Below are 72,089 nucleotides of genomic sequence, written 5' to 3'. Positions count from 1 at the left end.
TATCTAATTAAAGTGAAAGACAGTTGATATCAGTAGAAAGTCTATAACCTATCAACAGATTGCATACCTAACCTGACTGAAGTAGAACAAACACTATGGCCAGCACATCAGAGAAAAAAAAAAATAATAATAATAAAAATTTATTTAATTTATTTACTAGGATATCACTATCACATCTGAACCATCTGATTATGTGAAAAAATATATATTGAGCATTCCAAATGAGAAAACTCTCAATAGTCTACATCATTTCAAATGCCCGAGGCCAAGATCAAAAGTAATAAACAACAAATAACAATAATTATTAATTAATGCATTTAGCCTTTCATGACAGTAAGATTAACAGAAAATCGCATTTATTAAATGCAGTTTAATGTTATAACAGTTACTCATTTAAGAAAAAATCTCTGTTCCTGCTGCAAACTCACTTCGGAGGATTAACAGACAAGACTATAGTTAAAACCCTTAACAATGCCTTCTTTAATCTTTTAACCATTTTGTAACATTTAGTTTATTTAACGTTACGGTGAGACACAAAAGGCGTTTTCTCCTATAGAAACATAATACACCAAACCACAATATAAATTAACAAAACACATATTTTTAATTAGCTAACTGATTTTAGAGCTCGGCCTCGCAGATGGAGTGTATTGTGCTGTATCGTTAATGGGCTCGATTTTAATTGGGGACTTTGCCTGTTTCTTCTAGGCTTCTCTGATCCAGACGGATACGTCTTATGCTCCCGTGCGACCAAAGTGAAGGTGACCAGGCTGACGTTTCTGCGTCACTCACTGCCGGGCTGCAAAAGGATGAGTGTAGCGGAGGTGAAGGCTCTCGGTCCAAAGCAGAAGGTGTGAATTTCAGAGTGGGCGTTTCAGAGCTCAACCTGGGCTCTGAAAAAGAAAAGTAACGTTTTCTTTGTGGTTGGTTTATGCAGGTAGGAGAGGTCCGTGGGAAGGTTCGAGTACACGGTTGCTTGAAGCCTAGTTCACACTACATGACTTTAAAACGTCGGGCTGAACTGTGCAGTTCACACTACATGACTTGCTCTCTGTGAAATCAAGAGTGTTCAAGTTGTTGAGCTGTTCACACCACATGACACAACGTGATTGATCCACAACAGGAGGTAACGCACTACACGAGTTGACAACAACTCTGTCACCCAACGATTCTATCTTGTCTACAAACCACGTTTTGTCACGAAAAATCACGCGATAAACGAACCGGAAATGACGTGAAACAGCGCAGTAAAAAGATTTAATTTACATTTCAACCTATAACATTTACATAATGTAAAAATAACATTTTGCTCACCTGGCTGTTTGAGAGCGTTTGTAATTTCCGTCCACCTTTTCTCTTTCTCGGAGCGGTTGTGGTACATCTCATGTCCACCATCATAAAGGCATTCATGCTCCTGCCACAGTTCAATTAAATTTTGCTCCAAATCCTGAGTCCATTGCTTTCTTGACGACATGTTGCTCATCTTTCTGTAAACTCGTCTTCTTCTTCTGTGTTTCTTTGAAAGCCGCGTATTTACCCGGTGACCTCAACCCATGCCTTGCTCTGATTGGCTGTAGCTCATGACATCAGTGAGGTTGAGTCGGCCGACATCTCTGGATATCTAGCATGCTAGATATTTTTCTGGGCTCGGCGACGCGTCTGCGAGGCGTCTGCGAGCGTCTTTGATGCGTTGTTGGCTCTTTCATACTAACAGATTGGCGAGCGTTCATCGCCGGCTAATCCCCCACGATTTGCACGCGATAACACCCCGACCTGTCAGCAAACGATTTGCAAATCGGGCTTAAAATCATGTAGTGTGAACTAGGCATAAGCAGAATGGTGACGGTCAAAGGCTCGGACGTTGAGCTCAAAGAAGTAGTAATCTGCGATGGGACGGGCGAGATCAGCGTGACGCTGTGGGACAGCTACGTTAACCAGGCTGAGGGCGGCAACTCGTATGCATTTAAGAACTTGTCTACGAGAGAGATGGGAGCATCCGCCTGTGTACCGGTCCGGCAAGCACCATCGAGCAGATCGCAGATTTGGAAGTTCCATACGGAGAAGGCGGCGAGGAGGAGGATGGATCAAAGGTGCTTTTCAGCGCCACTTCAAAGGGCATCGACGTCACGATTCAGCGAAAGTGTTCCAGCTGTCAATTTAAGCAGACGGAGTTCGTAGAGAAGTCCATGACACACAGGTGTGAGAGATGCAACCTCAAGCAGGCGTTACTAGCTTTCTCGACCTGTTTTGGAGGAAGCCACCTTCTCGACTGTCGACGGCGACGAGAGAGTGCTGCTGACCAGCTCCGCGCGATCTACCTGCGCACCGCCGGACTCAGCAGTGCATTTAATGATGCGGAGGCCATCGAAGATCACTTTCTTCAGTCGGCAGTTTTCGACGTAAAAGTTAACGTGGATGGCTTCCTTCTATCTATCGAAGCTGCGGATGCGAGACGTGCTTCCGGCGCGGATGACCAGCGAGCCGGCGATACAGACGAAGGTGCGTCGCTGGTGGCAGAGCAAGTTGACCCGCAAGTGGCAGAGGAAGGCGCGACGCAGGTGGCAGAGCAAGTTGAAGCGCAGCTCGCAGAGGAAGGCGGCGCGGTGACTCCTGGCTCGGTGGCCTAAACAAGTTTTGTGAGTTCAGCTTCGTTAAGAAGAGCATGGTGTGACAAATGCGTTTTTGTTAATTAATAACCTATTGTTTGGCGTTTCACTGCAAGTTTTCTGTTTGTTTATATGCTTTAATAAATGTTCAATAAATATATTTCGTTTATCTAAATACTTTTTGCATTGCGTGCTTATTTTACTCAAGTAGGCTACAGGTGTCAAGATTGATTTGTTTAAAATGTAGGCTTATGCCATAGTAAAGACAAAAGCTTGAATAGAAAAGTAGATTAAGCTTAAATAATTGTAATACAGCGTCTGAAATTGAGTTTATGTGCTTGTAGCAGGATGTAGTTGTCTGGCTCATGCCTCCCTAAGTGACGCTTAATTTGCTGCAGCTGTGAGTGGTTCTGGGCAGTTAACTTTGATCCAATCGCGAGGGCTACACCCCTTTATAAACCAGGACTTTTCTTTTGACAAATGATGTCACCGGTACGCGACTTGTCTTGTTTACCTGCCCAGCGATCTGATGTCTGTCTGGTTATCTGTCTACCATAGTGCCGCAGAATCCCCGGTGCGGCAGCAGCCCTTTCACCAGAGTGTGCGCCCTGCGATCAGCAATCAGAGCTCAGAGCCTGTGACGCAATGCTGTTAATCATAGGGAGTGCTATTTAACCGGGGGTGCGGCCGCCAGTTGGCTACATCGACGCTGAACATCTGCTGCTTTGCTTATGCTTTTTACTTTTACTTTACTTTGCTTATAACTTTTTGTGATTTGTCCACACTGACCGAAGACCTTGAAGTGGTTTGTCCACACTGACCGAAGACCTTGAAGTGGTTGATCCATAGGCAATCTTGTCCCATTGTTGTGGATGGGTTATGATGTTTTGTCCATGTTTAATTGTTGATTTTGATTTATTGTGTGATTGAGTCTCTGTTCATATTGCTAACTCCAGTACCACCTTGGGCTTTAGAACGGGTGGCTTATTAGACATTGTTTATTGTAATTTGTGTGTTTAATTTTGTTTAACTTCCACGTGTCTATCTTTTTGTCCAGGTGCTGAGAACTGCCAGTGGGAGCAGTGCCCCTTGTGGTGGCGGGTCCCTTGGTGTGTGCGGTGGCTGCGTGTTCACCAAGTGTGGTCATTTCTCTTGCGGTGTGTGTGTGAAATTTGACACGCGTGATTGGGGTGTTTTTCATGGATGCTCATCGCTCGAGCCACTAGCCTCCCACTGGTAAGATTCCGCCCTATTGCCCTCCTCTCTCGTATGTGTGCGTTGCGAATAGAGTATAGTGAGCAGTGTTGGGAACGTTACTTTAAAAAAGTAATTAGTTATAGTTACTCACTACTTGTTCCAAAAAGTAACTGAGTTAGTAACTGAATTACTCTATAATAAAAGTAACTCGTTACCAGGGAAAGTAACTATTTGCGTTACTGTAAAAAAAAAGAAAAAAAAGTTGCTATATGTCAAAGAATTTGGATTTCTTTGAGCAGTTTTTAAGTCAGTTGAAATGAGTAGAACAGACAGGTGTTTGTACATAACTTTCAATATTTATTGCACGTCGACAGACAGCAAGAGGTTTATCCTGCACTTCAAGCATTATCTTTGTAAGAAAAGTAAACAGCTGCACCATATAAAGTGCATTTAACTCTAGCAAATTAAATCAACCTCTCTCAACTTTTTATTAAAAGTTTTATTAATAAAGTAAAGGCATTCCCAGCTAACAAAAAGACGTCCCTAGAACGTCCCTGAACGTCCTCTGCGAACGTCCTCTGGACGTCTTCGTGTAGGGTTCTTTAAACGTTAGCAGGACGTCGCGGGGGACGTTCGCAGGACGTCGCGGGGGACTTTCGCAGGACGTTTGCAGGACCGTCGTGCGACGTCCCGAGGGACCTTCATGGGACGTTTGGAAAACATTCGGGGACCTTTACAGAACGTTCATTAGAAGTCCTTTTAACATCCTTTTTTATTTTATTTTACTTCTGGCTAACCAAAGAAAACAGACACGTTGTAAGGAACAAAGTATTTATTTGAACAATTGTAAAGGTGTTGTGCTCTTTGTGTGTGTGTGTGTGTGTGTGTGTGTGTGTGTGTGTGTGTGTGTGTGTGTGTGTGTGTGTGTGTGTGTGTGTGTGTGTGTGTGTGTGTGTCTTCAAACGCGCTGGCAGCTGTGTGTGTGTGTCTCGGTCGGTCAGCTGTGGGGTTAGTCCGTTGGCAATTCTTCCCCCTGGCATCTAAAACAACAAAATTAACACATTCAGTAGTGTTATGATTTTATATGTCTATATATGAATATGTGAAATATAACGTCGTCTCATTTCAGCAACATTTAGCAGCTAACGTTAGTTTCGTGGTGTTAGCATAACGGTTAGCAGTGGTAACAGTTACACGGCGGACAACTTCAGCAAACGTTTTAAAAAGTCAAATTTTCATAATATGTAATGATGTATAGTGGTTACGATAACTAATGTATACTAATCTAAAAATTAAAAATACCTTTAAGACAGACGAAAGGGAAAACACAAGGCCGCGTCTGAGGAGGACTGTCAACTGTCACTACAGCTGAGCGTTGCCATGGATACATGGATACATGCTGCGTGCATAATGAATGACGTCACTCGCTTAGGTGCATTTGATCGTAACTTGCTGGTGTGTTATGGAAGGCATATTCTGCCAAAATTATAGTGTGTAGCTATATGACACTTTTTTTTTGTTATTTGAAATGCAATGTGCTATCAGTCTTAAGTGCAATAATTAGAATAATATTTTTCCTAAAATAACTTATTTTGAATAAAACCAGTCCTTCGATTGCCCTGACCAACATTTTTACAGGTAGCCTAAATTAGGATACATTTGTCTTACCTGTGTTATTTTCCACTTTCTTTCCAGCATGTGCTTTTCCATTCTTCGCATTTTCCTTGGCTGCATTCATCATGTGAAGTCGATGCATTATTTTAGAGCTCCTGAGATTCAACCTTATTTTCTTCATGCGGAATAATAAATTGTAGGCTATTCAATTGAATCAATTCTCATGTTTTTGATGTTTAAATTATATTGGCTGAAAACAGACTCGTGATTTGATTACATCTTTAATTAGTGATAGAAGTTATAAGTAACATGAAAGTTATTATCTTAACATTACAATTAAAACACTAACATTTTTAACATTAACTTAATTTTTACAATTAATTTAAATAATATTTTTGCTATAGTTTATTTTCAGTTATAAAACTATAACCTCAATCTGCAAAACAAAAACCATGTTTTTTAGATAAAATCCATTATCACAGTTAATTTAATGGATAAACAAATCCCCTTTTAAATCCAATATGGGTTTATATTTTAGTTTAATCATTCATTTGTCTGAGTTGCAAGATGTCCGGTCTAATGATAAAAATCAAAGGCATGGGCGACTGGATTGTGTGTTGTCATGGAAATGGCATGTGAGGGAGACGTTCGCAAACTGCCACGGATAAATGTGCTCAGAACGTCCATCAGCGAACGTTCCAAAGCGGACCAGATGCGGACGTCCCCCTTAGGTCCGCTCGGGAACGTTCCAAAGCGGACCAAATGCGGACGTCCCCCGAAGGTCCGCTCGGGAACGTTACAAAGCGGACCAAATGCGGACGTCCCCCGAAGGTCCGCTCGGGAACGTTACAAAGCGGACCAAATGCGGACGTCCTCCGAACGTCCGCTCGGGAACGTTACAAAGCGGACCTAATGCGGACCTAAGGGGACGTTCGAAACGTCCGGGGGACGTCCCCTGTTTGCTGGGTTGGACCAGTTTATTTGTAGTGCACTGACTGTGCACATTATATAAGATTAATATATTTGTTTTCCTTAATTTTAATTAGCAGTAACTTAAACACTTTTTGATGTTTGAACGCCTCACACACACACACACAGGGTCGGCGCCAGGACATACGGAACGAGGGGGCCTCGTTGTGTCACTGGGGGGGCATACCTCTCCCACCCTCAATAATAATAATACACCCACTTTTAATTAAAACAACAACAACCTCTATAAATCCATGATTGCTTGAATGATCAAGCACGTTAGGTGTTTTAGACGAATACAGATTATGAATAAAGAGTAGAAGTTGACTGAAAAAAAAATACTTAACGAGCTGCTAGTGACGTAATTTATTTAATCGCCTGTCGCAAGTGAAAATGCAAAGTTGCAAAGCTGATTTTATTTTAGTAAAACTAAATTAATTTACAAAAAAAAAATATATATATATATATATATATTTTTTTTTAAATAGGCCTATATATATCGTCGCTGTCGGGCGGAATCCTCGTATCTCTCAGGAAATTTAAAAAACGGCATATTAAAGTTATTTAACATTGTATCGTTAAAGTTGGTACCTTATATTGCTATCCTATACTGTTGTGTACCAACATTAACACAACATTTCCCAAAAATCATGTTTAATCGATATGAGTGATGCATGCAATACCAAAATACTAGGCTGTCTAAAATAGGCGGAAATTAATCTGCATGTAAACAAAGTCAGCGGTCGCGTTGAGCCTTTTGACAAGAGAAAAGGCTTCAGTAGTTAACCAAAGCTAACGACTTCCTAAACTCCATTTGAAAGGTTTAAGAGCTATAAGTGAAGCAGAACAAAAAACGATGAGCTGACTAACGTTAGGCTGTCTAATAGGCGGAAATTAGACCAGTAGACCTACCTTTTTTCTCCCATAAATAAAAACCTTGCTACTTGGGGTATTTTACATGCACAGTCAGTAAAATAATACAAACAATAATTTAATGCTGGTATCCAAACCATTTAATTCAATTCAAGTATTATATTAGATACATTTTAAAACTTCAATGCACACGTATAGCCTAATAAGCCTAGTAATAATACGCCTAGTAATAAGTAGACATTTAAAATACATCAATAACTGATATCATAGTTTAACACAGATAAAATCAGAGTTAAGGCTTGCTTTACGTGTTGCTCGACGAGGACTTCTTAATCGTTGTGACTTTTCAATCCTGAGGAGACAAAATGCCGCAAGCCTCCCGCCCGCCGCGGAGTGAGGAAGAGGTGGAGTTATGAGGATTCTCAGACAGTTAAGTGTCCAATGGAGTTAAGAGATTTGCTCTCAAGCTATTTTCAACACTTTAGATTGGTTAATAATTTGTAAAAATAACAGTACCACGTGGGGACTGACCAATAGCATCGATTTGTGAAAAAATATGAAATTGACCAAATTTGGACATTCGAGGTTTCCACCCGACAGGCGACAGCGACGATATGTAGTTAATTATATGTCAGGAATAAGAGGGCACAGTGGAACCGTCACCATGCCTGTTGCTGAGTCTCAACGGATGAAATCGCGCTCCGAGGCATGGTGGTGTGCTGACCAGAGGTGAGGGGGCACAGTAACCTAGGTGGCCGGGCCAGGCCCCCTGGGGCCCCCTCGTGGCGCCGACCCTGCACACACACACACACAAATGTAAACACTTTGCAACTTTTCGATCGCGCCCGCGCCTCTCTCTCTCTCTCTCTCTCTCTCACACACACACACACACACACACACACACACACACACACACAAATGTAAACACTTTGCAACTTTTCGATCGCGCCCCTCTCTCTCTCTCTCTCTCTCTCTCTCTCTCTCTCTCTCTCTCTCTCTCTCTCTCTCTCTCTCTCTCTCTCTCTCTGCGCATGCGTGAGCGTTTGTTGAGCGAGTGTGAGGTGCGTGAGGTGCGTGTGGTGAGTGCGAATGGTTTATGCCCGCTGTGGCGGAAAATTCCTTTCTCTTTTCAATTCTTTTCTATTCTTTTCGGTTTTGATATCTGCGGTGTATTGGGTGGTGAAGTAAGGCTCCCTTTGGTGTAGGGGTTCGGCCGTTTGCAACCAGTGTATCACTGGGAAGCATGGCAGCCCAAAACACAAACACCTGTTTAGATTCTCTCACGCGGCGCCACGGAGTGAAAGTGGTGTCCGCTGTGAAGGTGGAGGAGTGCATTTTGGCCGTTGGCAATGTTGTTGGTCATGAGTGTATTTTAGCGGCATCTAGGATGAATAATGCAATGGTTTTGTTTTTAAATTCTGTTGAGAAAGCAAATGAAGTAGTGGAAAGAGGTGTAGTTATTAGTGGTTTGTTCACCCCAGTGCTTCCCCTTTCTACCCCCGCTAGGAAAGTCACTTTGTCTAACGTTCCGCCGTTCATAAAAGACGAAATGCTGACAAAAGAACTGTCACGGTTTGGAAAGATAGTCAGCCCCGTGAAAAAGATCGTTCTTGGTAGCAAATCAGACTTGATCAAACACGTGGTATCTTTTCGGAGATTTACTTACATGATCTTGAAAGAAAATCGGACTGAACTCAACCTGAATTTGAAACTCAGAGTTGATGACTTTGATTATACTGTCTTTGTAAGTACTGATGTGATGAAGTGTTTTGGCTGTGGGAAAGTTGGGCATTTAGTACGCGCTTGTCCAGATAATAATGGTTTAAATACACAAGATGTCTCAGGTGAAACTGGTGGGCAAGTCAGAAATGCAGCCACTGATAATGTTCCTGCTCCAACTCAAACTGAACCCAGGCCATCCACCAGCGGCCAAACTGAATCAATTCCTCATTTACAGACTGAGGTGAATCAGGCCATAACTGAGAATAATGAGGAAAATTATTTAGTTATCCCTGTTGTTGATAAAGGTGAGCCCAAGGCTGATGAGAGCATGGATATTTCACATGTTAATATAGTGTCTGTCTCAAAGTCTACTTCAGAGAGTGTCAATTTGAGTGATGATTTAATGACGGACCTAGATCAGGTAGTTTTCAAAACACCTTTAAAGAGGAAAAAGAATGACAGGGTCTTCGAATCAAAACAAGCTAGAAAAACAGAAAATGAAAAAGAGTCTGATGTTGATGTTGGTAATGAGAGTGATGTCTCTGATTCCGGTGCTTCTAGTTGTTCCCAGACTGAATGGGCATGCCTAGAGTATGATACTGATGAAATCAAGAAGTTTTTAAAATTGTCAAAAAACTTGAGGGGAGTTCAGGTTGCTGACTATTTTCCAGACACAAAACGTTTTGTGGAAAATACGAGGGCTTTCATGGCTGAGGGATGTTTCACTAATAAAGAAGTCTATAGGTTGAAAAAATTTGTGACAAAACTCCAACAACAATTGAATAATTAATGGCGGCAGTAAATCGGCTTAACTTTTTGGTCCTTCTTGGCTGTTTTTTTCTTTATGGCCTAAGTTTATTTTTTTTTCTCATGGGAGACATTCGCGTTGCATCCTTAAATGTGAATGGAGCAAGAGAATGCATAAAACGCACATTAATATACAATACTATGAATCAGAAAAAACTTGATGTTTTACTTTTACAAGAAACGCATAGCGACACAACAAATGTGGATGAATGGGCGAAAGAATTTAAAGGTCTCTCCTTTTTTAGTCACAAATCCTCACTTAGTGGTGGTGTCGCTATTTTATTTGCTAATAGTTTTACTCCCTGTTCTACTGAGATGGAAGAGGTTGTGAACGGTAGATTGCTAAAGATTCGAGCCCAGGTTGAGAACCACACTTTTATTTTTATATGTGCATATGCTCCAACTCTGCCAGCAGAAAGAATGGTGTTCTTACACACTCTTTGTGAAACGTTGGACAAATGTAATGGTGAGGAGCATTTATTTTTAGGTGGAGACTTTAACTGTGTAGAAAGTAATATGGATAGAAATCATGTAGAGCCACATTTGCTTTCTCGTAAGCGACTTATTCAGATGATTAAAACAAATGATTTATGTGACGTATGGAGGAGTTTAAATGGGAATTTAAAGCAGTACACATGGGCACATGCTCGTGATAACAGGTTGTCTTTAGCACGTCTGGATAGATTTTATTGTTATAAACACCATCTTGGTACTTTTAAAAATAGTTTCATAATTCCAGTTGGTTATTCAGATCATAGTCTTGTTATATGTACAGTAACCTTACACTCTGTCAAGCCGAAAAGTGCGTACTGGCACTTTAACACAAATTTATTAAGTGATGCACATTTTAGAGCAACATTCACATTTTTTTGGGAGAATTTTAGGAAGGAAAAAGATCATTTTCAGTCCTTACAAAAGTGGTGGGAGTTTGGTAAAATACAAACCAAACAACTATGTCAACAGTACACTCACAATGTCACAAAAGATAATCAAATCCATGAAAGTATTAGAAGATGAAATTCTTAAATTTCAAGAAGCGGCACAGTCAAGTGGAAATCAAACACATATTGAATCCCTTTTTTTAAAGAAATCTGTTTTGTCTGACATACAAAAAGTGAAGGCACAGGGGGCGCTAGTTCGATCACGTTTTAAAGATATAGACCAGATGGATGTACCGTCCAAATTTTTCTTTAGTCTAGAAAAAAAGAACGGTCAGAAACGCTTTATACATTCTTTATTCTCTGAGACCGGTTCTCTTGAATCAGACCCTATTGAAATTCGGAAAAGAGCAAAAGGTTTTTATGAAAAGCTTTATAGTTGTGAGCACAGAGAAGATCGGGTTGTTGAGCAGTGTTTTTATGAAGAGCTACCAAAGGTCTCTGAAGACTCCAATGCAGAACTCAAGAGAGCTATAAGCCTGGGAGAACTGCACAAAGCTCTCCAGAGTATGGAGAATGGCAAGGCTCCTGGGATAGACGGAATCCCAGTTGAGTTTTATAAAGCCTTTTGGCCTGTGATAGGGGAGGACCTGCTGGCAGTTCTCAGTGACAGTCTAGTCGGAGGACTTCTGCCGCTGAGCTGTAGAAGAGCGGTCCTTACTCTTTTGCCAAAAAAAGGTGATGTGAGAGACATAAAAAACTGGCGACCTGTATCTTTATTGTGTTATGACTATAAATTGCTCTCAAAAGTTTTAGCTACTAGACTAGGAAGAGTTTTGGAGGAGGTAATCCATTCTGGTCAGTCTTATTGCGTACCTGGAAGATCAATATTTGATAATATCCATTTTATAAGAGATTTATTTGATGTTTCAAAAATATTGGGAGTCGACATGGGTTTGATTTCCTTAGATCAGGAGAAGGCGTTCGATCGTGTAGAACACGATTATCTGTGGAAAACTTTGCAGGCATTTGGTTTTAATTCTGATTTTATAGGTTATATTAAAATTCTGTACAATGACATTGAGAGTCTACTGAAAGTTAACGGTGGCTTATGTGCTCCTTTTAAAGTGTGTCGTGGGGTAAGACAGGGGTGTTCTCTGTCAGGAATACTTTACACGTTGGCAATAGAACCACTTTTAAATAAATTGAGAAGAGTTTTAGAAGGGGTATCTTTACAAACCTGTAACAGCACTTTATGTTTATCAGCATATGCTGATGATGTTGTCATTATACTTAATAAACAAAATGATGTGGATTTATTATTAGAAACACTGAGAGATTTTGAAACTATATCTTCAGCAAGAATTAATTGGGGTAAAAGCGAAGCAGTGTTAGTAGGAAAATGGGAAAGAGGGGTACCTATACTTCCAAGTGGGTTAAGTTGGAGAAAAGATGGTTTAAGATATTTAGGAGTGTTTTTAGGAGATGAAACGATTGTTCAAAAAAACTGGGAGGGAACAGTTGAAAAAATTAAAGGTCGTCTAATGAAATGGAAATGGATTGTAAAGAGTTTATCATATAGAGGACGTACTCTGATTATTAATAATTTGGTGGCCTCTTCCCTATGGCATCGACTGGCTTGTATTGATCCACCTGCATTGATACTTGCTAAGATTCAGTCCCTTCTAGTAGATTTTTTTTGGGAAAAAATGCATTGGATACCTCATAATGTATTGTATCTACCAAAAGAGGAAGGAGGACAAGGACTTGTGCACTTGCAGAGCAGGACTGCAGCTTTTCGGCTACAATTTATACAGCGATTTCTCACTGGTCCAGAGAACTTAAGCTGGAGGCCAGTGGCCAGTGCGATTCTAAAGACTGCTGAAGGACTATGTTTGGACAAGTCGTTGTTCTTGTTAAATCCCAGGAAAATCAACACATCCAGATTGCCAGAGTTTTACAAGAATCTTTTTAAAGTTTGGGACCTCTTTCAAGTTAAAAGAACTGATTCTACGTCATCATTGTTTTGGCTGTTGAAAGAACCTCTGTTTTATGGGTCATGTTTGGACTTTTTAGGAGCATGTGGGACATTGTCTGCAGATTTTATTAAATCTAAGATCATAACACTTGGGTGTTTAATTAAAGTGGCTGGCCCGAGTTTTGAAAAAGTTGAAGATGTAGCTGTTTTGTTGGGAGTTAAATCTATTCGAATTGTGGCACAAGTGTTAAAGAAACTGCATTCTGCCTTTACAACAGAAGAGACAAAAATGCTTCAAGAGTATTGTGAAGGGGAAGTTATCCCTAACGAGAGGGATCTGTTTCCAAATCTGTTTCTTTCACCAAATTTAGGTGAATATGCAGGGATTTTTCTAGAATCTGAAAAGTTGACAGATATGGATTTGTACGAAAGTAATGGAAAAATGTTTTATAAAGCTTGTGTAAAGTCTTTTAACAAAAAGGGACTACATGGAAGAGTTGACACGCCATGGCGTACAGTTTTTCAGATGAATGATAATGTCAGACCAGAGTGGAGAGCATTGTACAAGCCACCGTTAGCTAAAAGAGATGGAGATTTACAATGGAGAATTTTACACTGTATTGTTGCTGTTAATGCTTTTATTTCTGTTTTAAATCCAGATGTTGGCAAAGAATGTCCTTTTTGTTTCCAGAGAGAAACTGTTTTTCACACTTTTTTGTATTGTTCAAGACTAAAGCCTTTATTTGATAGTTTGCAGAATCTTTTTAATTGTTTTGATGAGAATTTTTCTGTGCAAACTTTTATTTTAGGTTTTAAATATGTTCAAAGGCGAAAGTATGAGTGTCATTTGTTGAATTTTATTTTGGGTAAAGCCAAAATGGCCATTTATATTAGTAGAAGAGATCAAATTGAGCAAAAAAGTGAATATAATGTCGAGAGGGTGTTTGCAGCTATGATCAAATCAAGGATTGTAATTGATTTTCGTTTTTATAAAGTAATGGACTCTTTAAATGTTTTTGAAGGAATATGGTGTCACAGAAGGGCTTTGTGTTCTGTCATTGATAATGAACTTATATTTGCACTCTTTTTGTAAAAAAAAATAAAATAAAAAAAAATAAATAAATTGTGTAACAAAATATACTTTGTTTTTATGTAAGTAATCTTTTGTTCAATAAAGATGCTTGAAAAATCAAATCTCTCTCTCTCTCACACTCACACACACACACACACACACACACAAATGTAAACACTTTGCAACTTTTCGATCGCGCCCGCGCCTCTCTCTCTCTCTCTCGGTTCAATACGAATACATGTACCGTTCCACCCCTAGTTCTTGCCTGTGACCTCAATGAATTTGAAGTAGTGCTTATATCTCCACCTTGAAAATGCCAACTTTTCATCGGATTGCTCCTGACTCGCCATCTCTGCTGCTTCATCGAATCTCTGTTTAGCTTGTGTGTGTGTGTGTGGCGCGTGTGTGTAAAAACACTGGCTCTGATTGGCTACCATGAAACACATGACCCTGCCTTAGCCAATCATAATCGCTTACCTCGTTATTAACCCACCTCCTCAATCGCTGTGCGAGCCAGGGGTGCGTTCGGATTACACAGTTTATTCAATCAATGCATAGTAACGCACCGCATTTAACGTTCAGTAATGTTAACGGCGTTGTAACGACGGGAAAAGTAATTAGTTAGATTACCCCGTTACTGAAAAAATAACGTCGTTACCTAACGCCGTTCTTTTAAACGGCGTTATTCCAAACACTGATAGTGAGTGGAGTGAATATTGAGTGTGTGTGTTTTGTTATTTGATTTGGTGTACAGTGCATGTTTGTTGTGAAATCTCAATCATTGTTGAAGTGAAAATAAATTCTATTTTTGTACTGGACTACTGTCTCCGGCTATCCATCAACGAACTTGAGTGCCTGGTTGAACAAAATACTTAATTCTTTGGGTGCAAGTCCCATCGTGGCGTAGTCTGCTAACTGCCTGGGCCTAAGCCCTGTATTGTGTATTCCATTCTGCCACATGCTGAAATATATGGTGTTCGTTATAATAAATATGGACAACATTTGGGCTGTGCGCTGCCGTCACCCAAGTGACTCTTCCATGGACATTGGTATGTATTTTACAAACTAAATATGATTTTTTTGCTAATATGTTGTTGTTTTTGTTGTAAAAAAACCTGCAGTTATGATAGATTACAAGCACTAAGTGCGTCCGTCTCTGGCTCAGCGCCAAAGAACGCACACCAATTTGTTTAGTGTTAGTTCACCCAAAAATGAAAATGCCATCATTTACTCAACGTCATGTTGTTCCAAACCCATATGACTTTAGTGCATCTTCGGGACACATATGTGAAGATAGCCTATTTTAATGAAATCTAGGAGATTTCTGTCCCTCCATTTGAAAGTCTATTCGGCCATAACTCTAAAACGTTCATTAAGAATCATGAATCAAGCAGTTTAATCCAAGAAGAGACACGATTGCTTTAAATGACAGCTTTCTAAATTTGGTCATGGAAGCAATGTTTATATGTAATAAATGGGGGCCCGTCAAACCTACGGTATCAGTGTTACCTGTTGTTATCAGGGGATAACAAACCACTAGATGGCACGATTGACCAATCAGAATCAAGTATTCCAAAGAGCCATGTAATAAATGATTAATGACACATGTAGAATTTTAAACATGTCACATCTTGAGCATGTATTATTTTCTTTCTTTTTTAACAACCTCCATATTTATTTTTAGTTCTTATTATTACCTGTTCATTCTTACACATATATTCCTTTGAGCACAATCCCATATTTACTATTTTACAAGACTTTGTATACATACAAAGAAAGGAATATACATATCCATTTCATAATGTAACCATGTATTATTTTATAATTAACAACATCTAATAAACATGATTATGATGGATCATAGCAATAGGCCATTTAGACTAGACAAACAAGCTTGTGAAGTGAAATGATAATTTCCTGTTCAATGATGATCAAAGAATTAAAGCATTTCACATTAAAGGACATCTGGGTTTTGAGTTTACTTCCCGGTTCATCTTCAATATGGCCTCCATCCGTTCTTCATGGTGCCTTATCATCATAGCCATAGTCTCCTCATGTCTCCTGTTGGCGTTGTCTAAAATCACTGCAAACTCTCTAGCTCTATTACTCTCAGCTTCAGTGTTTCGTCTCTTGAACTCCTCCATCTCCTGACTCATCTTGTCTGCCTTCTCAGTAAAGCCCTTCTCCAACAGAGCAGCCTGTTCCCTCAGTTTGCAGTCCATGGCACGCTCAGCCTCCTCTCTCAGGAGCTTCATCTCCTCAGCATTCTTCTCCTTCATCTGTTCCATCCTCTCTTCATTACACTGTTTCTCTGCTTCCATCTTCTCTTGGAGTTGCCGCTGCTTTTCCTCTTTAGCTTTGATTTCCTGCTTCAGGAGGGCTGCTTTCTCTTTTTCCTCTGGTCATTCATTGGCAAAAAAGAAGGAAGAAAACAGATGAGAGAATAAATTCAAACCATGATGTTTACGGGGGCTCCATTTTACTGTAAAACTGGTCACACTTTTTTTTTAAAACTTTTTTCAAGCATGCTAACAAAATAGCGAACTTGTTACAGAACAAATGTCTATACACAATGTATTTTATAGCCGAGGATGATGTCAGTAGGTACTGTAACGACTGAGACAAATCAGACACAATTATTTGTTACATTTAACAAATAATCTTTAAAACTCACTCTGGGATCTATGGTTCCATCCCCCCAACAAGGGCAAGAAGGGTCTACCATGACTACGGTCAGATAAGTTGGCTTTATTGCTGTTAAAAATGTGGTCACGTGGAAAAAGCAGAGGCCATAGGAAAGACCCACAGCCCTTAAAACAGATCAGTTTGTCCATAAATGAATAAAGGAAAGTCTATGAATGAACATGCACCCCAGAACACTGTGTGAATGATTTACTGTCTTGTGTAGTGTCTTTTAATACTATGTATTTTATGATAGAACCAACGGTCAATGTAACCTCACCTGCATTGTGTCTCCTTTCTAATTAATCCTCATTTAATGACTCACTTTAGTGTATATCAACTTATCATAGAATGCAGTGTGTGTTTGTTATATCTATCATAAATCGGTCGAGCCAACCCTGAGAGGTGTGACCTTTCTCAGACTTTAAATGGCCTCTACACAAGCTCTTCCTTCTCTTGGCCTTCTCGGTACGTTCACATAGCTGTCCTGCATGGCCACACAAGGCCTCAGGGCAGCAGGGCTTGACTCACAACCAACCATATGCTCATTCAGGAGAGAGAGGACTCTCTCAACCAGAACTGAATCTAAGGACAACATCAGGAGTGTGGCACAATGTCTTCATTAAATGCAGAAGAAGTCAATCGCAACTCCCACCATTAACTCTTCCGACTTCCTCCCTTCTCCTGTTTGCTATGTGTGTCCGGCCCAGGGCCGGCAGGCCACAATCTGCACTTCAGCCATGGGAACGAGTCAAACCAACCACGCAAGTGCATCACCAATTCTTCAGTCAACACCGAAGAAATCGATTGAGACCCATGGGTCCATCAAAATCCTTCTTCAGAAACTTCACAAAATGTTTCAATGCAAAGGCCATGCAAGTATACAGTTAATGAGGTGCTCTGAAAATAATAAGCTGATGGTTCTTTTCATAGTTAAATGGATCTTTCCCATAGTTCCATTTCCTGCTTCTGGTTTCATTCTGTCACTCACCATTTTACCTATGCATGCATGTATGTGTGTGTGTTTAGATTAGTTATGTTTGTTATTCAGTTAATAAAACTTGTGCACAATACATATTTGGTTCTGATTCTCTGCTTGCAACAAAGTTTATTTTATGATTTAGATTTTGATTACAGGCTCTTAGTAGTACTGCACAGTAAGAAAGACATTTCTTAGAATTAATAAACAATTAACACTGTGTTCTTTTACTACAATAAGTTAGTTTTATTAACTGATCCAAATATTCATAATCAATTATAACAAGTTATGATTGATTATTAATATTTATTTACAGCTAATTTGGGACACTTGTCATGTAATGTAAAACTATGTGAGTGGCGTGGAAGGATTTTGTCACAAACGCCTGGTGAAGATTCCCCTGTCTCACTCTTCTGAGTACTAATGTTAGCTTTGGACTCCATTTCCCAAGAACCCACTGAAAGATTGTGTATTTTCAGTTAACTTTAGTCAGATGCATTTACATGGTTACTGTGCATTAGATTTAATCAACTCTGTATGTGTCTGTAAAGGTGTGAACCAAATGGCCCATACAGACAAATGGCCCATAGAAACTGATGGGTGTGAAACCACATTGCTCAAGGTAGATTGCAGTATAGATCGATCTCCTGTGGGAGGTCCTAACAGTTTTCCTTTGTTTGTAGCCCGTTTGTCTTCATGTATAAAGTTCAGTCAAACAGACAGAACTTTGGGTTAAGATTGTTGAAGGGCGACATGCTAACATCGCTGCTGAAGGACTGCTACACTACAAACCTTCAATAAATTCTTCTCCCCCACAAGAACTCTGGTCAAGCTTACTTATCTTATGTATTGGAGAAATCTAATACATTGGCGAGCCACCCAAACCACTGCTTGGCCAAATACACCAAAATCTAACACCACATACAGGAACTGATTACTGCACACCTGATCCTTATCACCACACTATTTAAACCCTGCTTGTTCAATCACACATTAAGTCTTGTTTGCCCCCGGCTGCATTTCTGAGCGTTATTATGTTGTTGTATCTTCTGCCTTTGTTGTGACCCTGCCTTGGATTACCGTTTACGACTCTTCTCTGCCTGCCCTTGATTTCTGTTTACCTGGACTATCACTTCTGTCGTTTGCTGCCTGCCTCGTACCACTGCCTGTTTTGACCACGTTGTATGTCCTGTCTCTGATATTGTTGTTCGCCTGGTATTTTCAAACCACACCTGTTTGTACACTGAGCTTGTGCTATTTAAATAAACTGCACATGGATCCTACTCACTACTCATTTGAATTTTAAATACATGGCACCACGCTTCTCATATGAAGTGTGACCCTCTTAAGGCAGATAGATTCTGCATGGTAATATATTTTTTAAATATGATTCATTGCTTTATAAGGAAATATGTGAATGCTATAAGGAAATATGCTAATGCTTTTAAACATACTAATACACAATTTAACTCTTCCCCAGCCAGAGTATTTTTAAGTTGCTAGCCACCACCAGCATTTCTGATCAGATTCACAAACCTATGACCCCCAGAATATTTTTTTAGATTATTATTTAAACGGTGAATATATCAAAAGAAAGAGTCTCTCCGGAGGCAGAGAAAGAGCCTGATCATGTTAGTTAGTTGTGCGTAAACCACTTCTATCCACTCCAAATGGTTTACACAGATCATCTTCCCTTGTTTTTGGATCCACCAGTGCTGTACAGAAGATGCTTAACAGAGTCTATTCTTGGACCCTTGACCCACCTGTCCATGTGTCCTTCAGTATGCAGAAGCACTCTCATAAGTACCTCAACCTTTGAACACCAAACAAGGGAATTGGGATTTTATGACTTAAAATCCTCACCCATAATCTTTTTATCATTCGCAGTCAGTTTCTTGTCAGCCTGCAGAATGGCTTTAGAATCCACAGACTTCTGCTTGAGAAACTCCTGCAGGACCTCTTCAGCCTATTGACATACAGGAAAGAATTGATAATTATGAAGATGATGATGAAAGAGGTCATGTTCCTGTGATTTTGTCTGACATGGGCACAACCTTGACTTCTTTATTGGCCTGGCTGTTATATTTCTTCACAATATCCTCCAGATCCTTGCAGAAGACATCATAGCCACCAGATTTAGCATAGAAGCCCTGCTTAAGATTTTTTACCATTGGTGCCGAGAGGGATGACAAGAGATCCTCACATCGTCTCTTTGAAGCTTGCTCGTTTTGGCACAGGTATCCCTCAAAGAGTTTATTAATGTTTTCCTAAAAATATAACATGTAGCATGTCAGTAGCAGTTCTCCAATGAATCAGAGGACATTTCAGCAATCTGTACATCCCTTCGTACCACTGAACCCCAGGAGAGGGCGGCAAAATAATTACACTGCAATACTGCATTTGCAATATGTATTCAGAATCAACGAAGGGCCAGAAAAGATATTACATTTTTCAGTGTTCCCTAGTGAAAAAAAATAGTATACTTAAGTACAATATTCACATGTACTTTAGTATAACTAAGTTTATTTGTGGCCCACTATAAATTGGAATATTTAAAGTCTGCTAAATTGGAACAACTAATTTTGTACTTTAGTTGTCCAAAATTAGTGCTGAAGTTCAACTAAAGTTGTATTTAAGATACTTGTTTGTGCTAAAGTGTAACTATTCCAAGTACACTTTAAATATACTCTTGTATTTAAGTTTTGAAATGCAGAATTCACTCAGCATAAATGTATCAATCAAATGTATTTTGGTGACATTACAATTGCACTGTAAGAGAGTTGAACATACATTAATATTATACTGATAATAAACTTTTAGTTCTTTTAAAACACATTGCAATGGCATTTCAAGTACACTTGAAGTGTGGTAATGGCATCATTATTGTAATAATTACTAATTTAGTAATTTTTTATAAATAATGGCACAGCTTAAAAATTTACCTTTTACAGACACCCACCATATAATTACATATAATTACAGTATAACAATAACTCACATATCATCAGAACATCAATGAGAACAGATATGTACATTGAATGTAGGAACCCCTTCGGACTGGAATTGAAACACAGGTTGCTGCGACACAAACTCACTCTATTTACCAGTTGCACAGATATACATTATGTATCTTATATTATTATATTCTTATCATTATATGGTATCTATATATTACCACGCAGATATACATTATGCAAAATGGCGGTTACTTTGTGTTCTTTCTATACTGTTACAAGTTTTATTTTAAGCAAACAGATTTTTCCATCAATGACGGCACAAGGAAAGTCTCAATATAGGCGCAATAAGTGGTACGTGACTGTAGCTATAGAACATGAAAGTGCGTTAAACTTGAAGCTGTTGAAGAAATAAAAGCCAGCAGACACAACATTAAATATCATCTGCAGAATCTTTTCCCCTTTTATCTGACATGATCTTTCATTAACTCTGCAGGAAGCGATTGCTTTAATCAGCCTAAAGTTTTGTTCTTGTGCCACACTAAAACACAGACAAGTTCTGTTCGTTCGGAAGAATGTGAACATGCAGAACTGCATGTGTTTCAGTGCATGTGGATGAAATAAAACCAGCTTTAACATTTATCTTGCGGGCTTCAACTCTCAATGTTCTTCAGAACTGTTTGCTCCTGATGTAAAACACAATGAAAGTCTCGCATTGTGCTGCGAATTTAAATGTGACGCATGAATTGAAATTATTTGAATACATTTTACGTTGTTACTTTTCATGTTGTTAAAGTTTATGAATTTGTTTGAATTTTTTACTTTTTGTGTAATTTTTGAGGACTGTTCAGGATAACATTAATTATTTGTTTAATAATTCATAATATTTTGAAGTCCACAAGTGTGGCTGAAGTCCACATTTCAAAGTGCAATGGGCCATTAAAGTACCATTAATGGGAAAAGTGTATTATGGTAGATCCATTGGAGTATATTAGGAATACACTAAAGTAATACAACTTATGATCAAGTACGTGAATTTCTTTAACCATTTCAAACTGACTATATGTTCTTTTCTTTATTTGGCATTATTACATAATTTAACTACTTTCTATATGTATGTAAAGATGCTTTGCAAGTAAAGGTCATAATTATAAAATTTACTTCATGATTTTTCTTTTTTTTGCACCTCAAAACACATTTCCTCAAAAATTGTATATACTATTTATATACTCAACAAGTACACTTTAAAATCCAACAGTGATTCTAACTAACACTTTTTAGTTCAGATTAATTGATTGGTTTGAGTGTCATTTTGTCAAGCAAAAAAAAAAAAAATTCTTAATTTGCGGGGCAATTCTTAAAGGGATGATGAACTGAGAAATCAAATTTTCCCTTGAGCTTTTGACATATAAGTGGTCATCATTCTATAAGAATATCCTGTAAGTTTAAACTTCCTTGTTAGTCCAAAAAAAGGCACAGGCGAAATAAATATTAAAAAGCCTGTTCATGACCCCTTTAATAAACTTTTCACTAATTTCCGCAGTTATTTTTCTCTGTTTGCATTCACTCATTTCCCAAAGTCATCTTAAAGCTTTTCAATTGTCAATACAACTGAGAGAACATCACATAAGCTGACTTCATAAACTGATGTTGATTTTTACTCAAATGTTTTTGTTTGAACTCGTTATTATGGTGATCAGTGTTCCCTTTGTTTGCGCACTTGAAACTTATTATTGCAATTCTCTTCCTGTTGATGCAGTGATGCAAAAAGAAATCACAGTTATTTGTATTCAAAGGAAGCGAAGTAATAAATATTATATATGAATGATATATAAAATAACTTTATTTCATGTCAAATAATGATCTTTTAAAAAAATTGTTAATAACAGTTATGTGATAAAAAATCTTGTGAAACTTTTAGTTGGGATGATATAATCTCTATATATTTGTTATAAAATCTTGCAATTGACCATGCTTGAGTCACACAGACTTCAACAATCAGCCTGCAAAACACAACAATAGTAACAAATTATCAACTACTGTCCTTTTTTAGTTACTATGATTCTTGTGTAAGTGAACTATACTAACTAAGCCTTTTTTAGGACAACATACTATTCTTATAAAAGCAATTGGTTTGCATGCTTAAAGTCTAACTAATTCGATTTTACAGTGTAGAACTCAAATACAGTTAATTATATTGTACATTTAATCATAAAAATAATTTAATTAGCAAATTGCGCATTGTTACATTTGCATTGGGAAATTCTGTCCTTACAGCACTTGTTAGCAGAAACAAACTAGATGTTTAAGTTCAAACCTAACATTTTCTTTGGTTTGCATAAAAAGAAAATTATGAGTTTTGGTAACTTTGGATTTTCTTAAGAGTTTCTGATTTAGGTGTGTGACGGTGAGAAAACGTAGGAGGCAATGGATGCAGAGTCTGCCCTTGTGTAAACCAAATCCAAAATCTATTTAAAATAGGCCTACATTTATTTCATACTAACTAGACTACAAACCCATTAATATATTTACTGACATATTGCTTAAGACTTACTAAATATTATAATTACACTTTATTTAGAGTTGTTCTTTATTGCACAATGCATATTTCTCAATATTAAGCATATGTGTTTAATATCACTATTGGTAAGATCCTGTATATGCAAGATTATTAAAGTGTACCTAAAGTATACTTGCAATAGTTCCATTTTAGCACAATCAAATATACTCAAGTATATCTTTAGTTGGACCTTACAAAGTTACTTGTTCCATGACATACAATAAATAAGTGTGCAGTGTGAGAGGGGGAGTGGCAAAAGCCAATGTGTGCTTCTTTTATCAATATATTTAACTATATAATTTGCATTTCTAATCCAAACAACGTCAAACTTGGCACTGCACTTACTCGTGCCCGTAGCAAGATCCCTGTCAACTTTGAAATCCATCTGACTAATGGTTCAAGAGATATGTGAATAACAGACACACAGATAGAAAGACGTTCCTATAATTTATAGATAGATGAACTGAAACTGGAATCTGTGAAGAGATTCGGTCTACCTCTAGAGATTTCAGGCACTCCCCGTCAGTGTCCCTGAAGGAACGTGTCATGAAGGTTTGTGTCGCCATACTGCTCAGACTTTGGTGTTCTGAGAACACATCCTTCAGTTCCAGAGGGAATGAGTCCTTCAGCTTCTCCATTCCACTCTTGTAAACTTGAAGCCCCTCCTTCACTGCAGCCTCATTCTCAATCATTGCCATGGCGAGCACAGCATTCTCCAGACACGGCACAGCCCCACTGGAGATGGTGTCCACGTACGTTTTTGCCAAATGCCCCAAAACTTCAAAGATGGAAATAGGTCAAACATGAAGATACGGAAAAGGTATTAAACAATTGTCATCTGTAAATACATGCAAACTCTTCAAATTTCTTCCTGAATCACCTCTACCAGTCACTGTGATTCCATCTTTCAGCTTCTTCACATTGCTGTCATTAAAGACAATCTTGCAGAATTTATCTGCTACCTTCAAGAACTCAGAGGAAAGGTCAGCAGGATTTAAGCTCTCCAGACAAGACACATTTTCTGGCGCAGTTGGAAAGGGGAAAGTGATGCACATCCTGGAAGGGAAGAATTTTTGGATGCACTCCCTGGGCAAGTTGTGCTCCATCACATTTCTGGAAGTTCCTAGAAAAATTTAGCACATTCTCTAGCTGCTCTCAATTGTAGAGAAGTTAAGAAGAGCATGTCTGTTCTATGAGTAAAGTGTAGCTGGCTGACCTACTGGATAAAATTGTGACTGGACATATATTTCTGAAATATGGGAAATAGTAAGCTTGAACACCAAAACAATTTACCACAGTAATGTTTTGGTCAAATGTTATGAAATGATAAATGTTATCTCAATAAATTATGATTTTTAAAATAGTAATACAAAAGATCTGTTGACAACCATTAAGTCTGAAAAGCTAGTGACAATAATTAATTGTGATTGTGAGGACTCTTAAAATAACCATTTGCAGTATTATTTTACTTGCCGTGTTTCAGTTTCAGAGCAAACTCAAGGTACTCATTTTCTGTTGCGTCTTTGTCGTCGATCTTTAGCTCCAGTGTGAAGTCCCTCACAGCCCAGATGAAACTAGGGAAGAACTTCACAAACTCACTTGAATTGTCGGTATCCTCATCTGATGATCTGACCTTGATGCACTCTGTTAGTTCAGTGACATATCTGACCGTTTGTTCAGGCATGAACACAAACTGCCAAAAACTCATGATGCATAGTTTAATCATTTTAAATGTCATTCCATGAGCTACTAAGCCAATTCACAACAACAGAGCTAATTACTTTTCACCAATACTTTTCATTACGTATCACCAAGCCTAGCTATGAAGAAAGTGATCGGGTATCAACATTAAACATAACAGCAAGAATAAGGTAATTAAGTTATCACACATTTTCTTCTCATGTCTTATGTGAATTGAGTACAAATAAAATAGGTAATAAACCAAAATTATTACTGCCGCTGCAAAACCATGGTGTTACAGTTTTTGTATGATCGCTATGACAAATTATTTCCTAAACACTTAACACAGTTAGCACAATATCCATCTGTGTAGGCTATACAATTATCACATTGCCAAATTTACAAATACTTTCACACTGTATGTCAGAACAGCACAGAAGGGAGGGGGCAAGGGCAGGGGAGAGGAAGACAAGTACCAGGAAGGAGAGGAGTGGGGCAAGGGCAAGGGAGACAAATACCAGGACAAGGTAAAGGAGTGGGACAAGGGCATGGGAGAGGAATGCCTGGACGAGGTAGAGGGAGAGGAGTTAGAATGAGTGGTGGCGCTCAAAGAAGGGCAAGAGCTAGGGTAACTGATGAAATATGAGCTACTATCATAGACCATGTCATAAACCATGGGCTATCATACAGAGAGGTTGGTAAATGACTACAGCCCAATTTCAGCCGGGACACAGTGGAAACCATTGTCCAGATTTGACAAGAAAACAACAGGTAGGATATTGTATAAGGGCTTCTCCTACTGGAAAGTGTAAATAATTTTACCATGTATTACAGTGACTGTATGCCTCCGGTCACTAATTTGTAACTGTATTTTGTCTCTCTAAGGATTCAGCGTCTACCTCCCTCAGAAGAAAGCTCCTAAATGAAGAACAGGAACTTGCTATTGTCAACATGGTGATTGCTGACAATGAGATAAAACTGAAGGACATTCAGTACAGAGTTGTAAAGGACAACCTTTTGTTTGGGAACATTGCAGCAATTTCTCTGACTTTAGCTATACTGAAACAACTATAAAAAGTTCCTTTTGAAAGGAACGGTGAGTGCATCAAAGAACTCCGTCGCCAATACGTCCAGGTAAGGTTATGCAATAGAGTCATTACTGTACTATAGTGTTTTGCAGTACACTACTCCTAAACCTGGAGTACGGTAGGATATACAGTAGGTATACAGCACAGCATTTACACACACTGTCTGATTACATGAAATGATCTACATTGACGAGGCTTAAATATTTCCTGTTCAACCAGCTCTCAAATAGGAGTCTTAACCAGATCATTTTGAGAAGGTGGTAGACGGCGGTACCGCTGGCGTACTGGTACATCATCTAATAACAAAAGGAAGAAGCCGTCAAGCAACAGGAGGTGACAGTAACTGTAAGAGTTTTTGTATATTTTCCTGACTTGATTATAGCACAGTTGTAGTAACTTCAACTATTGTTTGATTACTGTGCTCACGTGCTATGGCCGTGTTGGTGAAGTCTTGTTTGTTTTGAATTGAGAGCTTTTAATTGGAAAAGATTTGAAAGATTGAAACGTTGTTTGTTTACTGTGCTCACGTGTTATAGTCACGTTGGTTAAGTCTTGTTTGTTCACATTGGTAAATAGTTTCGGTAGTGAGGCGTGTCCAACTGCATTCAATAACGACATTGCAGGTGAGTATAAAATCAAGGAGTACCCTGGCAGCCCTCGCTGATTCACTCAGTAAGGAAACACGCTTTGTGAAACACCGTGTGGCTTTGTTCTGAACTTTTTTCGTTGGTGAAATAGAGCAAAACAGGCAATATGGTGTCTAAAATGTAAGTAATATTGTAAGTAATAAAATGTAAGTAATATTAACGTTTATTAAACTTATATCATCAATATATATATATATATATATATATATATATATATATATATATATATATATAGTATAAAATCAATATCACATTTGTTATCATGCTGATATTTGGAGAAAAACTGCACTCTTGTGATATTTATTAGCTACTAAATTATATAAATAAAGACTAAATCACGCAGTGAAAGCGTGCACTCTAAGTGCGCATCCGCACTAGTCTAATCTACAAGACTAAATCACTTAGAGCAGGGGTCGGCAACAGGTGGCCCACGGGCCAGTGAAGCCAGATTATTTTGATAGCGTCTAGTTCTGAAATAGAAAGACAGCAACAGTTACTCACAAAAACTTTGTCTTTAGTGATTTTGCCTTTAACCCCCTGGGGTCGGCGGTATCGCCGGCGATACCAGCTCGCTTTTTTTAATCAGTTCAAAAGAGATTAATTTTGCTCTGTTGACTTTGATATTACAAACAAGTTTCATACATCAATCGATCCTGTTAAGTGTGTATTTTTTTTGTGTATACTCACAATAAAAACAAAGTGTTGTGCTTTTTGCCAAATAAAGAAAAATAAACACGAAGCGAGTTCTGCCTTCTCTCTGTCAGTTAAGTCCATTCTGAAACGCGTCCGAAAATGAACAATAACTCAGCGAATACTCAGTCAAACAGGCATACAGACACACAGGCATGAAGCTTGAATTCTCTTCTTTTAAATGAAGTAATATATATAAAAAACAAATATTCTCAGCTTGTGAAATCTGTATTAAAAGAGCAATTCCAGTCGAGCTCATTAGAGCTCATTCAAATGTAATGTGACCCGCCCCGGAGAGCGCGCGCTATTCAAACGCAAATGAATGAGGCAATCCACGCAAACCTGTGAACGCCCCCATATCAGCTCGAGAAAACAAGTTTATTCAGATCATTACTTGTTTACACCGTCTCGCAGCGCTGTGAGGAATAATAATAATGGAAAATGTACCTCAGAAGTGCGGGTATTTCGAGGAGCAAGGATCCGACTGAGCTGAGGAATACTGTAGTACGTTTTTTTTCCTCTCAAGTGAATCGCGTTTCTGTTTGTGAATGAATGAACGGTAGAGATGTGCGCTGTTTACCACAGCTCGCAAAAAGACCGTTTAAATTTAAATCGCTTTCTGTGTCTGAATGAATGATGATGTTTTAGCAAACTGTATTGCTATACTGAGATGAGTAAAAATCGACTGAAATATGTTGAAATAAAATGTAGGCTATTTGTATAAGCAACGTATTAAACTGAAAATTAACATTTATATGCCCTAATATTTCATAAAAACAACGTTAGTCTTGTTACATTTTGTTGACTAGATTTGGGTACAGTTTTTACTGTAGAATATACTGCCACATCAAATAAGCTTTTGTTTAGCAATTTCTGCTCATATGTTATATAAAAATACTATTTTTGTCAAAAATAGTCATCAACTAAGATGTTAGCTGTTCCAATGTTGCCTATATTCAAACTAATGAATACATATGATAAAATGTAGGCCTATAATAATTTTTTTACAAAGAAAGAGTACACTTGAAATATTGTTGAAATTGTAATTATTGTTGTAATTGTAACCTTTTTAATAAAATAGCAAAACATATTTATAAGATAGATGTAAGCAAAATCTTAAATGGTCAATATAAGTCTTCTAAATATATCTTTTGTCCTTGCATTGTGGCTCAGTCAGTGTCACACCTGAATGAATGGCTCATTATGCAGAGTGGGTGGGACATTGTATTCTCAGGTGTAAACTACTCCCCCTTTACGCCCCCCCTCGCATATTGGCTTTCCAAGCAAAACCTGTTTTACACAATTTAAATCAATGTATTGGTTTATGTGAATGATAAAGCAAGACTATTTTCACATAATTTTGAAGCCAGAACTCGAAGCGACAACATCCATTAGTCAAAAGTCTTGACACATATTTAGTATGAGTTTTGTGGTCTTATTTCAGCAACTTTCATTTTTATTTTTTCCAATAACCACGCATAAACATTATTCTCTTAAAAATACAAACATCTACATTCATGTTGCTCACATATTATGGTAGCCCTGTTTGTGCTATATAGAGTGAATTTACACCTTTGCCATTATCATGTTTATAAATAACTGAAAAAAGCACAAATGTCAGGGCATGTCAAAACATCCCAAGGGCCCCAAAAACACCTTAGACCCCAGAGGGTTAAATTAAAATTATGAGAATGTTTTTGCAGCAACGTTTTATTTTGAGATGAATTGAGAGCTTTTAATTTGAAAAGATCTGAAAGACATTCAAAAGAGTCTGTGGATCGCTAGACACCTCTAAAATAGCCGTCATGAAATGTCTAATATTATATTCTTTGCAAACAGCGACAACTTAGTCGCAGATAAGACACACCAACTTTGCATTCACAAACCTAGTAAGGATGAACGCATAGTTGTCTTTCCATTCTTCTTTGTATGTCCTATTTTCGCTGTCAACTTTCCAACTCTTTGCTAGTGCCATTTTCTCTCACCAGGTAGCTTAAATGTTAACATTACTCTGCACACGACGTAATAGTGTAATAATAATACCTACAGCACGCAACAATAAAACAAAATGCAGTTTAGTACGTGAGGATGCCAAGGAATAATTCTAAGTGTAATAGAAATAAATAATTATTACAATAAGTTAGACTCCATTGTGTAACAAGCAAATAAAAAATGATTAAGGGTGTCACGATTTCGATTTTAAATTGAAATCGATCGAAATTAATGCTCAATCTCGATTATCGAATCAAAAAATGGAATCGTCGATGCTGCCACGCCCCCATGTCACGTCAGCTCGGCTTGCCAAGCGGAAAAAAAACCCACATGTGTTGAAGTGCTGCGAGTCAACCTAACAGCTACAACAATCAGCCAAAAGATAGCATGGCAACTGCAGACACAGGAGACCCGTTGACAGAACTTGAACCCCCTCCTCTTTCACTGGAGTCGCCGGTGTGGAAGTATTTTGGATTTCCAGTGAGTTATGTTGACAACATTCGTGTTGTTGACAAAAAAAAACACAGTTTGCAAGCTCTGCTATGTACGTATACCACATTATTCCACCGGCAGCACGACTAACATGGCAGGGCATCTCCGTAGGCACCACGAAAACATAGATTTATCTGTTAAACCGACAACTGTAACACAAACTACTCTCCCGTCTTCATTTGGAATAAAACTTCCAATAACTCATCACGTGCAAAGGCAATTACAAGCGCGCTAGGAGTATTTATATCCGTGGACATGCGACCTTATTCAGTTGTGGAAAACTCCGGTTTTAGGCATTTAATTAGCGTGCTAGAACCGCGCTACGAAATCCCAAGTAGAACGCATCTCACAGCTACGGTGATACCCTCCATGTACAATAATGTAAATGAGAAAGTTATTGAAGGTCTGAGCAGTGCACATTTAGTGGCCTTGACTACAGATTGCTGGACCTCCAGAGCAACACAGAGCTTCATGACTGTCACAGCGCATTACATTAATGATGACTGGGAAATTCAAAATCCAGTCCTTCAAACTCGCCCCATATATGAAGCTCACACAAGTGAACATTTAGCAGAAGTGCTGAGGGAAGTGGTACTGGAATGGAAGTTGAACAGACAAAATGCAACAATTCCTGTGACAACTGATAATGCAAAGAACATTGTCAATGCCTCACATGCAGCTGGATTGTCTCCACACATTGGATGTTTTGCCCACACTGTGAATCTGGTCTCCCAGAAGGGGTTGGGAGTAAACCAGATTTCCCGTCTTTTGGGCAGAGTCAGGAGGGTGGTCACTTTTTTCCACAGAAGCACCACTGCAGCAGCCGTCTTAAAGTCAAAACAAGACATGCTTCAGCTTCCTCCTCACAAGCTGGTTCAAGATGTCATTACAAGGTGGAACTCCAGCTATGACATGATCACACGCTATTTAGAGCAACAAGCTGCTACCTATTCTGCACTTGCAGAAAAAGACATAAAAAAAATGCTGAAGACCTTATCACCCTCTCTGATCAAGATGTGACTGTTCTGGAAGATGTATGTCAGGTACTGAAGCCCATGAAAACAGTTACAACCTTGATGAGTTCCGAACAGCAGCCTACTGTGTCTATGGTCATGCCCCTACAACACACCATCCTGACATCTTTGAAACACAGTGACACAGATTCAACAATTGTAAAGGATGTTAAATCTGCTATAGAGGCACATTTTGAAGAGAGGTATTCAGACCCAAGACTTCAACAGTTCCTGAATGAGAGCACTGCCTTGGATCCTAGGTTTAAAACTTTACCCCACCTGGATGACATATCTGTCTGAATGAGATCTTCAATTGTTACACACCATATGACTAGTAAGTCAAAGTCCAAATCACAGTCTTTGCTGTCCCAACTTAATTGATATAAGTACCAATGTGGAACATTATATAGAAACTGTGTCTATTCCTCGTTTAGTGAGGTCAAACATTAAATCTACTGTAGGATCTAGGAAAAATCTAATTGTGATTAAACCAGAAAATCTCAATATTAGTGAACAAAAACAATTTCTAAAGCTAGGTCTTCTAAACATTAGATCGCTCACACCTAAGGCAGTTATTGTAAATGAAATGGTCACAGACAATAGTTTCAATGTACTTTGCCTTACTGAAACCTGGCTTAAACCAAATGATTATTTCAGTCTTAATGAGTCTACTCCACCAGGATACTCCTATAAGCATGAGCCCCGTCTGATTGGTCGTGGCGGCGGTGTTGCAACAATCTATAGAGATATTCTTAATGTTACTCAGAAAACAGGTCACAGGTTTTACTTTTACAAGTACTTGTGCTAAATATTACGCTCTTAGATGTAAGAAGGAAATCCCTATTATCTCTAGCCTTGGCTACTGTATATAGACCTCCAGGGCCCTATGCTGATTTCCTAAAAGAGTTTGCAGACTTTCTCTCAGATCTATTGGTCAATGTCGATAAAGCATTAATTGTTGGAGATTTTAACATACACGTAGACGTAGATAACACAAATGATGCGTTAGGGGCTGCCTTTACAGATTTATTAAACTCCTTTGGGGTCAAGCAAAACGTCACTGGTCCCACTCATCGTCTTAATCATACACTAGATTTAATTATATCACATGGAACCAATCCAACCAACCAGATATTATACCGCAAAGTGATGATGTCACTGACCATTACATGGTAACTTGCATACTACGTACTGCTGAAATTTGTCATGTTGCGCCACGTTATCGACCAGGCAGAACAATCCTTCCAACCACTATAGATAGATTCTTAAATAGCTTACCTGATCTATCTCAGCTGCTCAGTGAACCCAAACAAACAGATGAACTATAGAACAGGAAGAGCTAAATAAACTTATCATTGCATCTAAACCAACAACATGTTTATTAGATCCAATACCCACTAAAACTACTGAAAGAAGTGTTACCTGTAGTGGAAGAGCCTCTTCTCAATATTATTAACTCGTCTTTATCTTTAGGTCATGTTCCAAGAATATTCAAGTTGGCAGTTATAAAACCTCTCATTAAGAAACAACAATTAGATCATAATAACCTAGCAAATTACAGGCCAATTTCAAATCTTCCATTTATGTCTAAAATACTAGAAAAAGTTGTGTCCGCTCAATTGTGCTCTTTCTTGCAAGAAAATGATATCTATGAAAAATTTCAGTCAGGATTCAGACCGCATCATAGCACAGACACTGCGCTCGTTAAAATAAAAAATGATTTACTTCTAGCTTCTGACCAAGGCTGTATCTCAATACTAGTTTTACTCGATCTTAGCGCTGCGTTCGACACTATAGATCACAAAATACTCTTAGATCGACTACAAAATTACACTGGTGTTCAGGGACAAGCATTAAACTGGTTTAGATCATACTTATCAGACCGTTACCATTTTGTCTGTTTAAATGGGGAAAAATCTAAGATAACGTCAGTAAACTATGGAGTGCCGCAAGGATCTGTGTTAGGCCCTCTGCTATTCTCAATATATATGTCATGATCCTGGCTCTTCCTATCCTTTTCCGCCCTCTTCTGGTCACTTGCCTTATCACACTCACCCGTTTTACGCACGCACTCAATCACTCACTCTCCTCTTCCCAGCTGTTTCCTATCTTCTCCTGCTCTACTCAAAGTACATCACACCTGTCCCCTTTTCTCTCTGATTACGTTTGCTACTTCTCCTCTCTCTTCCTCCTGCCTCTTTGTCAGATTGTTCGTTGACTACTGATGAAAGAAGTATCTTGTTGCACACCCGCTCTTCCTTATCCTGTCTTGTCCTGTCCTATCCTGTCGGGGATTCATCTAGCTGCAAGTATTACACTGCTTATGCTCTAACCAGCTCTCTGTGTCTAGTGCTGCTGCAGTTCCCCGCTGTGCGTCTTCTGTGCACTCTCCTGTGTGACCAGAGGCTAGCCGCCAGCTGTGCCCGAGCATTTACGCTGACCACTGTCTAAGCTCGCACTCAAGAAGATTTTTCCGTTGATGATTACTGGCCGTATGTTTTGGCTGTTTCTGTTGTGATTATTCTCAAGAAGATTTCTGTTTACTCGCCTTGCTGGTGGCTGCCTCATTTTCATTCTATTAAAGGACTATTTGACTGTCATTCGCTGCTGGGTCTTTTCTCACTTCACAACAGTACAATCTGACCAAGATGGACCCAGCGAACGAGACTCCTTTACAAGTTGCTGTTGAGCGTCAAGGTGCCTTGCTGGGCAGGCATGAAGAGGAACTGACCGCTACGAGACGCGTGGTGGAATCTTTGGCTGCGCAGGTGTCTGATCTTGCCGCGCAGCTGCATCATCTCCGTCAAGAACCCTCTTCATCATCTCTGCTGCCCACGTCTCCAGAGCCTAGAATAAATAATCCACCGTGTTACTCGGGTGAGCCAACCCAGTGTCGTTCATTTTTAACACAGTGTGAAGTAATTTTCTCTCTTCAACCCTCAACTTACGCCAGGGACCGCGCCAAGGTCGCCTTCGTGATTTCCCTCCTCATCGGGCGGGCTCGTCAGTGGGGAGCGGCCAGCTGGGATGCGGGGGCGGATTTTCTGGATCGTTTCTCCCTGTTCAAGGAGGAGATGATTCGCGTCTTCGATCGCTCGGCACATGGAGCCGAGGCTTCTCGCTTGATCTCTTCTCTTCGTCAGGGGAGACGTTCAGCCGCTGACTTCTCTATAGAGTTTCGCACTCTTGCTACGACTTGCGGCTGGAACGAGCCCGCGCTGGTGGCCCGTTTTCTGGAAGGGCTCAACGCAGAAGTCAAGGATGAGATCCTCGCCAGGGAGGTTCCCAGTCTTCTCGATCCACTCATCGACCTCGCCATCCGAGTGGAGAAGCGTTTCGACCTGCGACGACGAGCGAGAAGTACTGAGACTGTCTCTCTCTCTCCACCCCCATCCTTTTCTCCATCTTCTACTGTCACGGAGGTTGCTTCCGAGCCCATGCAGCTGGGGGGCTTACGTATCTCCTCAAAGGAACGAGAACGGAGAATTATTAATCGGCTCTGTCTCTACTGTGGCTCCGACAAGCACTTTGTGTCAATGTGTCAAGTAAAAGCCAACGCTCGCCGGTAATAGGAGGGATACTGGCGAGCGCTACTTCTCTGGTCCCTTCTCATCAAACCAACACTACCATCCCGGTTCATCTGCACTGGCAGGGGTTCTCAGTCTCTACCAACGCCATGATAGACTCTGGGGCCGAGGGGAATTTCATTGACGAGACTTGGGCCCGTGAGCAAGGTATTCCTCTCATTGATCTGAAAGACACTCCCCTTTTTGCCCTAGATGGTAGTTCCCTTCCCAAGGTCTGGCGTGAGACAGTTCCTTTGTCTCTCACGGTCTCTGGAAATCATCGCGAGACCACTTCCTTTTTAATTTTCCGTTCCCCTTTTTCTCCCATAGTGCTAGGACATCCCTGGTTAGTTCTGCATAATCCCCGTATTGACTGGTCTAAGGGAACAATCCTGTCATGGAACCTGTCGTGTCATGTTAAATGTCTTGTCTCTGCTATACCTCCTGTTTCTTCTGTTTCTGTGTTTCAGGAGGAGCCAGGTGATTTGTCTGGAGTGCCGGAGACGTATCACGATCTGCGAGCGGTTTTCAGCCGTTCCCGGGCCACTTCTCTCCCTCCTCATCGTTCTTATGATTGTTGTATCAATCTTCTTCCCGGTACTATGCCACCCCGCGGCAGACTGTACTCTTTGTCGATTCCTGAGCGCAAGGCTCTTGAGAATTACCTCTCTGAGGCTCTTAGTGCGGGTACTATAGTTCCTTCCTCCTCTCCTGCCGGCGCAGGTTTCTTCTTTGCTACTCTCATCCTTCCCTGAAGATGGTACTCCTCTCGTAGTTCTTAGAAACTTCAACATCCACCTAGAAAAGCCTCAGGCTGCTGATTTCCACACTCTGGTTGCCTCATTCGATCACTCAAACGAGTACCTACTGCGGCTACTCACAAATCAGGTAACAAATTGGACTTTATTTACACGTGCTACTGCTCCACTGACCATAAACTGGTCACTCCACTACACACCTCAGATCACTTCCTCCTCACTCTTAACGTCAACCTGCCTTAGGACACAAAACAACCTCCTCCACAGGTCACCTTTTGGCGAAACCTACCCAACACTACACCACAACTTCTCCATCCAGCTAGGTTCGTCATCGATAACTCCATCAAGGTCAGCCAGGAACCTTGGAGTTGTGATTAATGATCAACTGAACTTCACAGACCACATTGCTAGACCTTCCCGGTCCTGGAGATTTGCCTTATACAACATGAGGAGGATCAGGCCCTTCCTATCAGAGCATGCTACACAACTCCTTGTCCAAGAGCTTGTTATATCCAGACTGGACAATTGTAATGCTCTTCTGGCTGTTCTCCCAGCTTGCACTGTCAGACCTCTGCAACTGATCCAGAATGCTGCAGCTAGAGTGGTCTTTAACAAGCCAAAGAGAGCACACGTCACACCTCTCCTCACAAAATTGCACTGGTTGCCAATTGCCACTCGTATCAAATTCAAGGCACTGATACAGAACAACAACTGGCTCTGCTCCCTTTTATCTAAACTCATTACTCCAGACTTACAGGCCATCCAAAAGCTTGCGTTCACTTATCAAAATAATTGTTAGTTTCAACTAGGGATGCTCCGATCAGAATTTTTGCAGCCGATACTGATTACCGATTTCTTGTCATGGTGACTGGCCGAAACCGATACCGATGCTTAATATACTTAATATAAGACAAAGATAAATACAAACAAAATGGAGAAAATTGACACAATTTTTATTTAAAAATTGTCCAATAGTAAACTTGAGGACAAAATAAACATTTAATCACCTAAAATGGAGAAGTCTGATGTAACGTAAACATTGTCCAATACAAGTCTGAGCAGGACAAAATTAATTTACAAAAAAAATGTTTAAACTCCTAAAAGAACAAATTGGAGTAGTTTGATGCAACTCAGTAGGGATGGGGATTTCAAGCAAAAATAATATTCGAAGATCGCTGGGTATTTGATTATTATTCGAAAATCATATCCCTCCCCCATATGCATGAACACATGCATGTATAGGCTACACTCATGTGAGAAAAGCGGAGCGGTGTGACGCTGAAATATAACTTAAAAAACGTAAAAATACGTTTCATATTTATGTTTAAATAATATAATGTTCTTTTTAAAATTGTATCTATGTTGATTATATGAAAAAGGAACCGCATGAGCTGGGTAAGATAGGATCATAAGATGCCCAATATATCAGGAGACATTTGGAGTGGGTCAGACATGATTTTGACCACTTTAATTAAGTTTTGTTTTGTAGAAAGCCATTCTTTAAAGTGAATTTCGTTTTGTAAAAATTGTATCTTAATTTCAATCAATGTTTCATCAACCAATTGCCTGGACTGAATAAATGACGCAAATATAGAAGACAATATAATCAGGACACGGAGGCGCCGGAGCGTGAACTGGAGCGCGTCTCATAAATGAACCGAAACTCAGCGTATAAGCTACTTGCCTCACAGACCTGAGAAATATATGTATAGAAAGCTTGAAATTACTACTTTAATAAAAACAACAATTCAAATCGATAAGTAATGGGCTACTTTCTGCTAATCCGTATGACGTGTGCATTTCTCTCTATAGGCGCGTTCACTACATGCGAAGATGGTGAGTCAGCATCGCCAACTGTATCTTTGCAGCCAGAAAACACTAGTTTATTAATAAACAATTAAAATGTAGCATGCTGCATAAACATTAATTTTGGTTTAGTATTCATATGTATTTAATTAATTAAATTAATATAAATATGCGATTAGACTAATGGCTTAAATGAACTACTACTAGTCAACTAGAAAAAAACTTTAGTCGTTCACGTTAGGGATGTCCCGATACCACTTTTTCACTTCCGATACCGATACCGATGCCGCAGCTTTGGCTATTTGCCGATACCGATATCAATCCGATATTTTTATTTTATTCTTGAACTAATACTAATAATAATAAAATATAAATGGAAGCACTTTGCTCAATTAGCCACATAAAAACATCTCACTCAAAAGGAGAACAAATACTTCTCCAGTATATAGTCCACAACAACAGTTGATAATGAAAGACTGCCAGCCTTTATTCAAGACCTTGAGATATGTTTGGTAACCTGAATGAATTTCAAATTAATTTGCTATATTTCAGATCAATATATTTGTTTCCTTAAAATTTTAAGTAACTTTAACTTTATTCTCATCTGAATTATAAATCATTTATTTCTGTATAAAATAATACTACTTTTTAAAAAACACATTTGATTTTCTTTTTTATTCAATGTAGAATGTGTAACTTAAAAATAAACAGATTAGTGCTCTGTTTTAGGACAAGAAATGAAAACCAATGCAATGATGAATGTCCAAAAGATGAGATCATTTTTGCTTTTAAACAGCGTGTGTGTGTGTGTGTGTGTGTGTGATTTTGGTTGGGTGACAGTTACAGTTTGACAAGAGTTTACAGTTTGACAAAAGCACAATGTTGTGTTTTACACAAATATAAGTAGGCTAAACACTTTTTGCAGTTTTAATGATGTCCTGTATGAAAATGACGGAGTATGTTTTTATGTTTCGTTTCCACTGTTCGATCGCGCCCGTGCCTCTCTCTCTCTGACACACACACACACACACACACACACACACACACTGTTCATCATCGCACATCGCAGCCTGTTCATTTTGCTGCGTTCACACCAAACGCGAATAGAGCGTCAAATTTGCGTCTATCGCGTCTAGTTCGATGCTTGAACAGTTTGAATCCATTCGTGCGTTCAAAGCGAATAGGACGCGCCGCGCGCGTATAATGATAAAGTGAGCGTTTGAAGCGATATAGACGCGCGTTCAGAGCTAAGGCGGGCTACAGATTAGGTGTCCCTAAAGAACCCGCATATGCGCGTATCTAACAGTAACGTTAGTTCCGTATTACATTAATTAATGTGCACGCGAGATTTATTTATTTTAAAATCCATGCACCGAACGTACGTTCAGTACTCCACCCCTAATGGGTATCGGATCATAGTATCGGATAATAATTTTTCTCCCCTCCGATATCCGATCTAGTATTTTGGGCCAGTATCAGCACGATACCGATGCCGTGGATCGGATTGGGACATCCCTAGTTCATGGGCAGCCCAACTTATTTCACATATTTTCTAACCAGCATGTCACAAAGGCCGTTCTGAGCGAGCGGCGCTGTGTGGACTGAGCGAGCGAAGCATAATCTTCAGAAAGGTGCACTGCTCCTCCATGTGAGATTTTTTTGTAACATACACGGCAAATAGCTAATTGTTTTTATTGTTTATCGAAACATTATAGTCATTTTACACCGGCGATGACATGACTGCATCGCCAGATCATTTAAGTCCCCACGCATCATGTACCTCCTCACGTTTTGACGTCATCAAATTATGATCGGTTTGTGAGATCGGCTAGTACCGGTCGAGTCATAAAATGTGATTATCGGCCGATACCAATCTCCGGCCGATCGATCGGAGCATCCCTAGTTTCAGCCCTACTGTAATGTGATAAAGGCTATGTCTATTAGCATTGCATTATAAATATACATTATTTCCATGAAAATATGAAACTTAAAGAACAAATAAATCAAGTATCGTCTAAATCGTGTTTGTCTTCGTGTTTCATCAGTCAAAACGTCTCTATCTGCGTGTGATTCAGTTGCAGCGAATTCTGGATGTCTTTGAACATATTAGGGATTTCCTGGAACGTCATAAGATTTATGACTTTGTGAGTCTCACTTGTGGACTTTCAGTATGAATGAAACAGACATTAGATGAGAGTGTTTGGCATTCCATAATACTTACATTGCCTCATTTTAGGTAAAAATGTAATACATATATCACTATAGAAATTAAGTAAACTTGAGAATATGACCGCTCAGACAGTACATTCTGTTTAGTATGAATGTAAACTGGACATACAACATTTGCAGTGTTGTCATTAACATGACTTGCCAGTGTCAGTTGTGTTGCTTCACTGCCGTTCACAAATCCTCTCCCATGGCCTGTAGTGTACTTATTTGTTCTGATCTATATAGGTATCTATAAATGGTCAGAAGGATACTGCAGTTCCAATACAGCCTTGTTGTCAATCGTCCCTCGACTGTTGTAGACCAGAGTGCTGCTCAGTAACACAGCCAGACAGAAGATGTTTGTGTCATGCTTTGGGTCGCCCTGTGAGGAAGAAAGACAATCATGGACATGGGTCGACCAAAAGTTTGTTGGTTTTTTTGCCATTTTTTAAATGATCAGCATCGCCCAATAAGTTTTTCTGTTTTGCCAATAAACGTCATATGCTGGACTTTTATTCATGAGTTCCCATTCTCCATCTTAATTCGTTTACACGTTTTACTTGTTTGTGCAGTAGTAGCCTTCATAGTGTGAAAGTTGAATACGGACACAGTGTTCCACTAAACGTCAAAAGATGTCTAAACATCTTTGCTTGTTTCAGAATGGGACTGTTCATTTACACGCAAAAAGCTCATCATAACAGGGTTTTCAGTATCTCAGTGACTCAGTTCACACTTAATGCTGTTGCCCATGAACTCAGCAAGTGCTGTGATTTTGGGTTGCTTATAGCATACATTTGCAAATGTAACACCACCAACAATCTTCCCAAATTTGTCCCAACAATAATTTATAAATAAATGAACAAGAGAAGTTTTAGTGCGCGTGCACATGAAGGGGGGTGTGGGGAGTGGAGGAGAGAGAAGCATGAAGAGGGAAGTTAGCTAGAGGAGAGATTTCCTAGACAACGACAATGACTATGGCCGACACACGACCAAAGAGTCGACGTTCCTATGAACAAATAGCAAAGAATAGGGAAAAGGAGAAGGAACGCGCAGAGTCCTGAATTTACATCGGAAAAGCCTTCGACTCGTTCATGATTGTTTCAGGAAGCACGGAAGGGAGGGGATGAGGATGAGGAGGAGGGAGGGTCAAGTTTGCCTCCATTTTGTTTGACAATACTTCAAACGTCAACAAGAAGTGACGTCACCCAACATCGCTTAGAGCACCTGTAATTAAAATAAAATAATAAAATAATAATAAAATAATTTATCGTATAAATGCTTAATGTTCCAGCTATTTGACTACTTCAGAGGTCTTCAATCCTGCTCCTGGAGGGCCACTGTCCTGCAAAGTTTAGTTCCAACCCTAATCAAACACACCTGAATCAGCTCATCAAGCACTTCAGAATTGCTTGAATATTCAAAGGCAGGCGTGCTGAAGCAGGTTGGAACCAAACTCTGCAGGACAGTGGCCCTACAGGAGCAGGATTGAAGACCTCTGGACTACTTGGTAGCACATTATTTTACAGTCCTGTTTCGCATGAACATACTATATACTTAGAGTAATTACAAAAACTGGGTAATAACTAGGTACTAGTCCTGAATCTACCCCTAAACCTATTCTTAACCCATTCTGAACATAGTTCCCTTATATTACCCAGTACTTTCTTAGACAAGTACATTGAAAGTGCACATACTGTAAATTAAAGTGCAACCGACTACTTTTACAGTGCATGAAGTGCACTTTTTTTACTGTACAGTACTAGCTAGTATTTTAGATTATTACACATGAAGTGTGCATTATGCCGTAAATTTTATAAAACAATAGAAAATGTGGATTACTCTGAATGGGAATGAGTGATATAGCCTAGTTTTCTAACACATGGATTTGCTTTGTCAATTTTGTGACTAAATTATTTAATAATATGATGTTCGAAACATTTAATAATACACTGATGTATTTCAACAGGTTACATATGCACACGTATTGAGCCTATTCTTTATCTGTCCATTAGACACACCTATACCCGTACAACACAGGGCCTCATTGCAGCAACTGGTATGCACATGTTATTTACCGTTAAATTTAAATTACATAAGCGATATATGTCAGATTTATCAGCTTTATATTGGCCATCGGCCATCAAAAAATCTATAAAGATCAACCACTAATCATGGAGTTAGATACTAAACTGTAGGTAGCCTTGGATTTGTATTCACATCCATCTCAATGAAAGCTGCTCAACAACTGCAAGATACAACTTTTAGGTCTTTATTTTGACGTGGCTAAATCAGCTCAAAATAGTCAGTGCCAGTGGACATGTTTGTAAAAAGCCTCAAGTAAACATGTGTTAATCAGATTTTCTTTAAAGTGTAACTCAACCCCTGGTCAAAGTCGAACTACACCCACTGGCTATATTTGAAAAATGCTGGAAAAGTGGGCAGAGCCCAGCAGAGACAGAGGGGACGAACCGAGGGCGGGGCTGACCAGGGGGCGTGCATCTGAGACCTGCAGTGGCAGATTGGGTGGGACATGTCCCCACAACTTTTTGCCAGGGTCGATTGTGTCCCCAACACTTTTGAAACATCTCGCGGAACGGATGTACCAATACAAATAAATAAAACATCTCCAGTTAACTCTAGCAGAGCATTCATTTCGTTCGTTTGTTAAATAAGAGGCGATCTAGCGCTAAAATGTGTAATTTTTTTAAATCAAGTGATCAAAGTGCTCGTTGCCGCTGCGATCAGTGGTACATACAGTGTTCTCTTGTGGCTCGCGCACAGTCTTCTGTGCAAAGTTCTGCCACTGGACCATTATAGTACATACATACATCAAATGACAAATTAAACACAATGTACTGTTTAAATCAATTGCTGGACATCATAATGGTATTGTACATACATCTGATTTATGATTTAGCATTGTATTAGCGTCTCTTATCAATTCGAGCCGCTCGAACTGCGGTCTTAACTCCTGATGCCGACGATGCTAGCGAAGGTGGTGGTGAGCTCGTGCCAGGGGTAGTGAGCCGTTGGCAGAGCCAGCATACGTCACGCGGGGAAACAACTTCCAATAGGAAAATTCAATTGCAGTAGCCACCGTTCAACTTGAAGAGGGCAGCACTCAGACGTTTTTACACCATATAAAACACTTTATACCCAAATGTCAAAACATTTACTCAAATCAATGACCAGCACTAATAAAGCCCCAGTCTTACAGATCATTAACAAAAAAAAGTTGGTTTTAGGGTTTAGTTACCCTTTTTTTTTTAAAGTTAAGCTAGTAAAAAAAAGAAAGTGCATGGCAGTTAGGAAAACATTGTTTTAAATTCCCTGCCTGGCTGCCTCCTATTTAAATAAGCTGTACTGTGTTTTTTTTATATGAATATGGTTCTCTTCCTTTAAAGTGAAAGTATTCTTGTGACATTTGATGCTAGTTGTGTTTTAGTAGTTTACTTGTTACGTCACCTTTTCAACATCTCCAAGTCCCTCAGTGTCCAGCAGCACCAGAGTAGTTCCTGCTTTAGTGGGGTGAGACACACACCACATCCAGATGCCCTTCGTCTTGGACTCGATGGTTCTGCCCAACGCAAACCCTGATAATGCCACACCAAAAACCTCCCTCAATGACTTTTGTGCATGTAAGGCCATTCATTTAAACTGCATGATGTTTCTCCTAAGCTTTTGGATGCTCTCAGTACTAACCTGTTTGTTTTCCTGCGAGGCGATTCATCAGGTAGGACTTCCCGGTGCGGTAGAGACCCACCACGGCCACCACCACCACTGGCTGCTGGATCTGCTGCAGGATCTGTAGTGCTGAGTCCTGCACACACAGCTTCCCATCTGACCCAGTGTCAATCAAGCAGACTGGTTTGTCCATGGTCACTGGAAATGGAGTTGTTGAACAGATATACACATTTTAAACCTTTAAGTAACTGTTTACTTCAGTGTACTAGAAGTAAAAAGTGGATTGAGAAAATACCAATTAGTCCATCTCAAGTGGGCCAAATATTGTAAAGTTGGTGGCTTGACAATTATAAGGCCAAGACATCTGCTATGATATTATGTTTCGTACACGTTATACGAAATACCCTGCTTTCCACTTCTGTATACATAATTCCTGTTTAATTGCTTTGTTGTTGGAGAGGATATGAAACATGGAGAACCCAGGTTTATTCTAGCATAAATCATTGAGGAAATCTTATTTTGACTTATAATACATGTTAGACCAGCAAAAAGAAGTAGCAATACGCAAATTGTATCTAACCAGCAGAGGTATGTATGTGTGTTAAGGCCTCATTATACTTCTGCGTCGGACCTACGCCGGAGCCTATACGCCGTAGGCAACGTGTTGGTTTTAATTTATACTTCTGTGTCGTTGTCCGCGTTGACGCGTACCTAGGGAGCGTGTGAAACCCCGAGGGAGGGGTTCTGGCAGACCAATCACAGCGCTTGTGTCTGCGTAGAATTGACGCGTTGTTACATTTTTGGAGAGGTGCACGTCAGGGTACGCCGTAGGGTACGCGCGCTACACACAGCCTACGACGTAGCTACGGCGGCAGTTCGACGCAGAAGCATAAAACAGGCTTTAGAGTGAGCGAGTGAAACTAGGTTTTTAAATGTAACATTTTTAACTTAGTTTTAGTTTTGTTTTGATTTAGTGTTATGACATCATAGCCATGTGGACTTAGACCAGTGGTTCTCAAAAGGTGTGCCGTGGAAATTGTCCCTAACTAGTGATGCCAAAAGTACTTGTACTTTGGTACCAAGTCGATACCAAAGTTGTAAATATGGTATTGATACAGAATTGATCCTGAAGTTGTAAAAATGTAATGATACTTTCTGTCATACAGATTTTATTTCAGCACGAGCTCGGACTAAATTCTGCACACTTGTGAATCCTCTCATTATAACCAAACGACAGTAGACACCAGTGTAGTCAGCTTCTTTGACTATAACAGGAGTTTTTGCAGTGTAAACGCATATTGATCTACCTGCGACTGCAACATAAAAAAAATAATAATAATTTTTAGATGAATAAAAAAAGTCATTCTTTTATTTGTAATGTTTATTAGTTATTAATTTTGTAATTGACTTTTCACTTGACCTTTTTAAAACAATGTTTACTTGCTTAAAAAATGTTGGAAGGCTTTATGCTAATATTTGATCGTATTATTTACTTATAATAAATTAGTTAAAGGGAAGCAAAAATTACTTTAACATTTATGCATTATATTTTGAGGGAAAATGGTGTCATGGAAATTTCACATTTAGAAATGTTGCATTGCCTATATTTTTTGTTTGTCCATATATTTATTATATTATACCACAAGTATAAGTACAGTAACTTGCGTTTCTAAGCCTGTTGGATCTTTCTAAATCCGTGGAGTTGGATAAGACCTTTCCAGACACTGAGTTTAACTCTTTGAAAGAAACGTATGAACATTTCTTTGACAATATCCTTTTGCGCAGCGAGCTGAAAGTATTATTTGGATCCCTGCTAATATTTGCATTTACATTCTTTATTCTCAAAATGAGAGCATTCTAAAATGCTAAATAAAATAAAAAACATACAAACATGAATTTTGTTTCAAACATTTTTTTAGTTTCATAGATAATAACAAGTGAGATTTCAAGGATATTTAACCTGCTACTTCATTCTACTACAACAAATCATTTCCATTTTGCAAATATGCCTACCTGTAAGTAGTGCAGACGTTTCATCTCGAGTCTTTTTTGGGGGGGGGGCTTCATATCGCCGGACACCAACTGCCTCTTCCCGGTCATAGTTCTTGTTCGGCATCCTTCATTTACGTGGGGGGAAATGGACGCACCGCGACGCATATTGCAATGCACAGCAACTTAATGTACCTACTTTTAAATAAATTATAAACATGTATTATATTTACATATTTTAATTTTGTATAACTGGACTGAATATCCCCTACTTACCTTACAGTAGATCGATCTGAGTTCTATGTTGTAGCTTCACGATATTGTACCTATTTCATATTTTAGACCAGGTCTAAAAGGTCCAGCCCCTTAAGGCTAATTGGTCTAGAGTCAGTAATGGGATGTCCCTGTTCTCTAAGTATCTCTCTGGTTATCTGTAACTGACATTTATTGACCATAAATAATAGTGTGCAGTTTAACACATGGTTTCGGTTTCAGTAATCGCATGATGATAGAGACTTCAATCATAACAGTCTGCAATAAATCCAACAGGAACACGCAGGAGATAACAGTCATAACAATAAAACACAACCTTGTAAAACAATGACCACACCAAACCAACAATTCTGGGATTAATCAACAGAAACTGAAACAGGTGTGTAACATAATTAGTAACCAAGGAAACACGCTTTTAGCGCATCTCACTGGACGTTGCACTTTGAAATCGTCATGAAACGTGCACTACACAACTTATTTTGCGTTTTGCAAATATGTTGACTCAGGTACGTATTTCTAATGAGACCAGGCTGGCAAAGATATAGAAATTATTCAAGAAATAATTAAATGTCTGTATATTTACCTGTTAGACCTTACCTGAACATTTTGAAGCACTGTTTACAAGGTTACATGGGTCAAAAACAATGTAAACTAACTTTTTTGTGTGTGTGAATTTTAGCAGGGCAGGAATAATCTGAACAGTCCCGCCTGGGCCAGTAGAGGAAAAAAACCTTTAAAAAAAAGGCACAGTTAATTTTGACATTTATTACAATGGGTTTATGTGAAGATTGTTTTAAGTTAACTTAAATTAAAAGTTTTTATTTATTCAATGTCTATAATTAATAGTTACAATATAATTCAAATTGAGAAGAAAATCCATGTAATAAAGACATCAGTATCAGTATTGGTATCAGTGATTAGTGAGAGTATTACAACATATAAATATCAAAACTTTAACATAAGGTGCAATTAAGACGGTTAATTCAGTTTTTTTTTATCAATTGACAGCACTAGTTTCTACATGCATATAAAGTCGGAGTCAAATATAGAGTCAGTTTGGATTGAATCTCAACATTACAATGTCAAAAGTGTATTTATAATCCAACTAGGCACATGTAGGAGTATTCATAATAGTAAAGATAATCACTCCAAGTAAAAACGCTAACCAACAAACCACGACTTAATGTACACTGGTAAATACAATGGATAAAGTATAATGGATATAAGTATAAGGGAGAGAGTAACTGAAGAAACGGAAACTCAACAGAGTGGAGAAACAGGAACTAGGGAATAGGAATAGGAACAGAATGTCAAAACAGAAATGAACAGTAATCACAGATGTTCTATTCGTTCTGAATATGTTCCTGGTCTATAAAGCCATTAATATAAACTCTGAAATCAGTCTGAAAGATCTGAATGAGATCAGTGATTCAGATCACTATATGATGATTATGCCAAATCATAACCAACAAAGTTTTTTTTGTTTTTTTTCTTTGCCATAACAAATGTGCTTAATAAACACTCAACTACAGCAGCTAGAGGAAAACGTGTTACAACTGTTACAAAAAAGAGAAGGGTCAAGATCCCAACCAAAGAAAAGACATATAACCATAATGGCGAGTTAAAAATGGTGACTCTTCCCTTCAATGCTTCTGCTTGTTAACATCAGGTCTCTTTACTAATGGTCAAACATCACTCAATTAAACACTTAATTGTCTCATGAACTTTAAGGCTACATTCACGCAGTGTGAGACGCAGTATTTTATTGCACTGTTTACATTCTGTGCCATTTGTTTACATTAAATTAATATTTTTGGTATGGGGTGTGGGTGTGTGCACTTTTCGAATGAGACCAAATTTGTTGTTGTATAACTACAATGACAATAAATATATTCAATTCAACAAGATTTGTAAAAGTATTTTGCAGATGATGAGGAATATGACGACTACGTTTTTTTTTTTTTATGAATATTTTATGTGTGTATATATATATATATATATATATATATATATATATATATATATACACATAAAATATTCATAAAAAAAATATATATATATATTATATATATATATGTATGTATATGTATATATATATGCATGTATGTATATGTATATACAGTATATATAAAGAATGATAAAAAGGATATAATTGTGATGTGGACATTTTTCCTGTTTGTTAAACTCATGAATAGAGGAAGTAAATAAATGCAGGTGCATTGAACACAAACACACACACACACACACACACACACACACACACACACACACACACGATTACAGTAAATCTGTAGCTTAGATGGGCAAGGCTTATGGAGGCTTTGTGCTTTTTTTAATACTTTAAGGATTTTCCTAGTTTAAAAACAACAATAAACACTGGCTCGGACTGCACACACACACACACACACACACACACACACACACACACACACACACACACACACACAAATAAAAGAAAAAAATAAATAATTAGTCCAATATACAAAAGTGCAACAGTAAAGAGCTGCATAACAGTCAAGCTGTCCAGAAGGGATGTGCAGGTTAAACCTCAGATAAGTCACAAATATGTCCAAATGTCTAAGAAATTAACCCCAAACAGCAGAAAACTTTTAAATATAATCAGTCCTCAAAAATCTAAGTTTTTTCATCTGTATAACAGAGATCATGTCCATAATCCACATCTGGAAGGAAGGGGTAAGGGTGATTTCCAGTTCTTAAGCACAAGTCTCTTAGCCATGATCACACACAGCATTAGAGACTCTTGTAATGCTCCAGGAAGGTAAGAGGTGCATGCGCTGTGAGAGGCCGAAGCAATACATCATTTGAAACTTTTGTACGTGTCCACTTACAATCAAAACAAAACATTGTGCTTTTGTACAATAAAGAAAATGTACACTGTGAACTTTTTTCTAGAGCACGTCTCTAAAGTTATATAGTTTATATAGCGAATACTTGTCACACAGACATCAGCAATATATTTTTATAAGCATGTAAGGGTTTACTTTTAGAATGATTGATTCAAAATGAAAACAGATATTCTTCGTTTATGTAATCAGAATGAAAAGAGAGAGATGCCAGTCATTCTTGTGTCAGCTCATTATACGCTAATGTGATACACCTATAGACAGTGCGTGCTATTGAAACTAATAATCTGAGGCTAATTCCTAAATGTTGATAAAAATCTGCTTCCATTAACAGATGTTGTGTGACTAAAATGAAATGTTTTCCTCTTGGGATAAGTCATTCCAAAAATCATGTCGACGGATGTTGGTAGGTTCACATATATATCGCAGCCACCGCACTAGCCATTATTAATAATGGAAGGAGACGTGAGGCGTGTTTATTCAATCACTGATGGCAAGAAAAAACCCTTATACTTGAGAGCGGCACATAGGAGGTGTTTCTCCCTCCTTCTGCTTCAAGGTCTTGATAAATATAATCAGGATTCACTTCCTGCTCAGCTACTGTTCGGACGCTCTTGCTTACTGCTCCGCGCTTTGCTCTATCGCTTTTACATTTTATCTCCTATTTTTTCTATATTTTATTTCCTTTATTTTATTTCCTTTTATCACCTAATTTTAACTTCAGCAAATCAGCACAGTGCTCATACGACAAAGTTTGGATTACTACAAAAACTGAGAATTCTTTTACCCGACCAGCTTACATACCGGGAAAGGAAAACACAACTGCCTACAAGGATAAGAGAAAATGCCTCTTCTGGAATCTACTTGCTGCACTAACTGCCACAGACTTTTACAAAGGATTGCAGTTCTAAAAACAAAGTTACTTACGGGACCACCAAACCAGACGGAGCACACAACAGAGCTTCGTCATGGACAGCCTCAGCATACAGCCGGTGAGTCCCATGAAACTAGTACTCCTCGACAGGTAGAGAAACAAGCCGATCGACTTACAAATCGATGGCACAAACAGGGAGCGAGACCCAAAGGCACTCGAGACATCAGATTGTCACGAGCATCACATATTACCGCAGTAGCATCCTCTACCCCAGATACAGCTCTGACAAGGATTGCAAACACTGGCCTCCTACCACCGCCTATACATCTTGAGAACAGATTTGAAGTACTAATGAATGTAAATGAGGAATCCACAAATGTGATGAATGTGATCGAACACAGACTGAATAGGCCAGTAGCTAACACTGATGCTAACTGGCGCTCAAGGTCGAGCAGACAGCGGCACTCAGCTCAGAGCGCAGCCGGGCCCAGGACTCTGATAGTGGGGGACTCCATAATCAGAAACATTAGCAGCAGGGATACAACTACGTGCTGCCTTCCACAAGCAACAACTTCTGATATAAACAGGGAACTTCAGAACATTCTGATGAAACATAAGACTGCAAATCGACTCATCATTCATGTGGGGAAGAATGATATTCATAAAGAGCAGTCAGAACTCCTTAAGAAGGATTTCAATGAACTTTTTGAAACACTTAAAAGACTGAAAGTTCAAACATTCATCAGTGGACCACTCCCAGCAAGAGGAACAAACAGGTTTTCACGGTTGCTTGGGCTTAATACATGGCTGCAAAAAACCTGCAATATAAAAGCAGTGAACTTCATTGACAATTTCAATCTTTTCTGGAGTCAACGACAACTGTTTCATCGGGACGGCCATCACCCAAACAAACTTGGTTCAAGAGTGTTAAAGGACAATATCTACTTCTCCAGGGCTTGACATTAACTTTTTTCCTCACTAGCCAATGTGGCTAGTGATTTTCCAAAGTTACTAGCCACACAGCATTTTTACTAGCCACATTTTTGTTGTTGTGAAATTACCTGATAAAAGTGGACTATGGCGTGCTAAAATTTACTTGAACTAGATTTACAACCCTTTTAAATGTAAAACCATTGTTACATCCACCCAAATTAAGACTACATAAATATATAACAATACAGGTCATTATCATTAGCTCTGATAAGGTTGTGTGTAAAGCTCCTTTTTTTAAAATAAAACCATGTATTATGTATTATATGTTGCCACATTGCTCCACCGGCATATGACATAACTCCAGCAGGGCAGCTAGCTGTCTCTTCGATTCTTTGTTGTCGGTCACTAGCGACAATACTCATTAGGGCTGTCAAAATTGCTCAAAAATGACCTTCGAATATTCCCTCTAAAAAAAAAACACATAGCTTATCTTCGAACTATTCGAACATCTGGTTGCACATTTTGTCAATGACGCGCATTACGTCAATAACAGGACAAATTAATACAAAGAGACATAACTACTTGTATAGGTAGTTTATTTAAGTTTAAACATATTTGACAACGTATTACCTACACGAAAAACAAGTACCGTATTTTCCGCACTATAAGGCGCACCGGATTATAAGGCGCACCTTCAATGAATGGCCTATTTTAGAACTGTTTTCATATATAGGGCGCACCGGATTATAAGGCGCATATAGAATAGAAGATACTGCAGTCAAACGTTTGACTGGGTTTGCGTTATGCAGTGGTCACCAACCTTTTCAAGCCTAAGATCACATCCAAAGTCCAAATGTAAACCAAGATACCTTGTTTATACTCGACGCGTCCGCATGAGCGCGAAGTTAATAAAAAAATAATATCCATCTGCTCAGGCAGATTCGGCTTAACAGCGCGCGCGCCTCTGAATCCGAAGATGCATGACTTTGAGCCGAATCTGCCCGAGCAGACGGATATTAGTAGTACATCTCATCACACCGGCACCCAGTTTGCGCGTCTAAATCAGTTGAATGGTCTGGTGTTCAGTTTAACAAAACAGTTGCGTCAAGTATAAATGCCTCGTCTGTTTGGGGAGTTGCGCGCGCAGTCAGCGGAGGCTCGCGCTCCGGTGTCAGGCGAAAGTATAAACAAGGTTTAAGTCAGCGGTTGTTTAACAGACGTTAACATAAGGCGCCAGATCCATATATAAGGCGCTCCGGATTATAAGGCGCACTGTCGTTTTTTGAAAAAAAAATAAAGGCTTTTAAGTGTGCCTTATAGTGCGGAAAATACGGGTAAATCAACTAATGGCCAAGACCGCAGACCTCACTCACTCTCGCTCGCTCACTCGCAGGCACTCTTTCTCTCTCTCGCCCTCCCTCAAGCTGCGTTCACACCAAACGCGAATAGAGCGTCTGGCGCGAGTGTAAAGACGCGTTTACGCGCGTCTGGAGGTCTTGCGGCATGAATGAGGCGTCACGCGCTCTGTGCAGTTTAAATGAACAACAACAATAAGCAAATGTTGAGTGCTGATCAAGAGTTTTGTGCAAGCAATTTAAGGTCGCGACTCTTATATAGCAGGCTTCATTCAGTGATTGAAACAAATATTATTAACATTAATTGAAGTTTTACAGTATATAGAACCGACATTGAACGCTCCGAGCGAGCTGTGCTGTGGTAAACATGGAACTTTTCCTTGACATGAAACGGTAAATAATCAAACCAGTGGAAGCCTGCAGTGCATGAAACTGCGGTATCTAACCTACCTTATTCATGCAATATCTGTTCAGTCAAGTCCAGTAGCCTACACTTCAGAAATGTTTCTGTTTAACGTTAAATAAAATGACCCCTCAGGCAGCGCGCCCACTACAATTATTCAACCCGCCAAAGTGGCTAGTTGGAGTGACTGCGTTACCCGCCACGAGCAAAATCCACCCGCATTTGGCGGGTTGGCGGGTGTTAATGTCAAGCCCTGTACTTCTCCCTAAATCATCCTTCTGCGGTTTGTGCCAATCCACTCAATCTGAATGGCACACACACACCTGGACACAGTATGAATGACCACGGGACTTCACTTCAGCAGCAAAATGGACATAACACCACTCCGCCACAACAACCTCTGCTCACGGACACAATCTCAGCTGAGCCCTACACACAGAGCTCACCACAGACAGCCATATCAGAACTGCTTGAAGATTCAGCACCCAAGGACGACTTCCTGGAAAACAGCCAGGGAAGCCAGGACAGCATATTACAGCCTCCTATAACACCAGAGCAACAGCCCCTTTCACCAGACACTTTCTCCCTCTCCCCTGCAACGCCACTACTGTGCTTCTCACAGAAAATGGAAGAACTGGTGCATGCTGGAACCAGACTATCCCACTCTTTTGCTGCAAGCCCCCAGATACCAACTAAAAAAAGACAGGCACCACTACCACCAAAGCCTGCGGGCCCAGCTCGCCCTCCCCCTCCTCCTGTGAGAGCTCTTCGGCCTCTGCCACAACGCCAGGGCCCACACCCTCCTCCTTCTGCTCGAGGTGAACCAAAAACAACTGATACCAGCTCTCAGTGATATGTGTCGGGTCCCCGTTTTGATAACAGTAACTTTCTCAAATGTTTACAAAACAAGCGGGAACCCAGTGTGCCTGTATCTTTCTCTATTGCTGTTCTATTACATGATAGAATGTCTAAGGCCTTCAATAGCCGTACAGCAAACCCAACTAATCTGGTGCCTATTACACGTCAAACTAATATTGCTGTGGGGAAAAGTAAGTCTGTTAAGTTAGCTCTTTTAAACATTCGTTCACTTAAAAATAAATCACTTCTAGTCAACGACTTAATAACCACAAACAACCTGTATTTTATGCTTCTAAATGAAACCTGGCTAGAAGACAGCTGCAGTGCAACAGTCCTCAATGAAGCAGCCCCTCCTAACTTTACTTTTATGAGTGTCTGCAGAGCTGTTAAGAGAGGTGGGGGTCTAGCTGCTCTTTTTAAAGATATCTATCAATGTAAGCAAATATCATTTGGGAATTACTTGTCTTTCGAATATCTGGGTATTGTGTTAAAAGGTGCTCCACGCATTTTACTTTTCATTATTTACAGGCCTCCAAAATACTCTCCAGCCTTTGCTGAGGACTTTACAGAACTGTTATCAACAATTACCTCAGAGTTTGACTGTTTTGCCATTGCTGGAGATTTTAACATCCATATAGATAATGGAGAAAACAATATGGCAAAAGAAATCAAAACTGTTTTAAAAACTTTTGATCTGACTCAGCATGTACATGGACCCACACACAATCGTGGACACACTTTAGATTTACTTATCAGTAAGGGTCTAAACATTTCATCGATTGTTATTAAGGATGTAGCACTGTCTGATCATTTCTGTATTTTCTTTGATATATTGATCTCTCCTGCCACTGAAGCTAGATCTGTGTCTGTCAAGAAGAGATGCTTAAATGAGAACACTAGTGTCCTATTTATGAAGGCTATATCCTTAACACCAAGCATATCTGCAGACTCTGTTGATTTTCTCCTTGATTCTTTTAACTCAAAAGTTAAAGGTGTAATTGATGATATTGCTCCTGTTAAACTCAGGAAGAAGAGTGGCAGACAAAAAGCACCTTGGAGAAACTCGACAGCAGTGCAAAATATGAAAAGACAATGCAGAAAAGCAGAGCGCATGTGGCGGAAGACAAAACTTGTAGTCCATTATAACATCTACAAAGACAGCCTTCATGCTTTCAATATGGAACTAGGCAAAGCTAGACAGACTTTCTTCTCAAATATTATAAACAGCAATTTAAACAACACACGCACTCTTTTTGCTACTGTAGAGAGACTGACAAACCCCCCAAGCCAGATTCCCAGTGAAATGCTCTCAGACAGCAAGTGCAGTGAGTTTGCTTCTTTCTTCTCTGAGAAAATCAATAATATCAGAAAGGTGATCAGCACATCCTTGACTTGCGCTGGGGTCAGACAGATCAAACCACCTGAGAAAGTAGTTACTATGTCTGATTTCAAAGAAATTGATGGCAAAATTTTGGAAGAAACCGTACAGCACCTTAAAACATCAACCTGCGCTCTTGACACACTTCCCACATCGTTTTTCAAAAGTGTGTTAAACAGTTTAGAAGCAGATCTTCTAGAAGTGGTAAATGCTTCACTTCTCTCTGGGAGTTTTCCAAACTCCCTAAAAACTGCAGTTGTCAAGCCCCTCCTGAAAAAGAGTAATCTGGATAAGACCATATTAAGCAACTATCGACCTTAAATCTTCCTTTCATAGGCAAGATCATAGAAAAAGTTGTCTTCAATCAGCTGAACAAATTCTTATGCTCGAATGGATACTTTGACAATTTTCAATCTGGTTTCCGACCGCACCACAGCACAGAGACAGCGCTCATAAAGATAATAAACGATATTCGCTTAAATACTGATTCAGGCAAATTATCAGTGCTGGTACTACTCGACCTCAGTGCTGCATTTGACACTGTCGATCACAACATACTTCTGGACAGGCTGGAAAACTGGGTGGGGCTTTCTGGGATAGTCCTAAAATGGTTCAGGTCATACTTAGATGGGAGAGGTTATTATGTGAGTATAGGAGACCATAAGTCTGAGTGGACATCCATGACATGCGGAGTCCCTCAAGGCTCAATTCTTGCACCACTCCTGTTCAACCTGTATATGCTCCCAATGAGCCAAATAATGAGAAGGAACCAAATTGCTTACCACAGCTATGCAGACGACACACAGCTCTACTTAGCCCTATCGCCTAACGATTACAGCCCCATTGACTCCCTGTGCCAATGCATTGATGAAGTTAACAGTTGGATGTGTCAAAACTTTCTTCAGTTAAACAAAGACAAAACTGAAGTCATTGCGTTTGGAAACAAAGATGAAGTTCTCAAGGTCAACACATACCTTCACTCTAGGGGTCAAACAACTAAAAATCAAGTCAGGAATCTTGGTGTGACACTAGAGTCAGACCTTAGTTTCAGTAGTCATGTCAAAGCAATAACTAAATCAGCATACTATCATCTGAAAAATATAGCAAGAATAAGATGCTTTGTTTCCAGACAAGACTTAGAGAAACTTGTTCATGCTTTCATCACCAGCAGGGTGGATTACTGTAATGGACTCCTCACTGGACTTCCCAAAAAGACCATAAGACAGTTGCAGCTCATACAGAACGCTGCCGCCAGGATTCTGAGCAGAACCAGAAAATATGAACATATCACACCAGTCCTCAGGTCTTTACACTGGCTCCCAGTTAAATTTAGGATTGATTTTAAAGTATTATTACTGGTATATAAATCATTCAATGGCCTAGGACCTCAATACATTGCAGATATGCTCACTGAATATAAACCCAACAGATCACTCAGATCATTAGGATCATATAAGCTTGAAATACCAAGGGTTCACTCGAAGCATGGCGAGTCCGCTTTTAGCTATTATGCCAGCCGCAGCTGGAACCAGCTTCCAGAGGAGATCAGATGTGCTCCTACTGTAGTCACATTCAAATCCAGACTCAAAACACATCTGTTTAACTATGCATTTACTGAATGAGCACTGTGCCAATGTTCGTCCGACTGTTTGTACTGTATTTTATTTTGTATTCTTCTAAACTGTTTTAATTATTCTTATTTCTTTTTATTATTTTAATTTCTTCTATGTAAAGCACTTTGAATTGCCATTGTGTATGAAATGTGCTATATAAATAAACTTGCCTTGCCTTGCCTAAATGGTGGCATTTCTTTGTGGTTTAGAATCCAGTATTCCCGTGATATAATTTTTTTTTTTTTATGAGTTCAATAAAGAACTCTGTCTCATCTTCTGTCCAAACATACCGCATCATCTCTAAAGAATAATCATGTGACTTATACATGCAAGACATGTATATGCAAAAAAAACATTTCATTGCAGTTTTACGAAATATCCCGTCTTTGAATTGCCTGAAAAACCACCTCATACGAGCGGAAAAACATATTTTTTTTAATATGGGAATTTTTGCGACATTGGCGAGTTTCCATTGGGCGTGTTTTCAATTCACGCCATTTGAAGGGTAATGGAAACGCAGCTAGTGATAGGCTACTTTCAAACTGCTGTGGCCCAAATCAACTCGGTAAATCGCATAAAAGTAAACGTTTTTAATCAGATTAATATACTTAGGTCATCTTGCAATGTATTAAATTGTAAATTAACATTTATCTGCTCTATAATACAACAAATGCGATGTATAATATGTTACAGATTTAATATGAATGTTTAGACAAAATTTGTTAACCTGTTTTGGATAGATTATATTAACGTTAATACAATAGTTGATTAAGCGTGAGGAGAGAGAAAAAAAAACTTCTGCCTCAGACACTGACACAATGACAAGGTTTAGATAATGAGCATTACAATGCACATAAAAGGCATACTTTGCTACATCTTGGATTCTTGTGCACACGCCTGAGTGTTTGCCGCTCATAACAGAAACACCATCGTAGCCCTGACCAACCAGGTCGGTACGATATTCTAGTCCGTGTCTTTCAGGGTAATTTATTATCAAGCTGATCTAAGCTATCAGCCCTAGACAGCTCTCATGTATCATCCCATTGTACTAATACCCGATAACCAGCAAAACTTGTTCCTTAGTTACATCAGCAATTATGCCGAAAACCTCACTTTCTTTATCTTCTTTTTTTATGTCAGTTTGTACCATTTCTGCCAAGCATTCAAGCATTTAATTTTGCATACATTTGCTTGTGTCCTTGCCATTGCCATAAGCATTCCTGCGCTTCTCTATTTGGGGGACCTTGTTTAGCAATTTGTTATAAAATGGCTAAAAAGTTGCCCTTGTTATTCGAGTCATCAGACTCTCAGTGACGTCTTTGGGCGATATTCTGGGTGGCAGTCAGTAGGAGTAACTGTTTTGATGTATTCCTGATTCTCTTCTATCTCCTTGTTCATTCAATTTATAATGCATGTATTTGTTTGCATAACCATTTGATGCTGCTTCCATGCAAACATTGCACTTCTGTGAGGGTCTGATTTAGAGTGACCTTTAAAGTAGTGATGTGACGTTCGGCACTGAGGCTTCGAAGCTTGTATAAAAAAAAATGAAACATCTCAGAGTAAAGCACTGTTCCGGCGCTTGATTAATTTTGCCATAACCACGTGATCTGTGACGTCCGAAGCTTCGTTTTCGCACACAACCACGTGACTGCTTCGTATTCTGATTAAAATAACGGGAGCTTCTTGCGCAGATGTCAAGTGTCATTCACTTCTTTGATAAGAAGAAATCATAATACTAATAAATATTTACATGTGTAGTTTTGTGCAAGTACAGTTTGTATTAATTCCTGGTTCATAAGTACTTCAACTGACCATTCTATGATAATCTTATATTTTGATCATATATGCATACATGAGCCTTGCCTATTTTTCCACAAATTTATTCACAGACTCATTTATTCATAAATGTAATTACAATAATATGTGGAGGACTATTATTTATATAGACTTACATTTTCTTTGGGTTTCATAGCACATAACTTATTTATTATTTGAAATAGCCCAAAAATGGCCTGGTCGTCTGAGACGCTTTTTCTACCTTTTTCCCGCAAGATGTCATAAGTGTGCACGTGTTGAAAAGCTTTGAGTAATTAACCCTTTTTTTGGCACAATTTGATGAAAGCCTCAGTTTCCCATCAATACTTTAAAGCTACCTTCCTTGCACAAGGCTTTTTATCAGTTAGAAAAGCTGTTTAAATACACTTGTAGATCGCTAGGAAAAGGTAAGTGAGTCTGAAGATGACTTAAGTAGAGGTGATGAGGGACAGGTGCTGGTCATTAGTGCTCTGAGGAGCGGGCTGACGAGGGTGGGGGATCATGGGAAGTGTAGTCCATAGCAGAGAGTGAACTGGGAAAAATATGTGACAGTCACAGAGATTAAAGGAATTTATATAGTAGGAATTTTCTGATCAGAATTTTTGCAGCCGATGCCAATTTTTTGTCATCATGATCAGCCAATACTGATAATTCAAGCTTTATATAAGTGCTAATTAAGCTCTTAGTTGAATGTACGGTTTTTTTTTAATACCACAGACATTATTTACAGTAATGCTATAGATTGTTGATTTAATGTAGAATCAATTTTTCAATGAACATTTTAATGGGCCTTTAAAAACATGGCTTATGCTAAACACTATCCCTGGCTTATTAAAAAGCCTACAAAACTTAATTTATTAGTGTAGCATGGAGACCATTATCCTTCTTCTCAAAGTTTCTTTCTGGTTCAATGGAAAAGCTGACTAAATTGACCAAAAAATTTTTTAAACCATAAAAAAAATGATTGCAATGTTTTTTTAAGTTGTTTGCACAGTCAACCCACCAAAATACAATGGAATTTGAACTTAACTTCAACATTTATTTATTTATAAAGCACATTTAATAGCAATGTTGTTGCTTCACAGCAATTATTTTTTTTCCTCTCCATGTCTTTTAAATTGATTTTGATTGTATGATTCTATTTATTTCGTTTTTATTTTAATTTATTTTACTTCATGTATTTTTTTCTGTACGTCTTTGTAAAGCGCTTTGAGATGCAACTTTTAAAGGCGCTATATAAAATTAAGTTTATTATTATTATTATTATTAAAGGTGAACTAAGTAACTTTTTTACCTTAACTGAACAGCTTCGGAGTCATTGGAATGGTTATATTACTTATTACGGGTTGAATGGTGGTCGTTTCGCACCCCCCTGGTGCCCGTGAGCGGAAAATTCGCACTTGCGAAGTATCGCGTGATATCAGGTCTCGCGATGTAAACAATTGCTTTACGGCCAAAAGAAATCTGCTAAAATGCTGTCATTATTGCGCTCCCTCACTCTGTCCGAACCCGAATGAAGAAGACGTTTTAAAGAATGTCCCATCTGCTTTGATGTCGTTGATCTACTAGCCTCTGGTGTCTGAGAATCACCAAAGAGTTTTTACAACAGTGTTGTCAAATATCTATTCCGAAGCTGTGGGGGGAGCTCTAGAGAGAAACCTGCGAGCAAAAAGCGAGAATACAGCGAAGAAATCCCGAAGCTACTGAGTGCTGCTTTAAAACATACATATATAAAAACATTTACCATGCCTAGCAAGTGAAGGCATGACTACACTCTCTTAGAAATACACCCTCACACAACTGTATAGTGAGATCAGTATAGACAAGGAAGAGATGAAAAAAAAATAAAAAAAAAATAAGTTATTACTTCAATGAACAAATACCCTTAACTAAAAGCTAAGTTAAAAAAATACGTTTTCAACTTAACTTTAAAAGTACTGAAAAGCGTCAATATTGTGAAAAAGTGTCCCCATATAAAAGAAATTACATGATTTTGTAACAAATAAAATTATTAGTTTTGTAAGGTTATAGCCACTGCTCTATATGTAGTAATAAAACATAGCTGTAATTTAAATCAAATTTGCATGACAGGACAGGCACTAAACAAAAGTACCAAATGTATTTTTCCTGGTATCACTAGGCCCCACAATCTCTTGGCATATCTTGTTTATGTTAAGGCTGTCCAGCCTGTCTTTGTGCACATTGCAGACTAACAGACTGTTGAGTTTGTCTTGGCCCATTGTAGCCTTAGCCATGTCTTCAGTCTCCGTAATGCACTGAAGCTCCTCTCAGCTTCACATGAGGACACTGGCACCACCAACAAAATTCTGACCAGGACCTCAACTTGGTCAAACAACCCCCAAACCTCCACTGGCATTCCCCTTAGGACCTCTGCTGCCTCTCCACTGCTGCTACAGGGGTATTTCTGGCGAAAGAGGGGAAACTGTCCTGAGAGAAAACCTCTATGCAACTCAGGGTACTCAACTATTGATCAGTTAACACTCCGGTCAAAAGGACACTCTCTAAGTTATCAGCTGTCTCAGTAGAATCAACTGATTTACTGATGCTGTAGCTTTCTCATACAGTTCAAGATAGCTCTTGTCATATCTCTTTCCCTGTAGAGAGGATTGGACACAATCTACTGCATACAGAGACAGTCTGGGTCTTTTTCTGCAGTGAAAGGCACTCAAGCTCTCCAACAACAGCAGAAGCAAGTGTGAGGCCCAACACAGTCTTACCTTTGCTGAAGTGCTCAAAAAAGCCACTGGCAGTTGAAGCTGTCCTAGATACACTTTTTGCCATCTCCTCTAGGTAAGTACCCGCTCATACTGCCCTAGCACAGCTATTATAGCAGAATTGTGCACAGTCCACCTGGTTGGACAAAGGGGTTTCAGTGTGGTAATGGGTACATTTTCAGAGGTCACTATGTTTTCAAACATTCTCTTAAATTTTCCTGACTGGCTAAAAAGGATGCCTAACTGGTGGACCCAAGAAAGGCAGTCCCGGATCATTGGGGAAGCTGAGCAGCCAGCCTGTGTGATTAGACTGGCCCAGTGTGCACCATGTAGTGTATGGACAGGACTCATGATTACTTGTCATTATAAATTTTGGGAAAGCTTTTAACTTTTAACCTGTTAAATATAATTCACTAAATGGAGCCGCCTGGTCTGTGAGAGACCATCCTCCTGGGGTGTTTACGACCCCCCCCAGAAAGCAAAGAATAACACCAAATGGACCCCGAAGAGCTCCGAAAGCCTTGGTCAAATTGCCCTTCTGACATTCTTATGCCAGCATGAAATTTAACAGAACCATCGCTAGGATCCTCACTGGCAGATCACAAAGATTGCTATCAATCTTCCTCCTTTCCCTGCAAACGAAGGCCCAGGTGGTCTGTCCACACACACGCACACACACACACACACACACACACACACACACACACACACACACACACACACACACACACACACACACACACACACACACAACAAACGTCCTTTGTATGTAACCTAGGATAGAAATATCCTTTTAATGAATGTACCTTCCTATATTCATGTGTGTGATTAGTTTTGCTTTATAATAGAGGTGTGAGTTTCTAATGCGTAGCCTTGAATCATAAATGTTCTGGTTTAAAAATGTTCACCAGCATCCTCGGGTAATCAGACCTCCCCCTTTACTTAGGTTGATAAAGATTTTATGGCCCTAAACGGAATGTCAGCAAGCTGGAAATTCCACTGAGATGCTAGCAGAATAGAAAGAAACTTAAGAAATATGTAAACCTGAATATAATTTCTCTTTTCCACGATTGTTCTTCTCTGTGATGTGTTTGTGTATTCTTGTAAACTCTAATGGAATGATGTTTCAAGAGGTGCACACTGTGGTGGAAATCATAGGTGTGCCATGTTGGTCTTTTTAAAGTCCAATCTTCATTCCCATTTGTCAATGTACATCACATTTTGGGTTAATCTTATTCCTAGATTGTTAGTTGAACTTTTAATGCTTATTTTACAGAATAAGAATTCATTTCCATGCCGTAGCTTTTAAGCATACCAAACTTGGGCTTAAATTAAACCTTTATGCGCCCATAGACAAGATATGGGTATCAAATTATGATAAAATGCATTTCTCTGTGCTTACAATTGTTTAAAGTGGAAAGGACATAATCCTAACACTGCCATAAAACATGCAAATTAACCTCTGAGTTGAGACAAAGAAAATTTCTCCCGCCCGAAATTTCGCTTTCCAATTGGCCTAAGCGCCCAGGAAGGAGTGTACTTTGCATCCTAGAAAAGCAGATACACTCCGCATTCCAGTTAGTTCTCTCGTTTTTTCGTCTTGTTTTATTCCTGCTTTTTCATAATTTTCCTCGTAAGAGTCTCTCCGTTTTGTTTTACTCTCACTTTGTTTTGTTTTAGTCGTAACTCCGACTTCTTGTTTTAGTAGTCTCGTGTTCATTCAGTTCCAACTACGAGTGAAACGAACCTTAAACTAAATTCTCTGGCAACTCTTACAAGTCGACCGTCTTGAATCTCCCGCAACGACGCGCGCTCAGGAAGACCCAATAAGAACGCTTCAACTCGGCGGACCCGCACCTTGAAGGGCAAAACACGCACGCCGTCCTGTTTCGACCACAAGGTTCAATGCAAGTATTTTAATACCTTACTAAGATGTAAATGCGTATGACGTTTCCCTGCTTAAGGTGATTTTGATACTCTGCTGGTTCTCCAAGGTAGTCAGTGTGATTTGTTTGCTATTCTATAATCTGTTGTTTTTCCTTTCTCTTTACTTTTACTTTCATTTTACTGTTAACGCATATATACATATTCTTAGATGTAGTTGTAACGTTACTTTTATAGTGCATTTATTAAAAACCCTATTATACTCTTAATTGTTTCTTGTTTGCTGCTCACGAAACAAAGCCTCTTAAATGTGTTCGATCTTATAGCTACAAGCTCGATAAATTTGTGATTGACCTACAAGTTAATAATCTCGTGAACAAGACAATTATTCTCTGTGGCCAAGAGAACAGTTTTTCTTGAGAGTTTATAAGAATATCTCTCCTTGATAGTTGATAAGAACATCGCATAATCCGTTTGGCGGACAAACGAATTATTTTATGTAATATACTTTTAGTAGGCATTCACAAATTCTAATTATAGCCCTTCTGTACATTCATAATTAATTTCAATTCTTTGGGATTGATTGTCTATATACAGAGATATAAACAAACGGGCTAGGTATCCCCTTTTTGGGCGATTTGAAGAGTGTAAGTGATAACCAGTACGAAAAATTATAATTATTAATAAATCATAATTTATAGTTATCATTTTTTATTGTACATTCCCCTCATTTGAGCTGGTGTCCTTACAACCACAATGCACATAGAGAGCTAATGGCTGCTGCTCCCTCACTATTGCCTGTGCACCGCTGTACTTTCCTGCCATGTTTGAGGCGTCATCGTAACTCTGCCCACGTAAAGCAGACATGGGCAGATTGAGCCTCAACAGCACATCAGTTACCATCTTGGCAATGCCCTGGCCTGTTGTCTCTGACAAACTGTATAATCCAATAAATTCCTCATGTGGAACAAGGTCATGGTCCACATAGTGCAGACAGACACTTTCCTGCTCAACACCAGAAATATCCTGGGTCATCAACTACTACAGAAAACTGAACAAGGGCAGGAGACCTTATCTCTCTTGCAATCAGTGGCGGCTACTGGTCTGTCAAAGAGGGGAAGCTCATTTTCGGCCTACATCATAAAATTGTCCATTTATTTAAAAGTAAATTCTGCCCTACGTTCCTTTTCAAGAAAATGGTCTGTGACCCTGTCGTACCAACTAGGCGTCTTTTCCAGTGACTTGACCAGTGTCCTCTCAATGGCCAGCAGAGCTAGGCTGCTTAAACGGCCTTGGCCAATTGTGTTACGGGTGTAGGACTTGAGCCGCTTTAAACAGGAGCAGCTCCTTTCTACACCTGCAGATGTTGCTCCAATTGTTGCCACTAATGAGAACAGTTTGTAAAGCTGAGGCATTGCACTGTCCAACTCCATGTCTTTAAGGAACACCAAATAATCACACAGCTTTCCCCTGTTACCCTGCAAGTCCTGATCTGAATACAGGACTTGAAGTTCTGACCTCAGTGTAGCGCGGCCACATAAGGGAAGAATATTTATATTGCAGTATATTAGTCAAGTTAATCTAATAAGCCAGCTGCTATGTTATAATTATTCTACCTGTGTTTATTGCCCGGAAAAGTGATTGAGTTCCCGTTTACTCACGCGAGAGTTCTGTCGCACAGCTCCAGGGAATCCCCGTGACGTCATTCGAATCAGCTGTTTTCACTGGACTTCCGTTTAAAGGAGCGGAAAAAACCCGGCGTACAGTAGCTACTTTTGAGTGCTCAGAGATTTGCGATCGATCGCTGGATTATATCTCATCAAACTGTTCAAGACTGTGACTGGAAAATCTTCATTGTGGAATTATCAGAACTTTGGATTATTTGCCTTTGGGATTCCGTCACAGGACAGTGTTGCTTCACATCGAGCTCCCGGACTTGTAGGAATTAGCCGGTGAGGCCGATTCTACTACACACACACACACACACTTACTATACATGATACGGGACTAATAAGGACACTTCCTCTGCTTATATTACGAGGTATTTTTTGTTTTCTTGATATGAGATGTATGTATATATTTTGGTACAACTTGGTGTTTATTTTTTATTTTATTTTTTGTAAATACACTTTGGGTTAAACTGAATGGATGTTCTCCGTGAGTTCTTTTTGCTAAACATTCAGACATAACATTTAAGAAGGGTCAAGACCGTAAAGTTTTATTTGTGTATTATCACCTATAATCTAGGCTGAGCGTTACATCAGTTTCCCTGAATCAAAGTGATGGCCATAACTTTTCAGGACACTTTGGAAGGCCTCCTCTGGAAATACCTGTCTCATGTCATCAAATTTCCCTGGATTGACTAATTCTAAGAAGAGCATACTTTCCAAATTTGAAAAACGTTGAGGAATCTGCTCCAAGATGTTATCAAGGATGGCCATGTACAGATTTCTGTATCGCTCTTGGGGATCCTGCAATTGGGTCAGACGGCGCTTTCTCATGGGCTCATCTCGTGGGTCTGATGTGAGATCTGCTGTTTTGGCATAAACAGCTTGGAAAGCCCCCTCTGACCTCTTCTCTTTGACAAATACAAGAAGAGATTCAATTCTTTTCTTGCAGTAAAGAACATCCATTGCCCTCTGCTGGACAATATCAAAGACCACATCAGTCTCAGAGAAGATTTGTTCATATGTGTACAACATGAACACAAACTCAAAATCCTCCAGTTTCCTCACAAAGCCTTTGGCACAATCCAGTGTATCATCATCCATTGTCGTGTCTGCAATGATGTTCTCAAATGTCTGCAGGAGGCCATCATAATTGTTTGCCACAGTGCTCACTATCCGTGATGTGAAATTCCATCGAGTAGGAGCGTTTCTGGGCAACCTTGAACAGCCTGCAGACTCCTGCAGAAAAAATGTCCTCTTTGTGGATTTTGAAAAAAATGTGGCAAACCCTGAGAGTGATGCAAAAAAAATTCTGCACTCAGGCAAGCATTTAGCCCCCTGTGACAGCACCAGATTCAGTCTGTGTGCATAGCAATGCACAAACATTGCACTGGGGGCTATTGCTTTCACTTTGGCCTGCAGACCATTGAGATCTGAAGCCATGACAGCAGCCCCATCATAGGTCTGTGCCACAAGCTTATCCTTAAAATTGTAGCCCTGCATGTTCTCATTTAATACATCAAAAACGGACTGGGCATCTCGGCCCCCAGAAACATCAAACAATCCAATAAAGCGCTCCTGAATTTTACCTGCACTATCTACATAGCGAACAATGACAGAGAGTTGGGCACAGCAGGATATATCAGTTGTTTCATCCACCTGCCATCCAAAAAAGGGAGCATCCTGAATTTCATCTCTGATCTGATCAGAAACGGTGGCTGCAAGAGCAGAGATCAAGTCATTTTGAATAGTATGGGACATACCAGAAAACACAGTTGAGGTCTCGAATTGTGTGGACAGGACAGAGTCATATTTAGCTAATGTTTCTGTGAACTCCCTGTAATTCCCCTTGTTGGATGATTCACTACTCTCATCATGTCCCCTAAATGACAGCTCCTGCCGGCCAAGCAAGGATGTCACATCAATAAGGCGGTTTAGAAAGGCCCTGTTTTGTTTGACTGTTTCATTATGTTTAGCCACTTGAATGCGAGCACCTTCATTTATTGCATGCTCAACCCTGATCCTGCCCATGCAACTTAATCTTGCACAGGCATTCACATGTGCATTGCTCTTTTCATGTCTTTTATATGCCCTGTCAAAGTTATTCAGATCTCCAAACCCCACCTTTGACCAAACAACACATCCGTGAGATGGTTTCATCAAGAGGCATGGCCAGCAGTACATTTTATTTGTCACAGCACTTCCAGTCAGCCAGCTAATTTTGTCACACCAGGAGAGCTGAAAAGACCTGTTATTTTTCCCTATCTTTTGCACTAAATCAATCTTAGGTGTTGATCTGCCCTGCTGTTTAATTCTAAGTTTTTCCTCGTAAGGAACTCTTTCAAATGGCTTCGCCAAAATCAGGTCGACAATATTAGCACTGTCTGCCATCGTGTGCAGTTTCACCCACGACGCTAGCCTAGCCTACTATATGAATGAATGAACGATCTAAAAAAAATATTAAACTCTGTAAAACTGAAACAAGGAATGTGGTGTATAATTGTGTGAAATTTATTATGAAAATCAAGCAATTTCACCAAGCAAATATCAAGAAATAGGTTGCAGCAGTTTTTATTTCGACTGTACTTGAGAAATCCGCGATGGGACTGAGCGCGAATAGATTCAGTGTGATTCCTTATAGTACAAAATCGCTGTCAGTCAAAAGGAGATGCAGCCGTTTAACAGACCGTCCAATTATCACGCAGAAGCTCGGAATCCAGGCCAGCCCACTCCTCATTCACCCCCAGAGAAGCTGAGCTTCCATGGGCGGAACGTTTTCTAACGCATTTTTAGTCAATAAAATGTTAATACAATAGTACATATTTGACCATTCATTTTTCGACATTATAGGGGAAGCCGAGCTTCCCTTGCAGTCTTAAAGAAATCGCCACTGCTTGCGATGCCTCGGATTATTGTATTGGCCATAATTTTCAGGATTTCATTCTGTGATTTAGGGCTTGTGTATGCAATAGTGTGATCTATTAACCATTTAAATAAAATGAGATCATCCTCTTCTGCCCTAAGTTTCAGGAGCTGATACAGATTCCCACTTTCATCAGTATGGCCTCTTAAAGATTGTCCCTGCCTTGCAACATGCCATACAGAGCTAACAATTCTCTTCAAGCAATGTCTTGCCACCTCCTGCTGTTTACCCCATGCACTGGATAACTGGGTACTGATTGGGTTTGACTGATGTGCACTCACAGTCACATAATGTCGGTGGGCTTGGGAGGTCTGGTGTTCTGTACATTTTTCTATGGCTTTTTTCCAATTTCTAAAGCCTGTACTAATGAAAGCAGCATCAGGTCTATGACCTAAAGAGTACTGATTTGAAACACCTTTGCTGCAGTGAAGACCCGTCTTACTGATGGACTGTAATGTAGCCATGGAAAGTCTTCATACCATTTCTCTTGAAATGCCAATGACTTGTTTGGAAGTATTTGTTTCTCGATACACTGGGGATGTGGTTGGTATGGCTTTGTGCAGTCACTGAGATCTGAACTATAGACTGTGCTCCTGTTCCCTGTGCTGGTGCTGGCAATACTGTCTCCTTGTACTGCTTTCTCTGGCTCTCTCCCTGGTTCTGACCCTTCCTCTACTCTCACTGTCTCAGGAGAGTCTGACTCCTGGAACAGAAGATGTGTTGCATACTCCTAATAACTACCTCATCCAACCCAATAGCAAGACTTCTAAATAAAGACTCTTTTTTTTTTCATAACACTTGTTAAATTGGCTGTTCATACTGTGGTGCTCATCTGCTAAACAGGAACACCTCCAAAAAACATTAACCAAAGCTCAACACACTTACCTGAGATTCTAAACCTGACTGTTCCTGGTCTCCCTGTCCCTCAGTACTTTCTGTATCCTTTGCCTGTGACACCGTGACATTAATATTTCCATAAGCACCCATTCTTATAATGATATATTGCCTTAATTTTGTACTTACTTGGCGTTTTGGTGCACTGAAAAATGATCTTATGTCCGTTTTTCTTTTCTCTGTCATTTTCTCTGGCCAACAACACAAAGCAAATGTTTAAATATGTTAGGTTCACCACGCGGTAATATAATAATAATTAAATTATCTTGCGTCCTTCACATAGTATTTTAGGTTTTGTCTGGGACAGACCTTTTACACATTTATTTTTAAACCTAATTATACCACATCAGCCACTTCCTCTTCACTTCCAGCTGTGTCTTTGCACTTGTTCTCATTTGTCAAGGAAGCTGTAACAGTATTTTTTTCAAAAACTTGAACTTTAAATCCTTTTTTCAGAAGTATGCGTTTTCAGGCCAACAAAATGCTGTTGTCGTGTAAATGAATGGCCAAAACGCATACATTGTTTCTTTATATTTAAGTTAAAAACAGTGACGTGTAAACTCCCCCTCATTCTGCACACTGTCTTGGAAAAAATCACATCTCAGCTTGCTATTTTAGCAAGGGTCATTACATCATTTCTTTGCATAAGCACATTTTTTAGAAGCAAAAAAGGGAACTAAGTGAAACTAAAAGATTTCACAAAAGTTTCTGTCTTCCTTTAACAATATATTTGCCAGTCTTTTAAGAAACACATTTCATTCTCAATAAAACAATTCCACCAAACAATCTAATTGAATTTATTTTTCTCTGCCATCGTAAACTCTAGATTGCTCTGGTTTGCTTCCATCATTTTTCAGTAGTGTTTGTCAGTTCTAATCTTTTATGTGTGTGTATGCCTATGCCAGTTTGTCTCCAGCAATCTCCTGCGGTTTTGGTTCTCTTTATTAATGACTTTATTAAAATGACTTTACATTTTTATACGAAACTCACATCAGACTCTTTGATACCTAGCTAGTTTTTAAGACAACCGATCATATCTTGATTGATGTTTTTGGAGAATTATTTACTCTTGCTTACATCAAAACCGACCATTAACTACTTTCTCCTGACATCTACTCGAGCATCAGACTTTTTTCAGCATTTTCACCTTATTTTAATTAATACAGTTTGAGGATCATTTACTCTTGCTTTGAACAAAACCAACCAATATCAAGTCTCTTTATAGAACAATAATGTCTAACATTAAATCTCCTAATTGCTTTGAACTGCGATTGATATGTACTAGACAGCAATAAAGCTAGCTCTAAAATCCATACGATCAGTTGTATCACCATATTATTTCACCATAGTTGTATCACCATATTATTTTTGTCTTGTGCCAGTGTACATAACTCTAATATCCTGGTGTTACGTGTTGCCACAGTGCTGTTAAACACATTTCATGGCATCATCTGTGTAATCATGTCATTCTCCAAGACTGACACTATTATCAAATCTCTAAACAGCAATATTGGATAAATGTATAATTAAAGCAATATTTTTATACTTTTTGGGGGGCAGTTCAATATTATGCATCTTCAAATGGCATTAACTTAAAAGCAAGCAAAATAATATATGTTTGAAACAGGAAAATAGCAATATCAAAACAAATTAAATGAAGATCTATTTAGTTCACTGTTAGATTTTTTATTTATTTTTACTTTCCTCCAACAAATGAACTGACCAAAAATAAATGACTAAAGAGTCAGAAGAGAAAAAATAGATCATTTTCTTCACCCCCATGTGTTCTTTTGTTAGCCTTCGAGGTTAGTTGCAAACAGTAAGTTCATATATTTACTTTTCATTTAATCAATAAAAAATGTAATGCTCTACATCAATATCAATTTTAGTATTTCAGGTACTGTTCGAATACGCATAGCATTCAAATTTGTCATTAACTTAAAAAAAGCAAAATAACTTATTTAAAACAAGTAAATAGCAACATCAATACATGTTATATGGATATCTAGATATACAGTTTGTTGTTTTATTTTTACTTTCCTCCCACGAATTAACTTTCCTAGGACAGAGAAAACAAATGAGTAACTTAAGTGTTTCATAATGATCCACAAGAAATGACTAAACACACAGTAAGGACAGAAAAAATAGTATTCGTCGGAAATCAGCAAAAAGAAGAAAAAAAAGATCACATGTTCTTGACTACAGCGATTGCCTTTAAAAGGGCTTGAAAGCATGAAGCAACAACTTCCAGCAGATGCACAACAATCCCAACAGACTGAAGATGTCTATGCCTAATAATGTCGATATGAACACTGCTAGAGAAGATGAAGAGCAGAATATCTATGTCAACGAAGATGCTGATGCCAGGACAGGAACACAGAACTCAGAAACCACGACACACCAAACACCTGCAACCTCAGGTACCGAGAATCATTACACTACAGAAACAAGCATTAGCCATGTGACCGGTAACATTCATGTTCATGTCTGTGGTGTTCGATAGGTGATAGTGTGAGGGTCAGAAGCTACAGAGCCATTACAGTGTGTATGGTGCTGCTGTGTGTCATTCTGCTGACTGAAGTCATAGTGCTGGGTGTCCACATCAGCACAAGCTACACACAAGAAGAGACACACCAGATCCTGACCAAGAATACCAACCTCACAGAAGAGAGAGACCAGCTACTAACCAAGAATACCAACCTCACAGAAGAGAGAGACCAGCTACTAACCAAGATTTCCAACCTCACAGTAGAGAGAGACCGGCTACTAACACACAATACCAACCTCTTAAATGAAAGAGACGTATTATTGTGGAAGAATAATGACCTGGTTAAAGAAAGAGACACATTCAGACAAGTTTGTTTTAAAGAATACAGTAAGTATTGTTTACCTACTGGTATACTTCAGTGTAGATGAGAAGAAAGTTAATAAATTAACTGGTTGTGTTATAACAGATGAATGGATTTACAGTCACTCAAGTTTCTACTACTTTTCCACTGAGAAGAAGAGCTGGAATGAGAGCAGGAGATACTGTACGGAGAAAGGAGCAGATCTGATCATCATAAACAACAGAGAGGAACAAGTGAGTGAAACAAATCCCGCTAGTAGGTGATAGACTGTTATTGTAGTCTAATATAATATGTGTTATTGTTTTGTCTTGTTAGGATTTTGTTAAGAAGAAAATTTCTTGTGGAACTAAAGTCTGGATTGGTCTGACTGACAGTGATGAAGAAGGAACGTGGAAATGGGTTGACGGCAGCACACCGACCTTTTGGTGAGAAATCACTGATCTAAGCTGATTATTATCTAATAAAAGGCTCTCAAAGTCAGTATCATGTCCCATAAAAATCATCTAATGCTGCTCTGTTGATGTAGGTTTTGGTTGTCTAAAGAGCCCAATGGACAAAGAGAAGAAAACTGTGCTCTGATTCATTCCTCAACGTGGGCCGATTACCACTGCAATAACACTTTCCTTTGGATCTGTGAGAAGAACATCTTAATGTGACTTGTTTTATGTGATTGAAGTTAATGGAATACAATACTGTTGATACACATCATTTTGTGTTTGCCCTGTTTTTTGTTTGATTGCATTACATGCTTGTTACGGCACTTACTTAACCAAAGTAATTATGAAGTCTTTTGTTTTACTTTATAAATGTACTTGTATATGTTATGTGTGTGTGTGTGTGTGTGTGTGTGTGTGTGTGTGTGTGTGTGTGTGTGTGTGCATGACATACAAGCATACACTGCAAAGTAGATACACAGACTACCAATCCAGAGATTGGGTCACTCCATCCATTTTTGGGAAAAAAAGAAAAATCCCTGATTTTCAACAACACTTTGGTAGAAAGACTGAACGCGTCTCCACTCTCCAGCGAGTATAAACGGATCCGCAGCTCACATCTAACTTTTACAGTCTCATTAACTCCCTCTGCTCCCCCTCTTCTCCTCCTCACCTAAAACTTACTAAAAACAAATGCAATGTTGAATATGTACAATAAGTAACTATACATGTTTGATATCATTTAAAATGTCTCAGTGCACCTGGTAAAATGGTTTCATTCTCCCAGCCTTAACACAAAGCTCCAAGAAGTTCTAGAATATGAGAAATATTGTGTGCCCCTTAAAATGTGCGCTCCAGATCCTCCATTCAAACTCCCTCCTGTATGTAAATAAGTATTCTCTTCCACAGGTATCACGAACCCATTCAATCACAAATTCTGATCCCACAGTTGTGAACCCCTCAATAGGGGACCAAAATCTAATTATAAAGACAAACACCACCATTTGGTAAGCATACTGAATTATCTGGGTTTATATGGAAAATTGGCAAAAGGTTCATGGAGTCTATAGGTTGACTTCCCACATGATCACTGTGTGTAGTTTTCATTGCCAGGTAAATATTTCTATAATTCCTTGATTTCTGAATTGTTGTTATTACATATGATTTACCAATGATTTTATTATATGAGTAGGATTTTGAATTATTGTTTTATTATCTGGTCAATAAATTGTAAACATTTAATTTTATTCTGACTGACTCTGAAATTTTCCCAATAAACGGATTCGTATGTTACCGCAAGTCTGCGTCAGATTAGTGACGACTAATATTTGGCATTAATTCAAGTATACTTGGTTTGCAAAGACAAGAAGTGAGTTTTCTATTTAGAACAGCAAAAATGCTGCTTGACCAACATAAATCTGGGTGTGTCTTACCTCTGTTTTAATGTAATGTTACTTTAGATAAATGTAGGTGGGAAACCAAGGCATGGCCAATCCAAAGCTATTATTACTGAAGTAAACGTTAAGTTAAATTCAAGTGTATGCGAAACAATGGGAGCTCTACCAAACTATCTTTGATTGTGTAAACGTGAATGTGACCGATCTCAGGTATATAGCAATTACCTCTGTTTAGTGAACGAAGCTGTCAAGTTTGTGATCGTGAGACCTGCGTTAAACACAAGGCGTGAGGACCTCAAAGCAACATAGCTTCCTAATATGAACGGGTAAAATATAAGTAAAGAGTTAAAAGGAATAATCAAACATTTGCTCACATTTAATGATGCTCAGATATCATTAAAACCTTTTTCATTTATGGAGTCAGATGTTGTGT

General features: G+C 39.1%; 1 protein-coding gene across 1 annotated transcript; it reads right to left on the bottom strand.

Moving 5' to 3' along the window:
* Window positions 1-15,665: 15,665 nt before the first annotated feature.
* On the bottom strand, window positions 15,666-42,712 carry LOC311289065 (guanylate-binding protein 4-like; the record flags this gene model as incomplete). The annotated part of the gene is made up of 9 exons (XM_084406824.1): window positions 42,534-42,712; window positions 42,297-42,424; window positions 39,104-39,213; window positions 24,365-24,555; window positions 23,772-24,014; window positions 23,389-23,669; window positions 19,432-19,644; window positions 19,241-19,343; window positions 15,666-16,114 (listed from the first exon to the last, which is right to left on the bottom strand). Exons 1-9 carry the CDS (start codon window positions 42,706-42,708, stop codon window positions 15,666-15,668), a joined length of 1,893 nt encoding a protein of 630 aa, XP_084262950.1. The 5' UTR covers window positions 42,709-42,712.
* Window positions 42,713-72,089: the final 29,377 nt, after the last annotated feature.

This window comes from Rutilus rutilus (genome assembly GCF_951802725.1).
Source record: "Rutilus rutilus genome assembly, chromosome: 4".
Classification (NCBI taxonomy): domain Eukaryota; kingdom Metazoa; phylum Chordata; class Actinopteri; order Cypriniformes; family Leuciscidae; genus Rutilus; species Rutilus rutilus.
The sequence above is the reverse complement of the archived record's forward strand: the minus strand, read 5'-3'. Positions and strand labels throughout refer to the sequence as shown.